This window comes from Solenopsis invicta, chromosome 12 (assembly GCF_016802725.1).
Source record: "Solenopsis invicta isolate M01_SB chromosome 12, UNIL_Sinv_3.0, whole genome shotgun sequence".
Lineage (NCBI taxonomy): Eukaryota > Metazoa > Arthropoda > Insecta > Hymenoptera > Formicidae > Solenopsis > Solenopsis invicta.
In genome coordinates, this window is record NC_052675.1 from 2,938,400 (window position 1) to 3,010,488 (window position 72,089).

Genomic DNA, 72,089 nt, shown 5'->3' on the forward strand with positions numbered 1-72,089 from the left:
ATATAAGCAGGATGAAGGGAAAACACGTATGTGTATAGACTTCAGAGACTTAAACAAAAACATTGTCCCTCAAGCACAACCATTCCCTTTAATAAACGATATAACAATAAGAGCCAGGAACTGCAAATACTTTACAAAACTAGACATAAACTCGGCTTTTTGGTCAATACCACTAAGAATTGAGGATAGAAGAAAAACGGGATTTGTGACGCAAGACGGCCACTTTCAGTGGACATGTCTACCCTTTGGCTTAAAAACGGCTCCAGCTATATTTCAACGAATTCTGAGTAACATATTGAGAAAACATAAACTAATGGAATTTTCAGTAAACTATATAGACGATATCCTAATACACTCATCGACGTTTGAGGAACATCTAGACCACATTGAAAGAGTATTAGAAGCAATAAAGACAGAAGGATTCAGGTTGAAATTTAAGAAATGCACGTTCGCAGTTGGCTCGGTCAGATATTTAGGACATGTAATAGGAGAAAATACAGTCACACCAGTGAAAGATAACATAACATCAATAAAGAACTTCCCGACTCCTACCACACAAAAGCAGATTAGACAATTTTTGGGGAAAATAAACTTTTACCACGAATACATAGAGAAAAGCTCAATATTACTAAACCCCTTACATCGACTGCTAAAGAAGAATGAAAAATTCATATGGACAGAGGACTGCGAAAAAGCCTTCAGAAACATAAAAAGAATGCTATGTTCTAAACCGGTGCTGGCGATATTTAACAAGGACCTCCCAATCAAAATATATACAGACGCATCCCTCGAAGGCATAGGTGCAATATTAAAACAAACGCAAGAAGACGGGAAAGAAAAACCGGTGGCCTACTTCTCAAAAAAACTTAATGAAACACAAAAGAGGAAGAAAGCAATATATCTTGAATGTATAGCTATAAAGGAAGCCATAAAGTACTGGCAACACTGGTTGATGGGAAAATACTTCGAAGTACACTCGGACCACAAACCACTAGAGAATATGAATGTGAGGGCACGAACAGACGAAGAATTAGGCGACCTAACCCACTATTTATCTCAATACGACTTCAAGATTATATACATCCCAGGGAAAGATAACGCAGAAGCGGACTGTTTAAGCAGAAACCCCGTACTTGGCGCTAATATAGAAGAAGAAGAGGACTTATTGAAAACTGTAAATTTCATTGAAATAGATGAAATAAAATTAGACCAGAAGAACAATATATTATTACAAAACAAGAAAGAAAAATTGATAAAGAAAAACAACATATATTATAAAAAGATTAAAAAGAGAGAAAAAATAATATTATCTGAAAAATTCAGCATTGAGTTAATTAAGAGAACACACAAAGAGTGGTGCCACACAGGAATAACACAAACAAGAATGAAAATAAGCCCATATTACACCGCTAAAAATTTGCAGGAGAACATAAAAAGAATATGTAAAGAATGTGATATATGCATTAAGAATAAATCAAGGGGACAACATAAATTCGGATCTATGTCACAATTAGGACCAGCAACTAAGGCCTTTGAAATCGTGTCCATAGATACAATCGGAGGATTCGGAGGCACTAGATCGACAAAAAAATACATACATTTACTAGTCGACCATTTCACGAGATACGCGTTTATTTCAACGTCAAAAAGCCAAAATGCCAACGATTTCATAAAATTAGTTCAAACTGTGCTGGAGATAGAAAAGATCGGAACAATCTTGACAGATCAATACCCCGGTCTAAATTCAAGAGAGTTTAAAGACTATGTAAAAAAGAAAGAAATACAACTAATTTTCACTGCAATAAATGCACCATTCTCTAATGGTCTAAACGAAAGGCTGAACCAGACACTAACAAACAAAATAAGATGCAGAATCAACGAAGAAGAAAATAGAAGAGCATGGACAACGATAGCACGGGAATGTGTGAATAGGTACAACAAACTAGAACATACAATCACAGGATTTACACCGGAGTACCTATTACACGGAACAGACACCAGCAACATACCAGAAGAATTAAGAAGAAAGAAAAACGGAGAAGACTGGATAAGGGACAAAAAGCTAGCATCAGAGAGAACACAAAAATCACATAAGTATAACAAAAATATATTCGACAAGAATAGAAAACACCATGAATTCAACGTGGGAGATAAAGTATTCATAGAAAACGGGAACAAACTCAACAGGAAAAAGCTAGAAGAACTAAGAATCGGACCATTCACAATAGAGGAAAAAGTTTCAAACTCAATTTATAAAATAAAAACTGGTAGAAGAAATCAAGATACAAGTCTATTCCATGCGACAAAGCTAATTCCACTATTAGAAGCCGAAGAGGATTGAGAAACAGTGGAAAATTTTCCCGAAGAGGGGAGATGTAAAGAGAATATACTCTCTTCAAAATTAGCGCGCTCAGTATACTCTGCACGCGCTGCGATGACAACCTGCTAGATGTCTCGCCGAGTAACAAATTAATCATCAAGCATGTAAAGAAGGATAAGAGAGGAATAGATAGATAGATAGAAGAAACATAGAAGTAACCTAACAGAATAAGTGATAAAAGCAAAGTTGTAAGAAGAGTCAGATAATTGACCTAAATTGTCGTTTCTCTTATTTACAGGTGATTTGTAAATTTTGTACATACTATAGTTATAGCAATATATGCTTAATATAAAACTCTTATTTACAGAGAAACAAATTTGGTTAATTCATTTCGATCGCCCTAACTCCAGGGAAAGAACGTCACATTATATATATATATATATATATATATATATATATATATATATATATATATATACACACATACATACATATACATATATACATATATAAATATATATACACACATATGTATAAATGAATAAAATAATGAGAAAGTATATATGCACACATCACATATTTATACAACACTGACTTTTCATTACTGACTTTTTAACCAGTTTGCACTCAATAATAATCTATAAAAGTTCAAGTTATCATATCAAAAATAGTTTTAAAACAAATGTTTATGATCGTATTCATCGTGAATATATACTAATAAACATGTACATATATAGAATAGCTAATAATAAACATTATAAATAGATAATTTAGGTTTTCTATTATTTTAATCACTTCACTGATTTTAAAAATTAATACACTAAATTAAATCAATTGCAATTCTAATTAGAAAATAAGTCTAAAATAGCAGAAAAATGCAACGTTTAATTGTTTCCACTTCGTACTTTGAATATATAATATGTATAGTTGCTCATTATTCTAATCACTTATACATTTGTATATATATTTATATACTGAATTAAAACTGTCGAATACTTCACAGATATTATAAGAATGGAAAAAAATTGTTTGAAATCGGATTTTAATGTTATGTCATTGTACATATTAATACATATATCAAAAATTATGAAAAAATACAGTTTTTTAATACTTTGTAAAATCAATTGTAAAAATTTAAATAATTCAGAGAATGGTAGTAGCAAATAACAATATTATATGGAAACATTTTTAGGACCACAGCAGCAGTTCCATGAATTTTACCCATAAATACCGAAAGTATGACAAAAATACAGTATTTATTTTTTTTAACCACTTTGCACCAATGCTAAAAATCTAAAAAAGTTCAGGGCACAACAAAAGTAAAACGGCATTGTAAAAATATTTTCAAGAGTGTATCCCCAAAGCCTGATTTTTTGAAGCAATTTAAAAATTTTGGTAACTTTTTAAATATGAAGACGAGCTTTTAGAGGAAATAAAATATTCGTTAAAATTTTTGAATGATATTTATATTGTACATTTTTTTCATACAAACTGCAACTAGAAAAGCAAAAAAAAATTAATAACTGAAAAGCACGTAAAACGCTTCAGAGAAATAAATAGTAGGGATAGAGAGCAGAAACTCGGTGAAAAATTTTTTTTCTTCCTATCTCAAATTTGGATTTTAGTCCCGATGTGATTATCTCAAGTGCAATTTTCACATACTTATCCGGTTAGACCCTTTGTAAGAAAGATGACTATGTTATACGAGAGAAATCATGCTTCATATAATATTCATTTCTATAAGAAAATCTTGTTCAATTTGAAAAACTTTGTATATCGATATGCATTTTCGATCGACTTTTATCCCCTATCAACGGAGTGCAATCTTACTGCTTCGCTCTTCCCCTGTTATTCCTCTTTACACATGGGCCAGTGCACGGCGGTGAGGTACGGGAGAATGTTCGGAAGCCGCGTCGGACGATCCGGCTACGGGAGATGGAGCAGACGGAGGAGGCTCTCTCAAGCGGTCTCTTTTCCTCTCGAGCTTTTTTCCTCACAAAATTAACAAATTCGAAAATGCTGTATAGTACCCTATTGTACGCAAATCTCAATTATTGAATTCCAACGAATGTAAAGCATTATTTACATGGAAGGGCGAAAGTAAACCTTACTCAACAATCAGGAAATACTTTCGTGTCGTCCGCATCAGGATGTTCGTACTCCCGTACCAAAGTATGCACTTGCAAAAACACTCGGGGGGACGTTATGGTGATGCTTTCATTTTCATTATAAAAATATTAATAAATTTTATCTTCGTATTTAATTTATGACATAAAATAGTAAGTTTTTGTACCATATACTTTATAATTTCGGGTATTCATTTTTATGTTCTTTTGTAATATTCTTACGCAATAAAAAATTTTATGCAAGCAATGTTTTTTGATACTCTGATCTTACTTGGAATTACTAAACTAAAACTATTTTCTTTTGCTAATCTTGTTGGTGTGATCATGAGCTTTAGAATAGGCTTTCATCTACGAGAACGCTTCAAAGCTACAGTAATATGAAGCAATACTTATAGAGTTTTACATGAAAAATCAGAAATATTTAATTTTACATACTTCTACTTTAATGTATGGAAAGAAAAAAATATTAAAAAAATGTACAATTACTATTCTAATATCATAAATTGAATTAAAAAAGAATGCAACAGGGGGATTTTTATTAATGCAAAAGGGGGATCGCAGTTACGACACTGCGATACCCCCGGGGACCCAATCCCGGGGGCGGAGGATGTAACAACATCTGAGTAGCCGGCAGCGGATTGTACACCTGAGGTAGCCGGGCACGGTGGAGCAGGAATTATATCCTGGAGAAAAGGCCTATCATCTATGGTGACCTATGCGGAAGACGACAGTAAAGCGGCGGCGGTGGATGGGATCGAACCCTGGCCCGCGGCGTGACAGTCCGACGGGCTAACCGTTACACCACTGCGTCTTGCCGCTGGTCTTTTCTTCGATTCGGCTATTTCTGTTACACACGCGACTTTATACGAAATTTTATTTTGAAGTTTTCCATTCTTACACAAGTTTATGCTTTTGTATGTAAATAACGCTTTGTAATGATAATATTTGACATATTGATTGTAACATTCTTTAATTTCTTTCTTTCATATAAAAATACATAGACAACTTTACGTGTCTTCGGCAACGTTTCGGAAAAAATAAAAATTATTCCCCAAAATAATTTTTCGCGCATGGCATATGCGAAATTTAATAGCCACATTTGTTCAATGTACATATATAAATATACAAATTTTTATATATATACAAACATATATGTATATATATATATATATATATATATATATATATATATTGGCGGTAAATAATACGACTCAGAAATAAATGTTATTAATTTTCATGCACGCTTCTATTATACGTACGAGTATTCTACAAATATTAATAATTACTTACACACATACACACACACACACACACACACACACACACACATACATATATATAAAAATATATATAGTAAACAACTTTTTCTATAATTCTTTATAACATGTATAAATTTGTAAGACAGGTGACTACGTTATGCGAGAGAAATCATGGTTTTATTATGTTTATTTTCATAAAAAACCATCTTGTGTGTGTGTGTGTGTGTGTATTCAATTTGCAAAATTTGGTATATCGATATGCATTTTTCACCGATTTTTATTTGCAGTTTCAACGGAGCGCAATCTAATTGTTCCGCTCTTCCTCCGCTTTACACGTGGGCCCGTGTGCGGTGGTGGGGTAAGGGGGAATGCTCGGAAGCGGTCTCTTTTCGTTCCGAGCTTTCCTCTTTCTGACTCGTCGAACCGTGTTGCCACGTTACCTCTTCCGTCTCGACTCGCCAAACGGTGTTGCCGATACCACGAAAGCATGATACGATGTGATCTAACGTACAAGTGCGGCGTTCTCGCCATTTCGCATGTCGATCGAGTACACGTGTACCGCTCGACGATAGTTCGCGTGCACGGTTCATCGTTCTGAGCAATTTGTTACATCGTATTAGGGTTTTCCTACTAACTTTTATGTATGAATAATTTTATATCATTATACGTACATATGTATCAAATACTTTTCTTTTTGCATTTACTTATATATATGTATAAACGTGAAGGACATGTGTGATGTTTTATTATTTTCTACGATCGAGGTCGACATACATTTTTGATCGATTTTTATCTACAGTCAATGTTGCAAAAGCAAGGGGAATACCTGCAAATCGCTGGACCGCCAGCGTCTCCTCACGAGTCGGAGAAGACTTCTATTTCCTTCTCTCTCAACCGTTCTCTTTCTCTCTCCAACTCTTCTTTACGCTGTATGCTTTTCTCTCCATACATCTTTAGATACATGATTTCCAATCTCGATTTGCCGATCATGCGACGAAAATTTTGTAGTATTGCGTCAACGAGTGGAACTCGGTTGGTAGTCATCGATTTGATAAATTTGATAGGATTGTAATACTCATTTATAAATTCACTGCGATAGAACCCGCTATTCTTCAGAAAATGATAAAATACTTTCAGCACCTATAGTATAGTTACGGAAGAAGAATTATCAATTGATCTCTTTGTCAGGATGGTCGTGATTCTAGGCTATCATGCTGAAGGTTCCAGGTTCGATTCCTCGGAACAAGAAATTTTTTTTGTAAAATGTAGTATTTAAGAAAAAACCAAGAAATTTACAAATGCTTTTGTATAATTGAATTAAATTTATATTGGACGCAAAACATATGTAAAAATTAAAACATTTATTATAAATTTTTATGGCAAATATATCTTTCGTGTTCTTGAAAAAATGTAATTCAATTGATAACAGAAAAGCATTTTTAAATTTCCTAATATTTTTTTAATTCTTAAATATAATTGGTACATCATGTTTAATTATTTATACTAACAAGGGGAGGATCAGGTGAGTCACCCTGGGATTTCGATCCCAATTTTTTTAGTTATTCTGGAGATGAAAAAAAATTTACGTCTCCCGGCGTTTGATCGAATAGGCCTTAGTTTCGAAATAATAAATTTGTGAAAATTGGCCATACCGCGGCGCTCCATATGAGCTTTCCCGGTAACTGTTCTCCCAACCAGTGTAGTCGGCACCGTGCGTTAGGTGCTTGCTTCACAATCGTAAGATCCGGGTCCGCTGCCGGCTATGTGCAATATTTCTTTTTTTTAAGTGTATTTATTTATCTTGATGATATTGATATAGTATGCAAATTTCTAAAATAGAACATTTAATTTAATATCACTTTCTAAACATTAATTTAAATTTAATTTGAAGGGAATTTGAATTTAAGTTATAATATTTGAAATAATAAATAGGTAATAATAATAATAATAAATCTGCACTATATCAATATCATCAAGATAAATAAATACACTTAAAAAAAAGAAATATTGCACATAGCCGGCAGCGGACCCGGATCTTACGATTGTGAAGCAAGCACCTAACGCACGGTGCCGACTACACTGGTTGGGAGAACAGTTACCGGGAAAGCTCATATGGAGCGCCGCGGTATGGCCAATTTTCACAAATTTATTATTTCGAAACTAAGGCCTATTCGATCAAACGCCGGGAGACGTAAATTTTTTTTCATCTCCAGAATAACTAAAAAAATTGGGATCGAAATCCCAGGGTGACTCACCTGATCCTCCCCTTGTTAGTATAAATAATTAAACATGATGTACCAATTATATTTAAGAATTAAAAAAATATTAGGAAATTTAAAAATGCTTTTCTGTTATCAATTGAATTACATTTTTTCAAGAACACGAAAGATATATTTGCCATAAAAATTTATAATAAATGTTTTAATTTTTACATATGTTTTACGTCCAATATAAATTTAATTCAATTATACAAAAGCATTTGTGAATTTCGTGGTTTTTTTTTAAATACTACATTTTACAAAAAAAAATTTCTTGTTCCGAGGAATCGAACCTGGAACCTTCAACATGATAGCCTAGAATCACGACCATCCTGACAAAGAGATCAATTGATAATTCTTCTTCCGTAACTATACTATAGGTGCTGAAAGTATTTTATCATTTTCTGAAGAATGCTTGAATAGCGAGTTCTACCGCAGTGAATTTATAAATGAGTATTACAATCCTATCAAATTTATCAAATCGATGACTACCAACCGAGTTCCACTCGTTGACGCAATACTACAAAATTTTCGTCGCATGATCGGCAAATCGAGATTGGAAATCATGTATCTAAAGATGTATGGAGAGAAAAGCATACAGCGTAAAGAAGAGTTGGAGAGAGAAAGAGAACGGTTGAGAGAGAAGGAAATAGAAGTCTTCTCCGACTCGTGAGGAGACGCTGGCGGTCCAGCGATTTGCAGGTATTCCCCTTGCTTTTGCAACATTGACTGTAGATAAAAATCGATCAAAAATGTATGTCGACCTCGATCGTAGAAAATAATAAAACATCACACATGTCCTTCACGTTTATACATATATATAAGTAAATGCAAAAAGAAAAGTATTTGATACATATGTACGTATAATGATATAAAATTATTCATACATAAAAGTTAGTAGGAAAACCCTAATACGATGTAACAAATTGCTCAGAACGATGAGCCGTGCACGCGAACTATCGTCGAGCGGTACACGTGTACTCGATCGACATGCGAAATGGCGAGAACGCCGCACTTGTACGTTAGATCACATCGTATCATGCTTTCGTGGTATCGGCAACACCGTTTGGCGAGTCGAGACGGAAGAGGTAACGTGGCAACACGGTTCGACGAGTCAGAAAGAGGAAAGCTCGGAACGAAAAGAGACCGCTTCCGAGCATTCCCCCTTACCCCACCACCGCACACGGGCCCACGTGTAAAGCGGAGGAAGAGCGGAACAATTAGATTGCGCTCCGTTGAAACTGCAAATAAAAATCGATGAAAAATGCATATCGATATACCAAATTTTGCAAATTGAATACACACACACACACACACACACAAGATGGTTTTTTATGAAAATAAACATAATAAAACCATGATTTCTCTCGCATAACGTAGTCACCTGTCTTACAAATTTATACATGTTATAAAGAATTATAGAAAAAGTTGTTTACTATATATATTTTTATATATATTGTTGTAGCCTCATTAGCTGCCTTAATTGTCTTGCATATCCGCTTAGCAACAATCACGCCACGAGCGCCCGTTGCAGCGGAAATGCAAGATTGCAGAATTGATCAATCGCGCGAGCAGCGTAAGCATCGACGATTGACGCGAGCATGACCATATATGGTCACCGCGAGGGCCTAATGCCCCACCATATCAATAATGCAGAAACTATAAGTTAGGCTGCCTAATTATGGGCAGCGGGAGATTCTTACGAAAAGCACGAACGGCACGCGCGCGCTCCGCGATAAGTCGGACACCCGACACCCCGCAAACCATCCAGCGGCCGAGTGCGCGACAAAGCGTGATCCGTGCACCGCGATTTGATTGTATTAAGAGGAAAAACGTTTATAATAAAGTTTGGGGAATAAAAGTGTCAGTAAAAAAGGTGAAAAGTGTTATTTGCCACCCCGCGCGTCTTCCTCCAAGTATCCTCCTCGTGGGTCCCAACCCTTCAGACGGACCGAATCCCGAAAATTTTATCTTGTTGCACCCGCCGGTACAACAAAAATTGGTGTCAGAAGTGGGATGAAGCAAAGCTAATACTGCCGACATACCCTGAGTAGAGTCCGAAGACAACCAAGCTTCACCGTCAGAGGAGATACCATAAAATTGAGAGACGCAGCGGTAAAGGTGCCGACAAGCAGAGAATCACGCATGAGGTCACCAACGCAGAGGAGCTGCAGGGACCAGAGCCTACGAGCCAACGAGCCTACGAGCCAACGAGCCAGCGAGCCGACGAGCCGACGAGCCGACGAGCCGACGAGCCGACGAGCCAACAAACCCACAGGGAAACAGCACAACGACAGCAGTTGCCGCCAGCAGGAACGAGTCCCCAAGGGATCTTCGAGCGAGGCAAGCGAGAGCAACATGCGAGTCGTAGCGATACTGTAAGTCGAGATCACACTGTACTAATTCATAAAGCGAATGTCCGATCAATCGGATATACACTCCCCGAATCAATCGTGGTTATTAAGTGAAACGGCGCGACGCACGCTTAACCAAAGCCCGCGAACTCCCGTGCGAATCGCGACCGACGCGTTAGAGGAAATAATAGCGCAGGTAGATAGAGTATTGACTTTACATGAGTTAAGCCGTAGTGGAGATACTTCCCCGGTAAACATAGTGACAGAACGCGAATTTTCATTCGACGAGTTAGACCCGAGCTTACTGGAGACCGACGCAAACGACGCTCAACCGACTAATAGACGAGTTATACCATACGTCAGCAGGACGCCAAGTAGCCTAAGCCTTAGACGCGAATTTTCACTAACCTCTTACGAGAGCGATATTTTCGACCCTGAAGAAATTTATCGGGAACAAGCCAACAGAATGGCAACCGGTGGAAATAGAACGCAAGAGGAAAATCAGGAAAATGAAGTAAACCTAAATTACGAGCATGAAGCGTTCACCGAACGACCTGGACCATCGGAGGTCCGATCGCGCGGAAATTCCAGGGATATTTTACCGGACTTAGGGGAATCCTCCGCATTGTCAGAACTCCTACGCGACTTAACGTATTATCGAAATCGGCAGGACCGAATAGTAGAGCGCATTCAGGCGCAACTTGCGTACCCGACGGAACGGCGAACAAGCCGCGCGCGCGTGAGTCACGGCGCTGATATTTCGTACGGCCGTACGCAAGGAGATGTCCGCGCGCGATTTGATATGCCACAAAATTACCTTCGATTAAAGGAAGCGCGCGACATGATACCAGAATTCGACGGTACTTCACGAAACCGAGTCCGAGAATTCTTAAACGCGAGCAGTTATGCGATGAAAAATATTGATCCCCTCAACGAATACACTTTATTAGAAGCGATACTATGTACAAAGCTCAAAGGCAGAGCGATGCTTGATTTTCAAACTCGCGATATCCAAGACTTCGAGCAACTAAAAGAAGCCCTCGAGAAGGAATACCTGAGTAAGCGAAGCACAAGTCACTTGCAAATCGAATTCAATTCATTGAAACAAAAACATGGAGAGAGTGCACAAGATTTCGGCCGAAGAGTCGACACGTTAGCCATGGAACTTTACGAAGCCATGATAGAAGAAGGGACACGCGAGCCCGAGCACCAAAAAGCTATCTTAAAAATGATCAAATTACAAGCGCTGCATAATTATCAACACGGGCTAAATGAAGAAATAAGATTAATAGTACGCTCACAAAAATACAATACACTGCAAGAAGCGATGGCCGGAGCCAGCGCAGAAGAAAAAGTAAAGGGATCAAATTATCGAAATAATTATCAAAATAAGTCGAGAGCAACTGACGGCCGACAAACAAAAAACTCGAGTCCCCAATGCCAAAGATGCGGGAAGATGGGGCACTATGCACGAGAATGTCGAAGTAAATTTGTATTACCGAGAGCGGAAGGAACCTCTCGAATAAATGTTGTGAATAAATTCTGTCAACACTGCAAAAAGTCTGGACATGTGCGCGACGAATGCTGGTCGCTGCACGGTCGACCCAGCGGAGAGAATGCGAGACAAAGAGAAGCGAGTGTCAATCAAGCGGCACGACGCAAATACTATGATAAAAACTCAGCCGTAGAAAGGTACAAACGAAAAGATAATTCGGAAAAACACGAGAGCAATGACGAAAAGGAAGAAGATAAACGACGAGTACGTCCCATATCGGAATATAAAATTTCTCACATGAAACGAGAGAAACCAGTCGACACTGCATTGGACTTAGTTACACTACCGATTCGCGAGGTAAAGCGAAATAAAGTTGATTTACTTTATGATACAGGAGCGGCTATCTCAATGATAAAAATGAAGAATTTTAAGGAAACCGCCCTAGTACACGAGGAAAAAATAAAATTGACCGGAATTACAGGACACGCCATGTCAACAATAGGAAAAGTCTACGCTACTATTATATTAAAAGATCGCGAACTAACGCACCCATTCTATGTAACGCGAGACGACTCATCGCTCGAATATGACGGAATTCTAGGAGCAGATTTTATTCAGAAGTACGTAGGCACGTGCGATTACCGTTATAAACTGATTAAAATCGAGGATAATTATTTTAAATTGCATCCACATAGAAAAATCACATTAAAGCCGAGAAGTGAAACGATTGTGCAGGTCACGGTCGATCGAAACGTGATAGGTGTGACGCAACCAGAAGAGCCGTCACCCGGTGTCTTTATCGGGAGCTGCTTAGTAGAGCCCCGCGAATTTGAATGCCCCGTAAGCATACTAAACACGACTGAGAACGAAATAAAAATGGAAGTTCCGCACATTAAAATTGAAGAACTAATAACGCCTATTGAGAAGCCTATAAATATAGTAGCAAAACAAGAAGAGACAAAAATCTGTCGTCAGGAAAAAATCCGCAGCCTCCTAAAGGTCTCTCATCTCAATGATGAAGAGAAGAGAACATTGATTTCGTTATGCGAAGGATATAGCGACGTATTTCATCTCGACGGAGAGCCACTGTCATGCACGAGCGGAGTATCGCACGAGATAACGACACAAGCCGATACCGCAAGCATAAACGTACGCCCGTACCGACTCCCCGAGAAGCATAAACAAGAAGTAAACAAACAAATCAGTGAAATGCTAGAACAAAAAATTATACGACCTAGCAGCAGTCAATGGAACGCGCCTTTATTAGTAGTGCCTAAAAAAGCAGACGCTTCAGGCAAATCGAAACTTCGCATTGTTGTAGATTTTAGAAAATTAAATGACCGTACAATAGGAGACTCATTCCCTATACCAAATATAACGGATATACTAGATCAATTAGGAAGCGCGAAATATTTTACTACGCTGGACCTTGCATCGGGTTACCATCAGATAGCAATGGCCGAGAAAGATAAGCATAAAACTGCATTCTCTACACCCTATGGACACTACGAGTTTAACCGTATGCCATTTGGACTTAAAAATGCACCAGCAACATTCCAGCGATTAATGAATACAATACTAGCAGGCCTGCAAGGACTGCAATGCCTAGTATATTTGGACGACATTGTAATTTACGCATCCAGCCTGGAAGAGCACAATAAAAGATTAAAGGAAATATTCGATAGATTACGAAAAAATAAATTAAAGCTACAGCCAGAAAAATGCGAATTTTTACGCAAAGAAGTAATTTATTTAGGGCATATTATAACAGAGAACGGAATTTTGCCCGAACCAACGAAATTAGACGCAGTAAATAAATTCCCAGTACCAAAAAGCGTCAAGGATGTACAATCATTTATAGGACTAGCCGGATATTACCGCAAATTTATTGATAACTTCTCAAAAATTGCACGACCTTTAACAAACTTAACAAAAAAGGAAGAAAAATTTGCATGGACAACAGAACAACAAAACGCGTTTGATACACTAAAAGTTAAATTAACTACCGCACCCGTCTTGAAATATCCCGACTTCGAGCAGGAATTCATAGTAACAACGGACGCATCAGATTACGCCGTCGGAGCAGTGTTATCACAAGGCGAGGTAGGCCAAGACCGCCCGATCGCGTATGCGAGCCGTGTATTATCACGCGCCGAGAAGAATTACAGTACAACAGAAAAGGAACTACTAGCAATCGTATGGGCCGTAAAACATTTTAGACCATACCTTTACGGAACAAAATTTAAAATAATTACAGATCATAAACCATTAACATGGTTATTTAGTGTAAACGACCCGGGATCGCGATTAATCCGATGGAGATTAAAATTAGAAGAATACGATTACGTCATACTGCATAAGTCAGGTAGAGCCAACGCAAACGCAGACGCGTTGAGCCGAAATGTGATCGCCACGGTCAACGTCATAAACGAAGAGGAAGAAGAAGAAGGAGAAGAGAATACGATAGCTCCAATAAGAATTGATAATGAAGAAGAAAGAAAGGAAATCCTTTACGAGTATCACGATGCACCAATAGGAGGGCATCAAGGAATAGATCGCACCTTAAAGAGAATTCGAATGCGATATACGTGGCCAGGAATAACCGCGGATGTCGAGAAATATATCTCGAAATGTGAACTTTGCCAAAAAAATAAATTAAAAAATAGAAAAAAGGCACCTCTAATAATAACGGATACACCAGAGGGCCCATTCGAAAAATGCGCTCTTGACATAGTTGGACCACTAACTGTGACGGACAACAACAATAAATATTTACTAACGTTTCAGGATTGCCTAACGAAATTTAGTAAAGCAATACCCATACCAAATCAAGAAGCTAACACAGTCGCAAAAGAATTCACACTAAAAATAGTACTTGAACACGGAATACCTAAGAAAATATTAACAGATCAGGGAACTAACTTTGTCAGCGAAATATTTAAAAATGTGTGTCGATTATTAAAAATCGAAAAGATTCAAACGACAGCCTACCATCCAGAGAGCAACGGAGCATTAGAACGCACTCACCGAACTCTTACGGAATATTTACGTCATTATATTAACGAAGACCAGACGGACTGGGACGAGTGGATACCTTACGCAATTTTTGCATTCAATACGACTCCTCATACAGCGACAGGATATACACCATTTGAACTAATCTATGGACGTCAAGCCACCCTACCGTCAACACTAACTATCCCCCCAAAATTCACGTACTCCTACGAAGATTACGCCAAGGAATTAAGAGAACGAATACGTGCAACGAACCAGATCGCAAAGGAAAACTTGAAGGAAGAGAAGCAAAAGGCAAAAGAATATCAAGATAAAAAATCAAAGGAAATAAATTTTAAAATAGGCGATAAAGTATTATTATACGACGAGACGCTACGACGCGGACGATCGAAAAAACTCGACGCGTTATGGACAGGACCGTATATAATTTTAGAGAAAAATTCCGATGTTAATTATACAATAAAAAAGGGGCGGAGAAAGATTCTAACACACGTCAATAGACTTAAAGCCTATATAGACTATTAAAATTAAAAATAAAAGGGAGGAACTCACCAGCAAGGAGGAATCCATACAACAAAAATCCCCTCACATCGAAAAGTTTGCCAGACAGTCACTTATTAAAACGATATCACTATAGTCCATGACACAATACAATAATAAAAATACACAAAAAAAAAAAAAAAAAAAAAAAAAAAAAACTACAGTACGCCATGGATAAAATAATTAAAGGCGACCCTCAGCGCGGGCACGACATGCGGCCGCAAACCAAGCCGCACGACCTCGACCACGACCAAGTCCAGCGCCGGGGGCCACATCGGCGTCACGATCAGGAAGACCTCGACCACGACCAAGTCCAGCGCCGGGGGCCACATCGGCGTCACGATCAGGAAGACGGCCATGACCTCGACCTCGCTCCTGAACGAAACCCAACCGTTCCGGGGCACGGTCTAATACAGGGAAAAAACGAAGCCCACGACGAGCGTATAGTTCCATAAGGAACCGCATCCTCGCATGCGGCTCGAGAGGAGCAAGTTCCGGAGCCACTAAGCCCAGTTCGATTTCCGGAAACGAGTCCAGAATGGGCAAATCGGAACCGTAACCCATGATAAGGCCAATTGCACCGCACGACAGCAAGAGCAAAACTAAAAAGCAAAGCAGCAACGAGTCGCTGAGAACTTTGAAGGAGATGCTGACAAGACACTCCATACGAAATAAAAGACGATAAGAACCTAAAAGTAAAACTACCCGACAGACGAGCACACGTACAGACAAATACTACCGTACACTAACATCATTATCATATGTGGTTATATTACAGAGCAACGCTAGGGATAGCGCTAACAATAAGCCAAACAGAAGATCTGCGAACCAACGGACAATACGAAATCGAAAGTTTTAACCATCACCCAGGAGTATACTACGAAAAAATCGGAAATCTTTATCCATCGCAATCATCATGGAAATTAGTAATCCAGATAAACGTTACATCATTAACAAGAAGGGCAAAACAAATAAAAACTTACATACAGGAAACAGAAAACATGTGCCAGACCATTCCACTTATACACGAAGGTATGTGTCAAAGCCTTGACCAAGCAATACAGGGAAGTTACGAAAAAACAAATAAAGAAATAATAAAAATTAATTCGCTATACCAAACGTCAAAGATTCAGAAAAGAGGACTAATAGACGGATTAGGCACCGTCGCGAAAACATTATTCGGGACAATGGACGCTAACGACGAAAAATTAATTATAGAACAGTTAACACAAATACATAACGAACAACAGACGACACAACACGCCTTTAAAAACCAAATTAAAATATTAGAGGAAACGATAGGACATATCGACAATACCGAAAAAACAATAGAGAAAAACGAATACCTTCTCGCAAACATCACGAAAAAGTTAAATGAACAATTATCAGCCAACGAGCGCCAAAATAGCTTACATGAACGTTTTATTATAATAAATACAATATTAGCAGACTTAACACGCGATACAAAAGATATATTAGATTACCTAGTTCTAGTAAAGCAGGGAATAATACTTCCAAGACTAGTACCAATTGCGAATATAATACAAAATCTAAGAGATGCGAGCACTCAATTACCAGAAGGATTATATTTCCCATTTAGAATCAGAGAAAATAAATGGTCCGAAATTGAAAAGATCACGACAGTCAATGCGTATTGTAACGACGAGAATATATTTACAGTATTAAAATTCCCTCTAATATCGCACACGCAATACGAAATACTAAATGTAACCCCGTTACCTGTGCCAACCCATGGAAACTTGTTTGCTATAATTGAAATAAAAAATCCCCTAATCGCCATAAATACAGAAGTGCGTTCGTATATAATATTATCAAAAGACAGCTGGCGATCATGTAAAGAAACCAACAGAAAATATATATGCGAGCAAAATTTTTTAATACGTCACGCAAACACTAACCCGATTTGCGAAACAGATATCTATGTAGAAAGTAAGCCGCAATATAAAAACTGTAATATTAAATATGTCGAATCTAATAATACCTTTTGGATACCGTTACATGATACACACTCGTGGTTGTATTCATCACCGATAAAACAATCGATAATTATTAAATGTAAAGACCACGGGCAAGTAAAGAATACGATTGAAAATACAGGAAAAATTTTATTACAAAATAATTGTGAATTAATAACTCACGAAATAACGTTAAAAACGCAAAGTATGGTAAACGAGACAAAATTAGAAACATTTTTACCTGAATATAATATCTCAGTACTAGAAGAAAAGATAAAAACAAACATGCCTCAACAAACGGAAATAGAAAAGATTATCCAAGACCCTTCAAAATTAAGGAACTTAAAAACGAAATTGAAAAAAATAAACAGTGAGTTAGACAATAGCTCGTATTTTCAATCAGAAACCTTTATTTACCCTATGGCAACTAGCGGATCAGCTATACTGTTAACCGTAATAATCGCCATAGGAATAATAATATATATTATGCAGAAAAAAAAGCGGAGTCAACCCAAAAAACGTGTAACAGTAGAAGACGCCGACGATGAATTCCGGCTACCAAGACCAATTCGTAGAAAACATAGACATAGTACACGTTTCTAAGTCAAATTTTTCTTCTCACTACAGAAAAACTCCGTTCCTCCGTTTTTCTTTCACAACGGGGGAGGGGTGTTGTAGCCTCATTAGCTGCCTTAATTGTCTTGCATATCCGCTTAGCAACAATCACGCCACGAGCGCCCGTTGCAGCGGAAATGCAAGATTGCAGAATTGATCAATCGCGCGAGCAGCGTAAGCATCGACGATTGACGCGAGCATGACCATATATGGTCACCGCGAGGGCCTAATGCCCCACCATATCAATAATGCAGAAACTATAAGTTAGGCTGCCTAATTATGGGCAGCGGGAGATTCTTACGAAAAGCACGAACGGCACGCGCGCGCTCCGCGATAAGTCGGACACCCGACACCCCGCAAACCATCCAGCGGCCGAGTGCGCGACAAAGCGTGATCCGTGCACCGCGATTTGATTGTATTAAGTGGAAAAACGTTTATAATAAAGTTTGGGGAATAAAAGTGTCAGTAAAAAGGTGAAAAGTGTTATTTGCCACCCCGCGCGTCTTCCTCCAAGTATCCTCCTCGTGGGTCCTAACCCTTCAGACGGACCGAATCCCGAAAATTTTATCTTGTTGCACCCGCCGGTACAACAATATGTTATGTGTGTGTGTGTGTGTGTGTGTGTGTGTGTGTGTGTGTGTGTGTGTGTATGTGTGTAAGTAATTATTAATATTTGTAGAATACTCGTACGTATAATAGAAGCGTGCATGAAAATTAATAACATTTATTTCTGAGTCGTATTATTTACCGCCAATATATATATATATATATATATATATATATATATATATATATATATATATATACATATATGTTTGTATATATATAAAAATTTGTATATTTATATATGTACATTGAACAAATGTGGCTATTAAATTTCGCATATGCCATGCGCGAAAAATTATTTTGGGGAATAATTTTTATTTTTTCCGAAACGTTGCCGAAGACACGTAAAGTTGTCTATGTATTTTTATATGAAAGAAAGAAATTAAAGAATGTTACAATCAATATGTCAAATATTATCATTACAAAGCGTTATTTACATACAAAAGCATAAACTTGTGTAAGAATGGAAAACTTCAAAATAAAATTTCGTATAAAGTCGCGTGTGTAACAGAAATAGCCGAATCGAAGAAAAGACCAGCGGCAAGACGCAGTGGTGTAACGGTTAGCCCGTCGGACTGTCACGCCGCGGGCCAGGGTTCGATCCCATCCACCGCCGCCGCTTTACTGTCGTCTTCCGCATAGGTCACCATAGATGATAGGCCTTTTCTCCAGGATATAATTCCTGCTCCACCGTGCCCGGCTACCTCAGGTGTACAATCCGCTGCCGGCTACTCAGATGTTGTTACATCCTCCGCCCCCGGGATTGGGTCCCCGGGGGTATCGCAGTGTCGTAACTGCGATCCCCCTTTTGCATTAATAAAAATCCCCCTGTTGCATTCTTTTTTAATTCAATTTATGATATTAGAATAGTAATTGTACATTTTTTTAATATTTTTTTCTTTCCATACATTAAAGTAGAAGTATGTAAAATTAAATATTTCTGATTTTTCATGTAAAACTCTATAAGTATTGCTTCATATTACTGTAGCTTTGAAGCGTTCTCGTAGATGAAAGCCTATTCTAAAGCTCATGATCACACCAACAAGATTAGCAAAAGAAAATAGTTTTAGTTTAGTAATTCCAAGTAAGATCAGAGTATCAAAAAACATTGCTTGCATAAAATTTTTTATTGCGTAAGAATATTACAAAAGAACATAAAAATGAATACCCGAAATTATAAAGTATATGGTACAAAAACTTACTATTTTATGTCATAAATTAAATACGAAGATAAAATTTATTAATATTTTTATAATGAAAATGAAAGCATCACCATAACGTCCCCCCGAGTGTTTTTGCAAGTGCATACTTTGGTACGGGAGTACGAACATCCTGATGCGGACGACACGAAAGTATTTCCTGATTGTTGAGTAAGGTTTACTTTCGCCCTTCCATGTAAATAATGCTTTACATTCGTTGGAATTCAATAATTGAGATTTGTGTAGAAAAATTGTAAATAATGCTTGTAAATTACATAGAAATAATTACAAGTATGACATAGAAGACTTGACAGCAAGTTTTCGAAGTAGGGCGCCAACGTGAGCGTGAATCTCGCCGGGCACGGGAGATTCCATGCTCAATGGTGGGGGTAACATCGTAGAGAGTGGTGGGAGTAGACATGGTGTGCTCAAAACTTGAGCGTCTCTGTCTAATTCTTGACCCTCTCGCTTATTTTCGGTCGCGAAAACCTCGTCGTACCAACCTTAACTCTACACAGTTGTTACAACTGAATATGATTTTCTTCGTTGCACGCACGTCATTTTGTATTCTATCGGTCTCTTTTTATCGTATACGTGAATGTTCGTACGGTTGTGCTCATCGTATAATTATAAAAAAATGTATATTAGGCTTGACATGAAAAACGTCGGGAAGATATCGATAATTTTGAAATGAAAATGTTAAGATCTATGTCCACGGTGCTATAACTCGGTCCGACTTCTCGGATTGAGAACTGTGTAATCAATCAGCTCGCCACTTTTCCGTAAAAGCTTAACGTTGATTGGCTACATACTTTTAGATCTTAGACTCGGACCGATTTCTATCATCGCGGACATAGGTTTTTAAATAATCTTTTTAATTGTAATCAAAAGTATTGTAATGTTATTATGATTTATAAGAGCAATCTTTTCTTTGTGACCGATTCAATATCAACAGTGATTGATAATTTCTGGTCAATTTTACTCAACTGCGATAAGTAAATAAAAATAAACGACTTTTATTTATATGAAAGAAACTCTAATATATTTCTTCATGCAACAGTCAAAATAAATTATAAATATCTTACATAAATCAATGCGTGCCATAACGTAATATAAAACGTGATTACACCTTTAAAGATACAGAATATAATTTATTTACAATTTATGTTACTTCTTTTTGCAAAGCTGGAAATAACGTTTTTTTCTTTTTTCTTTCTTTTATCATTTTGAACATATTGTTTTTTATTTATTTCTCTAACTCGTATGTAGTACGAGAGTTCATACCAAACATTGTTATACTTCATCGGGAATCCATTGATATTATTCGGTATTTTCTTTGACAAGTGTAATCACTTTTTGTATTACATAATTCTGTTAAGAAAAGTAGTCATCATGAAACTTTGTAAAGCGTTTTTCAAGAATTTTATTAATATGAATTTATTCATCACAGGGATACATTAGGCACCCGTTGACATATTGATATGTATCAGAGAAAAGGACACAACGCACATTATAGTAAGGTGTGACAAAGATGCAATCAAAACAGTTGTAGCAACCTGAAAATATCAAACATTTAGTTTTTCGCAGTTGGCAGGACAAGGTTTTCGCGATACTCGACGCGAGAAAGGGGCGTGGTTTCTGAGTTTCGCGCACACCATTTCTACTTCCACCGTAGAGGCAGCCGCGTAGTTCGGTGGTTCAGGATTCGCGTGCCGTGTGGTGCCGCGTTTTATGGCCGTAGTGAATTGAGTGAAAATAAATGAGAAAGAAAGAAGTGAAAAAAAAAGAAAGTAAAAGGGGGAAGTGTACAGTGATAAGAAGAGAGAGAGACAGAGCGAGCGGAAGAAAAATGCAAAAAGAAAAACTGAAAGAGGGAGAAGGGGCAAACGTGCCCATAAATCGGACGACGAGGAAATGTAAGTAGACCTTACCCTACATATATATAGTAGTGAACATAAGAAAAACACTTTTGCATAGCTGCATAACCATATGCATAAACAAGTTGATTAGTCCATTTCTTTATGCATGCACTAATAGACCAATCAATTTCCTTATGCATACGGTTCTGCCTTGACGCTCACTGTTGCTACGTGCGCGGCTTTTGCTAGATGCTCATGAATTTCTCGTTCGCGCGTAAATTCATCACCGGTCGAATCTATTTAGCGACGCGCTTACATTGACCGGTAAAGTAAAGAATCGACAATTTTCGATGTAAAAAATAATTTTCACAAGGCTGAAGCCAGCAGCCGGACTTTGCAGCCAAACGCTGAAATCCAGCGACATAGTTTTTGGGGGGTACCAAAATGACGACGACGACGACGACGACGACGAGGACGGGGAACGACGCGCGGTGACGACGGACGGGGAACGACGCGGTGACGCGACGACGGGGACGACGCGCGGTGATGGCGACGATGACAACGACGACGACGGGGAACGACGCGCGGTGACGACGACGACGACGACGACGACGTGGAACGACGCGCGGTGACGACGACGGGGAACGACGCGCGGTGACGACGACGACGGGGAACGACGCGCGGTGACGACGACGACGGGGAACGACGCGCGGTGACGACGACGACGCGGGACGACGCGCGGTGACGACGAGGACGGGGAACGACGCGCGGTGACGACGACGACGGGGAACGACGCGCGGTGACGATGAGGACGGGGAACGACCGCGGTGACGACGACGACGGGGAACGATGCGCGGTGATGGCGACGACGGGGGACGACGCGCGGTGATGGCGACGATGACAACGACGACGACGGGGAACGACGCGCGGTGACGACGACGACGGGGGACGACGACGGGGACGACGACGGGGAACGACGCGCGGTGACGACGGGACGGGGAACAACGCGCGGTGACGACGACGACGGGGGACGACGCGCGGTGATGGCGACGATGACAACGACGACGACGGGGAACGACGCGCGGTGAGCGACGACGACGGGGACGACGACGGGGAACGACGCGCGGTGACGACGAAGACGGGGAACGACGCGCGGTGACGACGACGACGGGGACGACGGCGACGCGCGGTGACGACGAGGACGGGGAACGACGCGCGGTGACGACGAAGACGGGGAACGACGCGCGGTGACGATGAGGACGGGGAACGACCGCGGTGACGACGACGACGGGGAACGATGCGCGGTGATGGCGACGACGGGGGACGACGCGCGGTGATGGCGACGATGACAACGACGACGACGGGGAACGACGCGCGGTGACGACGACGACGACGGGAACGACGCGCGGTGACGACGAGGACGGGGAACGACGCGCGGTGACGACGACGACGGGGGACGACGCGCGGTGATGGCGACGATGACAACGACGACGACGGGGAACGACGCGCGGTGACGACGACGACGGGGAACGACGCGCGGTGACGACGACGACGGGGGACGACGCGCGGTGATGGCGACGAGCGGTGACGACGACGACGACGGGGAACGACGCGCGGTGACGACTGAGGACGGGGAACGACACGCTGTGACGACGACGACGGGGGACGACGCGCGGTGATGGCGACGATGACAACGACGACGACGGGGAACGACGCGCGGTGACGACGACGACGACGGGACGACGACGGGGAACGACGCGCGGTGACGACGACGGGGAACGACGCGCGGTGACGACGAAGACGGGGAACGACGCGCGATGACTACGACGACGGGGACGACGCGCGGTGACGACGAGGACGGGGAACGACGCGCGGTGACGACGACGACGGGGAACGACGCGCGGTGACGATGAGGACGGGGAACGACGCGCGGTGACGACGACGACGGGGAACGATGCGCGGTGATGGCGACGACGGGGGACGACGCGCGGTGATGGCGACGATGACAACGACGACGACGGGGAACGACGCGCGGTGACGACGACGACGACGACGACGACGGGGAACGACGCGCGGTGACGACGAGGACGGGGAACGACGCGCGGTGACGACGACGACGGGGGACGACGCGCGGTGATGGCGACGATGACAACGACGACGACGGGGAACGACGCGCGGTGACGACGACACGGGGACGACGACGGGGAACGACGCGCGGTGACGACGAAGACGGGGAACGACGCGCGGTGACGACGACGACGGGGGACGACGCGCGGTGACGACGAGGACGGGGAACGACGCGCGGTGACGACGACGACGGGGAACGACGCGCGGTGACGATGAGGACGGGGAACGACACGCGGTGACGACGACGACGGGGAACGATGCGCGGTGATGGCGACGACGGGGGACGACGCGCGGTGATGGCGACGATGACAACGACGACGACGGGGAACGACGCGCGGTGACGACGACGACGGGGAACGACGCGCGGTGACGACGAGGACGGGGAACGACGCGCGGTGACGACGACGACGGGGGACGACGCGCGGTGATGGCGACGATGACAACGACGACGACGGGGAACGACGCGCGGTGACGACGACGACGGGGAACGACGCGCGGTGACGACGACGACGGGGGACGACGCGCGGTGATGGCGACGCGCGGTGACGACGACGACGACGGGGAACGACGCGCGGTGACGATGAGGACGGGGAACGACACGCTGTGACGACGACGACGGGGACGATGCGCGGTGATGGCGACGACGATAACGATGAGGACGGGGAACGACGCGCGGTGACGACGACGACGGGGAACGACGCGCGGTGACGACGACGACGGGGGACGACGCGCGGTGATGGCGACGATGACGACGACGACGACGGGGAACGACGCGCGGTGACGACTGAGGACGGGGAACGACACGCTGTGACGACGACGACGGGGAACGATGCGCGGTGATGGCGACGACGATAGACGACGAGGACGGGGAACGACGCGCGGTGACGACGACGACGGGGAACGATGCGCGGTGATGGCGACGACGGGGGACGACGCGCGGTGATGGCGACGATGACAACGACGACGACGGGGAACGACGCGCGGTGACGACGACGACGACGGGAACGACGCGCGGTGACGACGAGGACGGGGAACGACGCGCGGTGACGACGACGACGGGGACGACGCGCGGTGATGGCGACGACGGGGGACGACGCGCGGTGATGGCGACGACGGGGACGACGCGCGGTGACGACGACGGGGAACGACGCGCGGTGACGACGACGACGACGACGACGACGGGGAACGACGCGCGGTGACGACGACGACGGGGAACGACGCGCGGTGACGACGACGACGACGGGGAACGACGCGCGGTGACGATGAGGACGGGGAATGACGCGCGGTGACGACGACGACGGGGAACGACGCGCGGTGACGACGACGACGGGGAACGATGCGCGGTGATGGCGACGACGGGGGACGACGCGCGGTGATGGCGACGATGACAACGACGACGACGGGGAACGACGCGCGGTGACGACGACGACGACGACGACGACGGGGAACGACGCGCGGTGACGACGAGGACGGGGAACGACGCGCGGTGACGACGACGACGGGGGACGACGCGCGGTGATGGCGACGCGCGACGACGACGACGGGGAACGACGCGCGGTGACGACGAGGACGACGGGGAACGACGCGCGGTGACGACGACGACGGGGAACGATGCGCGGTGACGACGACGACGGGGAACGACGCGCGGTGACGACGACGACGGGGAACGACGCGCGGTGATGGCGACGACGGGGGACGACGCGCGGTGATGGCGACGATGACAACGACGACGACGGGGAACGACGCGCGGTGACGACGACGACGACGGGAACGACGCGCGGTGACGACGACGACGGGGGACGACGCGCGGTGATGGCGACGACGGGGGACGACGCGCGGTGATGGCGACGCGCGATGACGACGACGACGGGGAACGACGCGCGGTGACGATGAGGACGGGGAACAACGCGCGGTGACGACGACGACGGGGAACGATGCGCGGTGATGGCGACGACGGGGGACGACGCGCGGTGATGGCGACGACGACGGGGAACGACGCGCGGTGACGACGACGACGACGACGACGACGTGGAACGACGCGCGGTGACGGCGAGGACGGGGAACGACGCGCGGTGACGACGACGATGACGACACATAATTTGGCACCTTTTTTTACCTTTTTTCGAATAGGTAATTTTATACTGATATTATAGACCTGTGTTATTAGTCAGCAATTGTAAGTATTTTATTAGAAAATTATTAATTTTATTTTGCCCCCCCCCCCTCCATATTCTATGTCGCTGGATTCCATCGTTCGGCTGCAAAGTACGGCTGTTGGCTTCAACCTCGGAAAAAAGTGAAAATTATTATACTACGTAGTTTAAATATTATGAATAAAATGTAATATAATTAATTACTGAAAATTTTTATGTTTGTATTGCAGCAAAGGGTGTCGGCGATCAAGCATGTACAACTAAACAGTGTTTTGGTTGTAAATCAACCACTGTCCAAACTAAAAATGTGTCTCCACCGCCACCACCACCGCCACCACCACCTCCACCACCACCGCCTGCGCCATCATCGCCGCCGCCGCCACCACTGCCGCCGCCATTATCGCCACCATTGGCGGAAATGTATAGCCCCGTGGTATTTCCGCGAAATGCAACATGGGAGTTTACCAGCGCCCAGCGTATGCCAGCGCCGTGTTTTGAATACTTGCCAAAGTATCGCGCGCCGCGACCACGACCATCGCCACCGCCAGTAACGCATAAGGTAACACAATATAAATATTATGAAAAATTATACACACGCACACAGAACGACAAAGAGAGAGAGAGAGAGAGAGAGAGAGAGAGAGAAATAAAGAGAGACTGTTTCGTTACAATTGTACACACGCGCTTGTGCGCACGATAGTGACGATGCAATGTGTATGTGTGTATATGTGTGCGTGTATGTGCTTGTATACACATACTAATGTTTCTTTTTGCAGCAAATCAAGAACATGTTGCGGCGCGCGATGCAGAAGGCAAAGAAGAATGGTAAGTATATCCAATCTAATAAAAAAAGAAAACGGAAACTTTAAAATGTTTTAAATGTTTTTTTCTTAATTTTGCAGGATATATTGGCGCGCCACTTCACAATCCTTCGCCGACTACTGAGGCGTACAATTCACCGGCAACTCAGACGCATTATCCGCCACCGGCTACTCAGGCGTACAATCCGCCACCTGCTACTCAGACGTACTACCCACCGCCCGGTCTTCAGGCATACAATCCGCTATCGGCTACTCAGACATACTACCCGTCTCCCGCTCTTCAGGCATACAATCCGCCACCGGCTACTCAGACGTACTATCAGCCGCCTGCTTCTCAAGCGTACTATCCGCCGCCTGCTCCTCAAGCGTACTGTCCGCCGCCTGCTCCTCAAGCGTACTGTCCGCCGCCTGCTCCTCAAGCGTACAATCCGCCGCCTGCTCCTCAAGCATACAATACACCGCCTGTTCCTCAAGCGTACAATCCGCCGCCTGCTCCTCAAGCGCACAATCCGCCGCTCGCTCCACAGGCGTACAATCCACCATCGGCTACTCAAACGTACAATTCGCCACCCGCTCCTCAAGCGTACAATCCGCCATCGGCTACTCAAACGTACAATCCGCCACCCGCTCCTCAAGCGTACAATCCGCCACCGGCTACTCAAACGTACAATCCACCACCCACTCCTCAGGCGTACAATCCGTTACCGGCTACTCAGACGTACAATCCACCACCCGCTCCTCAGGCGTACAATCCGCCACCGGCTACTCAAACGTACAATCCACCACCCGCTCCTCAGGCGTACAATCCACCACCCGCTCCTCAGGCGTACAATCCGTCACCGGCTACTCAGACGTACAATCCACCACCCGCTCCTCAGGCGTACAATCCGCCACCGGCTACTCAAACGTACAATCCACCACCCGCTCCTCAGGCGTACAATCCGTCACCGGCTACTCAAACATACAATCCACCACCCGCTCCTCAGGCGTATAATCCGCAACCGGTTCAAGCTGACGAACGGTTTTAAATAAAATATATTTCCTTCATTTATAAACTTTAATGTATTAGTATGTACTCCCAAAACATCATAAAAAGTATAGCATATAGTTTTTGTCAACTGTGTTTTGTAAAAAAAAAGAAAAGAAATTTTAATCCTTGCATTACATGTAGTAAAGAGTGTATCATAATCCATAATAAAAAAGTTACTTCTATATCTTCTGTATGAAAATCCATTGTTTCTGTGATATTTAATTCAAAAAAATCAAAAATCATTTCCCGCAATGCATCATTACTTTCCTTTTCTATGTAAGCATCCATCAACATTCTGGACGAACTAAATACAACGAGCTTGCCATTACTGTTTTTTACACAATGATAAACACAGATTGGCCTATTCATTGGAATAGCGATTGAACCACTGGATAAAGCAACAACAGATGGTTGCACTACATTTTACGTTGCACCATAAGCATATAAAAATTTTATACCACTAAAATAATCATTTAGTAATAATTGCAATTATCGCAAGTTGAATAAGATTTTTTTGTTTTCTTAAAAGCAGAGATGAGAGATAAAAGATGTCATTTCTCGTAACAATCTGACTCTCGAGATAAATTTGCAGTGCTATCAAATTTATAGACATAAGGAAAGATAAAGAAATATAGGAATATAGAATTTTTACACATTGACATTTTTTACACACTGACATTTCTTTCGAACATACTGACAAGCGAGCAGGAGAGCGCTACATTACCGAGCACACTCATAAATATATCATACGATTTTGCCCTTCGACTTCTGCGCCATCTGCGAAGAGATCTATCAACTGCTGTTGGGTGCCATTTTGCTCTGTTTATGACAGTTCAGCTTCGCTGAGCGAAATATGCATGTGGTAAAAGCACATTAGCGTATCTTTTTTGTTAGGTGTTTAGTCGTAATTTCACACAGTCAGTGTTATTCGTGCATGTTTTCTGAAGTGCGCTCTACTATCATTTTGTACGTACGAGCTACACAACTTCTGTATTAAGGTAAAGTTAACCTCAGGTGACGGCTATACGAGTAAATTTTTAATGATTTATTAATTTTTGTTCGATTTTCTTGCAAAATTGACCAGAGCGCACCTGCTTTTTACGCGTATTTCAATTCTAAAAAAAGTTTTTGTGATTCTGTAAAGCCAATTCAAAGATATGTAATGCACTGTAAATGTCGGTAATTCGCGGTACTTTAGCATCCTCTTAAACCATAATCTATTTCATTCTGAGAAGTACAGAATTCGTTTAAATCTTTTGCTCTGGCTATATTAGTTGGCAAATCAAACGTGGTAACAATTTCATCAGGTATAGTGATTGTTTCATTTTTTAAGAAACCTTGATTTATATTTTTCAAGGCGTGAGCACAATCATGAAAGAAAAAGAGTTTACGACTTTTGTCATTAGGATGTTGACAGGAATTGATTATTGTACTGTGCCTTGATACATTAATTCCAAATGATTTCCACATTGTCATATTTGCTGATTCCATATCAGACGTGACACTTTGAACCTGTAATCCTATATTTTCAGCTTTTTTAATAATATCACAAATAATTGAGTTAAAATTATTACCGTCAACACTATTATCTGTGAAATAATAAGCTACGACTTGCTTCCATCTACTGGCAATACCGGCTAGCATAAATACTAGTGCTTTAGAAGCAAATTTTTTTGTATCGCTATTCTTACATAATTCTACAGAACCAACATATGAATTTGTTGAAATATCAAATGATCTGCTAGAGGTTATAGACATTTCATCTAGAACTAACATACAGTGCTTATCAAGATTATTTTGAAAAGCAGACACTTTAATATAGAGAAAATCGAAAATTTCTTCTAATATCCCATTTGTAAATTTGACATTTTCCAATCGTCGGCGTAGCGTTCTTAACGAAGGTAATGGCAAATCGCGACTTATTTCTTCATATCCCGAACGACCACACATAAATTTATATCTTAATGCCTTTTTTATGGTTTCATTATCCCAATTTGGAACTTTCTTGAATTCGCCAGTTAATAATTTAATTTGATTCTTTGTTAAAACTTTAGAAATAGCATTCTCCATTAAAGTTCTATTACTTTTATTTATTTCTTCTTGCAGTCTTTTAATTTTGTAATTAGCATTTTTTAATTTTATTTGAGTTCTTTTTTGTATATTGAATAATTTAGTATAATGTTTTTGTACTTCTGTTACTTTCATTTTATGTCTAAAACAATTATCACAGGAATTTAAATTATGACATAAATTTGAAGTTACTTCTGATATGTCACTGTTTTTTAATTCAATATCTTCGTGGCTTGAATCCATATAATTTGTAGAGTTATCAATTATATCCATATTGCTTATAAATTTGTCGTTTCTATCCATTGTTACGTCCTGCGGAGTAACGATTCTTCTCCTTCGCAACCAGCGGATATTCCAATTAACGGGGGCCGAGCGACGGTGATCTCACCCTGATTCCAAGAATATGGTGACTCTCACGGCAATAATTAGATGTCGTGAATTAAGTAGAGATAAATTCACCAATCATGGAGATTTGAGATGACACTGTCGCTTGACGCCCAAAACATCAAAGGTAATGAAATCAAGGAGCTGGAAGACGCACGTGTGCACCCCTTTGAACTCTGAACGTCCGGCACCCACATAGCAATAAATCGAAAATTTTTGACATTTAATGCCTTCAGGAGTTCAATTGTCAAACCTGCCGCTTTCTCGGATAACAATTACCGAGAAATATAAAAAAGTCATAAAAACAAATATTGTACGTGGGCGCATTAATGAATAAAGTGGTGCACACGGCCCTCGATGGGACAAAGGGAATCATAGACGAAAATTTGTATAAATAGGCGCGTTTTCCAGCGGAGCGAGCAGTCTAGTCTTGATCATTCCGAGTCGCAGTTCCGTGGCATCTTGTATGCTCGAGCTCTCTGACTCTCGGATCGCGGCCTTTAAACTCGTGCGGAGCGTACGTCTCGGTCGAAAGAAAAAGTGCCATTCGAAACGTGCCTGGTTGGGGTCTGCAGACCATTGCCCATCGCACGCGGAATCCCTCCGACCGGACCATCTCCCGCTGAGTTCGGCCCAGTTTGGAGGCCTGCGACTCCGAGAGTATTCCATTCACTATTATCAACACTCACACATTCAGCAAGTAGTAAGTCCAGAATTAATCACCTAGTTTACTTCCGCTCTTGTTCTTTTTTTCGAACACCTTTTCTCTCTTTGCGAAGGATTTTTTTGTATAAACATAATATATTCACTAAATTTATTACTCTCCCCTCCCATACTCTCTCTCTCTCCCTCTCTCTCTAATTTTCCTCTTTCTTAGGATTTACTCACAAGAGTCAATCCGGAGGAATCTTTTTATTATTAATTTTCCTCTTTCTTAGGATTTACTCACAAGAGTCAATCCGGAAGAATCTCTTTATTATTAATTTTTCTCTTTCTTAGGATTTACTCACAAGAGTCAATCCGGAGGAATCTTTTTATTATTAATTTTCCTCTTTCTTAGGATTTACTCACAAGAGTCAATCCGGAGGAATCTCTTTATTATTAATTTTCCTCTTTCTTAGGATTTACTCACAAGAGTCAATCCGGAGGAATCTTTTTATTACTAATTTTCCATTCTTCTTGGGATTTACTCACAAGAGTCAATCCGGAAGAATCTCTTTATTATTAATTTTCCTCTTTCTTAGGATTTACTCACAAGAGTCAATCCGGAGGAATCTTTTTATTATTAATTTTCCTCTTTCTTAGGATTTACTCACAAGAGTCAATCCGGAGGAATCCTTTTATTATTAATTTTCCTCTTTCTTAGGATTTACTCACAAGAGTCAATCCGGAGGAATCTTTTTATTACTAATTTTCCATTCTTCGTGGGATTTACTCACAAGACTCAATCCGGAAGAATCTTTTTATTATTAATTTTCCTCTTTCTTAGGATTTACTCACAAGAGTCAATCCGGAGGAATCTCTTTATTATTAATTTTCCTCTTTCTTAGGATTTACTCACAAGAGTCAATCCGGAGGAATCTTTTATTTACTAATTCTCCATTCTTCTTGGGATTTACTCACAAGAGCCAATCCGGAAGAATCTCTTTATTTCTTCTCTTCAATCGTAAAAATTTCTTTCCTCCTCTTCCTCTCTTTAGATTTAGCCGAACCCTTTTTACCTTCAATCTCCTCTGGTTTCACTCGAACCCTGTTCGGGTTAACCCGAAGGAGTGTTTAAATTTCAACCTTTCGATAAACATAGAAAGAAACGGAGTTTCGTTCTTTTTTAGTGAATAATGATAATATTCCCCGAATCCACGAATATAAGTCCCGAGCAGCCGTGAAGCGGCACCGGAATCGCCACAATCGCCGAATCCGCCGCCTGAAAGCCATTGAGGAGGAAATCCACCAGATCGCCGCCCAAGTCAATCGACTTTGCCCCCCTGTCTCGTACTCGCCGGTCGCACCGGAAGAAGAGCGACTTCCCCCATTCGCATTTTTCCCCCACTCCCCCGTAGATAATTTTCCCCACGCCTACTCCCCAGTAGATAGTTTTTATCGCACCGACTCCCCCTTAGATAATTCTCCGCGCCCCGACTCCCCCGTAGAAAATCTTCGCGCTGACTCCCCCGTAGAAAATCTTCGCGCTGACTCCCCCGTAGAATATCTTCGCGCTGACTCCCCCATAGATAATTTTCTTCGCGCCGACTCCCCCGATTCTCAATTAACTTATAGAATCTTCCCGGATTCTCCTGTTTCACTCTCTCATCCTGGAACTCCGATCCCTGTTGTCTACGATCCGGTGGAAGACCAATTTCCTGCGGATTCTCCTAGTGTAGGGGCCCGCGATCTCGAAGAGGAGGAGGAAACTTTCTCAACTCCTTCGATCCTCGGATCTCACGATCTCGAGGATGAGAATCGTTCTCCTAGCCCCGCGCTAGTGTGGAATTCGTAGAGGAGCTGCCACCCCTCCTCCCACGTTGCTATTTTGCCCCTGGTCCCCTTCAGTCATTGGAATCTGTTTTGTCGGTACTTCCAATGTCCTCTGCCCCACTCCCTCCTGGGGCGTTCTCGCTCGGGCCCAAAGAATTTGATCTCGAAGCGGTCCGTGCCTTCCTTTCCCGTTCTCCCCCCGATGCGCTCGTTCCTGTGTGTCTTCCCCATACATACCCAAGGTATTATTTAGTCCCCAAGCTAATATTCTTAAATCATTTCCGCCCCAACACCGCTGTGTTAAAAGAACTTCCAATGTAAATCGCACACCTACATCCACACATACATACACGTATATATATATATATATATATATATATATATATATATATGTATTTATATAGTTAAGAAAATTATAAGTAGTAATTATCCGATATAAGAATAAGTCAGTTGTATAGTATACTCTACATTGTAATTGTTTACTTTAAATTTATAGAACCTACAGTTTAAATCGTTCCTATAGGGATATAATATTTGATTTTAGCCTTCTCTTAGTTTAACATTATAATTATATCACAAGTCCAGTTGTATTCGACATTGTAATTGTTAACTTAAAAATTATATAGAGCCTTTAGTTTAAACCGTTGTTTTTTATGAATATAAATCATTTTTTAAAATAAACAAATTTGTATTCTCATTTACTACTGATTAAAATAAACCAGGTACAATAATTAATTGGTGCTAATTTCATAACCACTACCACCATCCCTCGCTCTTACAAGATAAGCACTAGGTCCAATCCCGAGGTAAAGCAATTAAGTTTGTTGCCTCAAAATAGGACCAAGGGACGCAGAGCATCCCGGATATTTTGCCATTGGGGCCTCCCGCTGCGGGCCCTACTGACCTATATCCCGGGTTGTCGACGCGGTCTCCCGTGCCGCACGTGCACACTCTCGAATTGTTACGTCCCTCCCTTCTCCCTCTATATCTTGTCTACCCTTCTTTAACCCTGGACGTAACACCATATTACTTACAGATTTGTTATTTGTTTGCATATCATCTTCAATATTTATTTCTATATTATTTGTTGCTTTATTAATATTAACCAATTTATCTGAAATAGATTCATTTTCAATGCATTGAGTATCACTTTCTTGAATATCACTTTCTTTATCATGTATAAATGTAACTGTATCCTTATTATAAAAATTACTAAAAGATGCTTTGCCTTGATCATTCAAATTCATATTTGATCCTGTTGTAAAAATAGAAAATAATATATTGGCAAAACTTCTTTTATTTAAAAATAAATTGTAAAAGTTTAATATCATTTTTCATTTAAATAAAAATAAAATAAATAAAATTTGTACAAATAAAAAAATTACCCGCATCTCCAAATATAGTAGGTATGGCATTTCCTTTTAGTTTTAAAAAACCATCACGTTGATTTTCCCACATTTTAAGAGCAAAGTGTTCCTATGTATTATAAATGTAATGCCATTATTATTAAAAAATTTTATATTTATAAAAAATTAAATAACCTCAAAGTCAAGTTCAATGTTATTAAAGCTGTCAATGTTAAATATATTACTTGACACAATGCAAAATGTTTACTAGGTATCCAATTTTCTCGATTAACATTTTTAATCCAAATTCCACATCTTTCAGGTTCTTTCAAAGGAAAATAGCACATTTTTTTTTTTTTTTTTTTTCATTGAAGAATTTGAACAACCTTTGGCTGCGCAACGAGGCATTTTAAATCCAAGTCACCGTACATTAAGACATATTTTAAAATTAAACATAAACAATACATTATTAGTATTTCTACTGATACATGCACTATAAGTTGGAAATTAGCAATGTTAGCAATTACAAATGTATCATTATTTATTGTTATTATTATTATTGTTATAATTATTATTTATTATTTTATATAAATAAAATAATTTGCATAAAGACTAAATAAGCATACTCATATTAAATCAAACTTTTTTTTTATTTTAGGTATTTATTTATTTATTTTAGGTATTTTCTTTATTTTCTTTAAACAACCAATATAAACATACATGAATTCTTAGTTAAATTTATTTTTGTATGTTAATAATCTACATATATACTAAATTGATTTAAATATTTTTTGAAAGCGCGCCGAAAGTGTCCTGAACAATATGGCGAATCAAAGCACTAATCAAAAGTTGTCTAAGCGATGTCCAATCTCTTACTTGAGGATCTCTACGTGTGGTCGCATGGCAAAGTTTGGCTATGCGCGCACGTGGCCTTTCGTTACGCTCGGTGTTCGTTGTAGACTTGTCGATATCGATTAAAAATATCGATTATAAATATATTCATTACTTAAAAAAACTATTTATATTGACCCTGAATGAATAAGCATTATATCGATTATATATCGAATAAATATTAATAATTATAATTATATAAAATTATAATAAAATTGTAACGACCTAATTTTTCCGCGCACGGGGCAGCGGGAGTTTGGTGGACGAGGATGCGGAGGAGGTCGCCAAGAGAACTAGACGTCGTGAATGGTGGATAAAACACTCTTTATTCTGTGTAGATAGTGCGGTATAAGATAGCGGCGTTCTGAACGCGGCGCGCGGACGGACGAATGACGATGACGCTCGGATGGACGTAACAAAAGCTTATATTTACTCCTGGACGGACAACGGAAAATCAGAACGCGCGGACAAATAACGGCGGACAGTCGAACGCGGTGATCGGAACGGTCGAATTTAAACGCGATATTTGCAGGCGGTGTTTATTTACAAGCGAGGGACTCCGAACCGAGCTTCTCGGAATTCGGAATCCCTGTTGACGCGCTGGTGCCGTGGCCTTGCCGAAGGCTGCGGCCACGGCCGAAGTCGTCATGCACGCGGTACGGCCGTACTTTCCCTCGAATCCGATCGCAACGCGCTGCGGTTAGTGCCGCGATGTTATACGGCGGTGGCAATCGACTCACGCCAAGATCACTTGGTGGAGGCGCGGAGCTCCACACCCCGAGTCGTGAGTCGATGCCGTGGCAGGACAGCGGATCGGGGAAGTGCCGGCTATCAGGATATCCTGGTGGAGCCCAAGGTGGACTTGAGCCCGTGAACCGGCGGTCTGGGAAGCGGATGGCTAGTTGTCAAGATCACTTGACGGAAGCTAAGTTCTCTTAACTCCGACTAGCGCTCAGGATGTACTTCTTTCTCGGACGGAAGGCGGACGGGAAAAGAAGCCTCGGCCATGATACAAGTACAAGGGTATGCTTATGCGCACCTCAAAATCACGTGACAGTAGAGCGGCCAATCAAATTTTGTATCCAGTATACGTCATCGTTACGCGGTAAAATCGAACTTTATTTTGTGGTAACGATTAAACTATAACGCCTAAAGTAATATATTCTCACTATATATGTTAATATGGCGAAGTTGTTATAATACATTTCTTGTAATACACATTATAGAAAACATTACTATTTTGCCATTATTATAAATGTTATTGCATAAAAGTTATACATTTTATTGTGAATTTTCTATAATACATTAAATATGAAGCAAATAACTGGGATATGTGTATAAAGTATATGTTTAAGATGAAAAATAACGTAAAAATTGTATAAAAATAATATTTATTAATATAAAATAAAATATACATAAAATTAATGTTATTAGTAAATTTTAATTATTATAAGCGTTTGTATATGCATATATTTATTACATTAAAAGTTATAAGTAAAATTAATAAAACTTTGAATTAAATAACTTAATTAGATTAAATAAATTTTAGAAGAATAATGAAAGGAAATGTAATTCAGGGAAAGAAAACAAAGATTTGTATTAAAGTATTATTAAACTTTATTATTTGTAAATTTTCTCAATTTTTTTTTCTTATTTCTTTTTCTATTATTTTCAGATATTTGCCGATTGATTTCACGAACTCGAATATACGTTCGTGTTCGAATAAAGCATAAAATGACTTCACGTGGAATTGATTGTATCTTATAACTTACAATATCGGCCAATTCGTTAAATATAAACAGATTTTTTCGTAGATTTGACTCATGATATTTCTCGAATTCGATATTTATCGTTCGCGCAGCTGTCTTCCGACGGATATGTACATTTACCGCGAGAAATAAATTGAATCCAATCTACATTACTTATAGTAGGCATTTCACATGTTTCAACTCCTAAATAAGGATATTTTGATTTATATCTGTAAGCTACATATCCGGCCACGTATTTTAATCCTTCGTCTTCGATAACGTCTACAATATTAATATCATCCAAAGACGCAAGAAGTTGTTCTTCTTCGACAGTTGCGCAATACGTAGATAAATCACATATGGTTACATTATTATTATCATTGTAAGATTCGTCAAACAGTTCTTCTTCCTCGTTGCGTGGTTCATCCGGCAAAACATAGGGTGTCAGCATTTCGCTCAATACTTGACATGATTCGCTGCTTACAAGCGGAGAAACAGATTCTGATGTTACATTACAAGAACCTATGTTACAAAATAAATTTACTGACTGCTTTCCTAGTATGTATCTTCTTAAACGATATTTAAAATCTAACGCAGTTGGCTGGTCATAAGCGCAACCAGTGGCCCTTATAAATGAAAAAAAGTTCTCTAATACGTCTTGGTTTAAGCGCCTGGTTAATATGTATTCTACATTGAACTTAAAATTGGAGCACATTTCGGTGATTTGAGATAACAATTTCTGCAAAGAATTATTACTAACTATGATTCCTTTCTGGAAGGAAATCAAGGTTTTATGTTTACCTATTTTAATTTCATGCATAAGTTTATCCATTTCGCATAAAATATCATTTTGCTTCTGGAGATTTACACCGTATGCGTTTTTGCCCTCGTGTTTTCCTAATTTTGAACTCGCGTTAAAAATGTCAAACCAGTTGTTGAATATACGAATTACTTGTGCTGTTTCCGCCCAGTGGAAATTGTCTAAATATCCTTTTTGCCCGTACCATTCGATAGCGGAAGCAGTCCTTTCGGACAATAACTGTGCAGCAGGAAGCACTTTTTGCCGTTCGGACCCTTGAACGTCGAGATGATACTGGCTGATGTTGTGAGATATCTTCATATCTTTCGCATTAATGGATAGGATTCGTTCGATGCATTTTTTGTCTACAAGATGTTCCCCGATACTGAACCCGTTGTCAAGAAAATGATTTCTTGCCAATTTCAGAAGATGTGGCATATCTGCAAATACAAAAATATTAATATTATTGTTTATAGGATGCTGAAAATAAGACTTCTTTGGTGTTATTCCTATTTCAAGTTCCGACCACAATGCCATGTTTGTCGGACTCATGTCGCAAGTCATAGAGACAACCGTATAACCTGCATCGTATAATCGCGAAATAATGCACAGAATGTTGTCTTTAGTCATAGGTGTGTCATAATTATAGTATATAGGTTGTTTCCAATTTATAAATAAACTTCGGACCATGACGCACTGACACGTTTTGTGTGGACCTACAACTTGCTGTTTCTTTCGATCTACAGCTACTTTATTTGACAAGTACATTTCATCAAATGTCAGTGTAACCAATTTTCCAAAATCTGGCATGCTTTTACCCTTAAACCTCATACAGTCGAGTATAGCATTCAAAACACCCGGCTCTACATTAATGTTCGTCGCCCACCTCCGAAGCGTTTGTAGTGAGGGTAGTGGTATTTTCATAATATCTTTGAGGTATCGGTATGCCTTCGGACTGACGCATCTCAATGACATAGCATTGGCTATGTCTTCCGAAGACCAAGTTATGCGTTTCCGAGAAGGATTCAAGAGCATCCGTATTTGTCCTGGCGCGAATATCTTTTCTAAAATGCGGTGCGTCTTTGCCTCGTACTTTTTATTGTCTTCAGACCGATTTTGCTCGGACTGCCGAATCTTATTTTTCATTGCAGCGAGTTGAATTTTCAGATTGTCGCTAAAAAATAATTTTTATATTTACGTTAGACGTCAATTAAAAATTACATCTGTAAATTGCATTTGAAATTGCATTGCTTCAATGACAAAAATACCCATGTTTTCATTCTGAAAATTTAAAAAAATATCACTGACCTATTCAATTTTTCTTTATTAAACTTATTTTTCAAGGCTGCCAATTCCCGTTGCAGTTCCTCTCTGAAAGCATGAAATTAAATATTAACAATTTGTTATTGTATACACAATGTGTACGTATATAAAAATAACACTACGTTGAAAAAATAGATATATTTTGTTAAACACTTCAAAAGATATAAACTTAACATTTTCTTTTTTTAAAAACAAAGTACATTCTATTCTTAATTACTTACATGGAGTTTTTATTGGGGCTACAATGATCCGTTGCAGCAGGCGAACTGATAGTAACTGAAACGTTTTTGGACATATCTTCAATATTTGTCAATGATGCATCCATCACAGGCACAATAGCATCAATGACATTGATGGAATCATTGATGTGTGTCGATGTATTTATCAATTCTTTAGGCGTATTGACGGTGGACGTTGACACATTCGTCACTGCATCAGGGGCATCATCGACATGTAATGATACATCCATTATTTCCTCAGGATGGTCAGACAATGGTGTATTTTCCACTTGCAACTTGTGAAACAAATGCAGTGTAGGTATTGCATCGTTTCGTAATTTGCGAACTCTTTTTGGGGAGTACTGCAGTAGTAGCTGCTGCATTGACTTTGTAAAGCACCAAGGTTCGAAATGTATCGAACATATTCTCCCTAAACAACACAAAATGTATATTAGGTTCTTGCCCATCAATTCGATTAAATATTTGAAAATATCTTTCTCTTAATAAAAATTGAATTATTAATTATAATACTATTGTTTACATATTCGTTTCAGTAATGCCATAAATTATTTTTACAATACTTTACCTCTGGTAACGGAGATATCTTGTTTTTCACAAACTTCGAGCCATTTAATAGCTACTGCTTGGTCTTTTGGAAAACGAAAATACCGCACTTTTTCCCCCGACATATATGTCGTTTCCCGGTGTTTATTCTTGCACCCTTTTGCAGCACAGTACATTTTAAATATGATGAAATTCTTCTTCTTTTAACACAGCACTACTGGTTCGATGAATTTAAAGATTCGGAGTAACCTAACCTGCTAGCACTGCTGCCAAGTATCATGGCGCCGAGTATGACGTTTTGATCACCATGTTGATGACGTACGCTGGATACCCCCCACTCTTTCAAAACCTGCGCAGTGGTCTACCACCGGATGAGCATACCCTTGTACTTGTATCATGGCCTCGGCTATCGGAGCGGCGGCGCTTATATAGCCGAATCTCGAGGGTTTGGGCAGGGACGGTGCGGGGGGTACGGAACGGTGCGGTTACGGAAGGGGAATCACCGCCGCTCGAGATCGGCAGCGACCGCCACTTTGGTCGCTTTACGGAGCGCGCGCGGGCGCGGCGATCTCTCGGCGCGCGGATGCGTATACGCGCGCTATGCCGGTTTTGATGTTTTTGTTGGCGCTGTGCGCCGATCTTTCGCTGTCCGGCGGTTGCTCGGCCGGACAGCCTGGAACGGTGGGCGGTCCGAGGGGAGTGCATAAAGGCGGTTCGTTACAAAATTCCAAATTTTTAATAATAAAAGAAAGATGAAGAAAGACAATTTATAATACTAAATGCAGGAAAAATTCCGTTTATTGTCTACATTGTTATTATACATGTATACAATTGCTTGCAAAAAAATTGCAATTTTTTTCAACAGTTTTTGGAACGCAGCACTATACTTGCGAAGCGATTGAACATAATTAGATCTTAGATGGATTTACAAAAAAGAACTATTCGGTCGCTGAACATAATTTATCTCTAATTAATAATTGGCAAATCCTAGTTTAAAAATTTATTTAAAATTCTAAAATAAAAGTACAAATTAAAAGATGTAATTAATTTATTGCTCAAAATAAACTAAAGTTTTATACAAACCGCAAAGAATATATAATAAATGTAATACGTATAAAATTTGAAAAACAAAAATAGAATCATAATTAATGTTAATTAAAAATATATCTTTATGTATATATACAGGGTGATTCAGAATAACCCCTTGTCTTTCAAGGGACGTATTCTTGGTCGAATTCTAAGACGATTTTTCTTTTACCAAAAATTTGTCAGACGCTTAGATTTTGAAATATCAACCGATTAAGTTAGCGTATCACGGGTTGAATACAAATGGTATACTAATACGCAGGGGCGGCGCACTCACCATTAAGCGCGGGTGTGTCGTGAGGTGCCTGCTGCGCTCAACTGATACAACACACAAGTTTTTCTCTTCTCTCACTCTCTTTCTCTCTTTTGTAGATTTCGTGCAATTCTTTGTTCGATTCTTCGACTGTACAAAAAATTTCCTAGCACTTCTCTTATTAAAATCATTAAAATTAAGAAGAAAATTAATTACATTTTTAAGTTAAAGCTAGCATTGTGATGTGACAGAGAGAGAAAGAGAGAGAGAGAGAGAGAGAGAGAGAGAGAGAAGGAAGAAAGACTTGTGTGTTGTATCAGCTGAGCGCAGCAGGCACCTCACGACACACCCGCGCATAACGGTGAGTGCGCCGCCCCTGCGTACCATCTGTATTCGACCCGTGATACGCTAACTTAATCGGCTGATATTTCAAAATCTAAGCGTCTGACAATTTTTGGCAAAGGAAAAATCGTCTTAGAATTCGACCAGGAATACGTTCCTTGAAAGACAACGGGTTATTCTGAATCACCCTGTATAGTTAAAGTAAATGTGTATGTGTTTTGTTAGTTTATAAAATATACGTTAAACGAAATAATTTTTTAATAATATAAATTGAAAACTTTGAATATTGTTACGTCCAGAATTCTCGAAATAAGTCTCTCGGGTCGGTTGGCAGGTAGAGACTTAGAGAAATAATTCGAGCGACGTAGGAAGGACGGAACAGGCCTAATCTCTCGCACACATGTCTCCGGGCGAGTGCGACGAGTCGAATGCGTCAGGTGAGTCAGAATGTAGGTCAGGTGTCGAGAATGACGACCTATGATTCTCATTCAGACTCTTGCATTCGTGTAGTCCTTATTTTGCGTAAACGAATCGAATCGCTTTTACGCGGGATCAGACTAAGTGCAATTTTATCGGAGCGGGAATTAGAGGTGATTGAAGTAAAGAAAAATGATTGAAACTAAGAATTACAATTTATTTTAACATAATAAAAGAAATAACCAATTACAATGATAGGTGATGACTAAAATAATAATTATTAATTTACAAATAATATTTTTGTTAGTAGAAAACATGTATAATAAAAAGAAGAAAAATATCTTATGTTCTTAATAACAAAAATTGTAATTATAACTTAAAGTCTAGTTGGTTATAAGTGTGCATGTGTAGGTGTATTTTATGATCAAGGGATTTTTAGTTATCCAGGTAGGCTTTGGAGCGAGTCGAAGATTTCTTCAAATTCATTGAGTACTCTTCGATTCGCTTCGATATTTTCATTTACTATATTCTCTACCTGTTCGGGAGTAAATAATGAATCGGAATGCGGGTTTTCTTGGGGAAACTCTAGCGCGGGGGAATATGGATCTTCCGGAGGTCTTCGAACAGGTGAATCGGAATTACGATAAAAAAAATCGGGGGAAGGTGTAGGAGGAAAATCTGTAGGAGAAAAGGTTGAATCCCGAGGAGAGGCTAAGGGTTCTGCAAAAGGATCGAAGGTAGAAGACGGTGACCCTGGTGGTTGTTTAAAATCTGGTTCTACATGAGATCCAGGAGAGTAAGAGGGGGAAGGATAACGACAGGGGGAAAAAGAGTGTGATTCGGGGGACGGATTTGAGACTGGCGGAGATGAGTCGGTCGGTTCGTCGGAAGTACTCAAATTAATTAGAGCGTTAGGCAAAACAGAAATTTTTGCTCGCTGTTTGCGTAATTTACCGCAGAGCGATAACGATGCGCCAAGCCTCCGGAGCTTCTTATTTCGGCGATTCCGACAGTTCTTAATGGCTCTTCGAGTTTTATGGTCAGGGACTCGCTTACGCACTAAAATGAATTTGAGAATTGAGGCTACGTTCTCTCTTTCTTATAAAGGGAAATAAAATTTATATTATAACTTCTTGAAAGAAGAAAAAAGAAAAGCAAAAGGAAAAAGTTTGAATTAATAAGAGAAACGGAATTCTTCGTTTCCGCTGGAAGCAAAGAAAACTGCGAATTCAATCGAACGAGAGTTCGATTGTATCCAGCAGGGAATAAGGAGAGTCGCGGACCCAATCGCGAGAGCTCGATTGTATCCTGCGGGAAATAAAGAGAGTCGTGGACCCAATCGAAAGAGCTCGATTGTATCCTACGGGAAATAAAAGAGTCGCGGACCCAATCGAAAGAGCTCGACTGTATCCTGCGGGAAATAAAGAGAGTCGTGGACCCAATCGAAAGAGCTCGATTGTATCCTACGGGAAATAAAAAGAGTCGCGGACCCAATCGAAAGAGCTCGACTGTATCCTGCGGGAAATAAAGAGAGTCGTGGACCCAATCGAAAGAGCTCGATTGTATCCTACGGGAAATAAAAGAGTCGCGGACCCAATCGAAAGAGCTCGACTGTATCCTGCGGGAAGTAAAGAGAGTCGTGGACCCAATCGAAAGAGCTCGATTGTATCCTACGGGAAATAAAAAGAGTCGCGGACCCAATCGAAAGAGCTCGACTGTATCCTGCGGGAAGTAAAGAGAGTCGTGGACCCAACCGAAAGAGCTCGATTGTATCCTACGGGAAATAAAAGAGTCGCGGACCCAATCGAAAGAGCTCGACTGTATCCTGCGGGAAATAAAGAGAGTCGTGGACCCAATCGAAAGAGCTCGATTGTATCCTACGGGAAATAAAAAGAGTCGCGGACCCAATCGAAAGAGCTCGACTGTATCCTGCGGGAAGTAAAGAGAGTCGTGGACCCAATCGAAAGAGCTCGATTGTATCCTACGGGAAATAAAAAGAGTCGCGGACCCAATCGAAAGAGCTCGACTGTATCCTGCGGGAAGTAAAGAGAGTCGTGGACCCAATCGAAAGAGCTCGATTGTATCCTACGGGAAATAAAAGAGTCGCGGACCCAATCGAAAGAGCTCGACTGTATCCTGCGGGAAGTAAAGAGAGTCGTGGACCCAATCGAAAGAGCTCGATTGTATCCTACGGGAAATAAAGAAAGTCGTGGACCCAATCGAAAGAGCTCGATTGTATCCTACGGGAAATAAAGAGAGTCGCGGACCCAATCGAAAGAGCTCGACTGTATCCTGCGGGAAATAAAGAGAGTCGTGGACCCAATCGAAAGAGCTCGATTGTATCCTACGGGAAATAAAAGAGTCGCGGACCCAATCGAAAGAGCTCGACTGTATCCTGCGGGAAATAAAGAGAGTCGTGGACCCAATCGAAAGAGCTCGATTGTATCCTACGGGAAATAAAGAGAGTCGTGGACCCAATCGAAAGAGCTCGATTGTATCCTACGGGAAATAAAAAGAGTCGCGGACCGAATCGAAAGAGCTCGACTGTATCCTGCGGGAAGTAAAGAGAGTCGTGGACCCAATCGAAAGAGCTCGATTGTATCCTACGGGAAATAAAAAGAGTCGCGGACCCAATCGAAAGAGCTCGACTGTATCCTGCGGGAAGTAAAGAGAGTCGTGGACCCAATCGAAAGAGCTCGATTGTATCCTACGGGAAATAAAAAGAGTCGCGGACCCAATCGAAAGAGCTCGACTGTATCCTGCGGGAAATAAAGAGACTGAGAGTAATAGAGGGAGAAAAGGAAGGGTAGTGCGATAATACTGAATATATGAGTGTTTTAAAAAATATAACAAATATCTTATGAGAGAGAGAAGGTAGTCTTATGAAGAGTAAAAATAAAAAATAAAAATAATGGACGGCTGAGACTTACTGTTGGGTGAAGTTTTGAAGGTGCGAATTAGTGGTTGGCAGAGCGGATTTAGTGGTTGGCAGAGCGGATTCAGCTTACAACGGCGGACGGTTGGTCGACGGTTGGCACTCAGAGTGTTCGGATCTCACAATGCCGCGTCGAATTTAAGTACGATGAATACGAATCCGAACGTCACAAACTCGGACATATAATGTCACGGAATGTGCGCCGGATCGAACTAGAGTGAATCGCGAAGCGAAAAATGAGCGATTGATCAGAATGAAAAAAGGTGCGGTATGTGCCCGTAAGTGACTGTAAATGATTGTAAGAAAGTAAGTAAGTGCTCGCGAGCTCCGAAGCTCCTTCCTTTTATACCTGATTCTGCCTATGGTTCCTATGGGATTTTAATCCGCAGGTGTACCGTCTCTTATTATTGCCCACGCCCTACCTATTAATTGCGCGACAAGTGTTTCGAGTCGGTGAGGTCAATCATCCGCGTTTCAACGCTTGCTTCCGCCCAAAATCGGCACGTGTCAAGGGTAGACCAACCGTATTGACTCGACCGGACAATTTTAGCGTATCCGCGCGATTAAGATAGGCCATCTTTTCGCAATTTTTCGGTTGCTTGGCTGCATCGACTTCGAAAGAAAAGAATTGTTACTCCGCAGGACGTAACAATATATAAACAATATTATTCTTTAAATATATTTTTTGTAAAATAAGAGAGAAAAACAGCTTTTTCGATATGACGACCAGTTAAGCGACTTCTTTTGTCTGTAACTATATTTTTAAGGGCCGAAACAACCCTCTCTGAAGACACTGAAGAACCCTGATTATGCAATATTTTAAAGCGACTTCCATCAGTGCAGGTGAAAATGTCTTACAACTTTGCCAATACTTAATAGAGTTTTCTGATAATGGAATCACTGTAGAATTAAAATATAATTTAATTCTGGCGGCATTTGCCCACTAGATAATTCACCTCCATCAGAACTTTTTCTTAATTTTTGTGTATGCTTCGTCCAAATTGAATTTGAATTGATATCTTGATCTGATTATGGTGGACTTTGTTCCAGTAATGGAATAATATTTTGTTGTCTTGCTACATCCTTAATTTTTTTGTACTTGTAGTATAGCTTCTGCTTGTGGAAGAATAGAGAAACTATATAATTTCTTGAATCTAGGATCAAGTAATGTTGATATTGTGAGAAGCTTATTTTTTTCTAGAGGTACATATTTTGCCTCAATCTCCTTCAATAAATTTTGCTTCAATTCGATTGCAGGATAAGTGACAGGTTTGTTTTCAATCAATGTATCATGTACATTATGACGTATGGGTAAAACAATACTGAATGTAATGTTACTGTCGATAGATATTTGAAGAGTAGCTTCTTTGAAAGGCTCCAGAATACGAATAATCTCCGATACTATTTCTAAGTATGAACCTGCCAGCATCTGCGGGTCATCTTTATGATCCTTACTTGCCAAAATCGTTGCTATTATAGGTGCTAGTTTTTCAAACTTTGTAACATGTCAAGTGTAAAATTCCCTCAGGGAGAAATATCTTGTGTAAGATATAATACAGTGCCTTCGGTTTTTCCAAGATTTAATTGTTCTGCTCTGAGAGCCTTTGACGCAATTGTACTGTGCTTGAAATACATTACAATACGTTTAATTTGCAAAACTATCTTCTCAAGTTCAGTCGTAGTTTTTAAAGAATTTTGTACGATTAAATTTGTCACGTGTGCAAAACATCTAATCCATTTTGATGAATTTGAAAACAATTCTACTGCTTTCTGCATATTTGATGCACCATCTGTTGTAATAGACGCAATTTTAGATGGACTAATAGAAAATTCTTCACAAACTTTATGAAACTCTTTAACTATATTCTCCGCTGTGTGTCTTTTTGATAATTGTAATGCCTTTAAATAAACTGATTCGAGAACAGAAGTTTCTGGATGAATAAAATGACCAGTTACAACCAAAAAGCTTCTAGTTGAATTCGTAATTGTGCAAATATCCGATATCAAGGATACATAATGCACTTTATCTAATAATCTTTTAAGCTATAATTTGCATTTATCATATTTTTGTTCAATGAGAACTCTTACAGTAGACCTAGAAGGTATTTTATACATTGGACAAAGTGTTTTAACAAAATGACAGAAGCCTCCTTTTTCTACAATCCTGCTAGACATATTATCTCTGCAGAGCATATAAATTAGTGCTTCTGTTATCGCTGTATTCTTAGATCCACCATTTTCAAAACTTGTTCTTTTGTTAAAAATTTCGAATAATGTAGACTGTTAAGAAGGTGGAGTATCTACTAAAGTTCCTGTAGTACAAGGGCTTTGTGATCTGTAAAACAATAAAATTCACTTATATAACATACATAACTCAGTATACTATATTAACGGTCATAAATTTTTCTACTTCTGCTTTGAATTTTCTATAGCACATAATGTATCCTATATGACGCATGCGCATATTTGAACGAAAGGGAAGGCATTAATGACCACTAGTGTACTTATACTATTGGCTATGTACAGCAGACTCAGCAGATGAGTGAGCGCTCAGTGATTCTTCTATAATGTTTAATATGATTTGCTGGATCTGAAGGCAAAACCCAATCATATTGAAGAATCATGTATAAGCGCTCAATGATCTCTCAGTCTGCTGAACGCGGTCAATGATAATTTAAATGTATAAAAAATATATAAATGTTATTAATTTTTAATAGCTTATATGAAAATATGAAATAATAAAATCAAAATATTAAAAAATAATACAATAACATTTCATATGTAATAAAGTAATTTATATACAAGTGTGTGTGTGTGTGTGTGTGTGCGTGTGCGTGTGCGTGTGCGTGTGCGTGTGCGTGTGCGTGTGCGTGTGCGTGTGCGTGTGCGTGTGCGTGTGCGTGTGCGTGTGCGTGTGCGTGTGTGTGTGTGTGTGTGTGTGTAAAATACTCTAATATTATACTAGATTCTAATACTAAACCTAATATTTTGTTAGTCTAATAATTCATTTTTATTGAATTTTAAGGAAAGAGATTTATAAAAATCAAAAATAATCCTGATCACAATCCAAGTATTAGAGTAAATATTAAATTATGCAAAGATAAAAGTACTTACCTAAGTTGTTCTTCATCATTTGGATTATCTAAATCTTCCTCTAAAGTGAATGAATTACATGTACTACGATCTTTTTATTTCTGTAAAATAGTTTTTAAAATTTCTTAGTACATAGAATTTGAGCGTCCAGTATTAAAAATCCAGTACTAAAACTCCATAATTTATATTATAGATTTGTATACATATGTATTAAATATTATAGATTTTTAATACAATAGATAATTTCAGAATGTAGCTAATGCGTATCATATATTAAATTAGATACTAAAATAAATACTAAAAATATCAAAACAATTAATTTACTTCAATTTTAAAAGAGATATAACTTACTCTTAAGTTTTTCTTTTCTAAGCAATCCTTATATGCAAATAAATGTTTTGTTTTTAGATGTGCTATTAAGTTAGACGTTGTCCCAGATGTTTTAATTTCTTTTGAACATAACTTACAGGTAGCAATATTTCTTTTGGCTTTTTTAAAATAATTCCACACAAGACTTATTATGAAAATAATAAAAAAATTTTGTGTATTATATTACGGCCAAGCAGTATAAACAGTACTAGTATAAATAGTACTAGCGATAATAAATAAAAGAAAGTAAACGCATTGTTCTCTTGTCTAAAGTGTAGAAATATATAGAAAGGATACGCACTACAATATTGGACAAATTTAAAGCCTTGTGTTCACGATGCTAAAAATCGATGGACGGATTGGAGCAATCATGTTCAATTGCTCGATAACCACACGATTCTAGTTATCACTATTACCAACTGAACTGAATTTCACCAAATAAGTTAATAACACAATAATTTATTTACAGATTTTAGGAATAAGCCTTTAAAATTAAAAATATTCATCAAAATTGAAAATGAATATGAATAGTTAAAAAATATTTATTCGATATTTCTATTTATAATTATTTATTTGATATTTTTATATCGAGCTTGAAAAAAATTTGATATTATCGAATATTCGAATGACGATAAACATGTCTAGTTCGTTGTTTGTGGACGGAACGGAGGCGCGCGGACGGTGGAGGGGCGTATCGTTACAATGCCAATAAAATAATTACAACATTAAGAGCGTTTATTAATTCAATAATATTATAATTAAATCAAAAATTCTGTTTTAATTTTCCGTAATGTTCAATAAAAATCTGTTTATTATATATACATATATATATATATATATATGTATGTATGTGTGTATGTATGTATGTATGTATAGATGTTAGCACGCATGCACGCACGCACGCACGCACAAACACACACATGCATACACAGACGCACACTGATAATTTCGTGCAGTTGGACATCGTTGACACGCGTAAAAAAACGCGGTCCGCCTAACGCGTTGTCCTGGCGCCGAGTCGCAAGCGGGCCTCTTGATATTGCCGACTAAAGTAACTTTTTGGCTTTTCTTACATCTGATAACAAAAGAAGAAAGACACAGCTATAAACTATAAGATCTATTAGACCGCATATGCGAGTATTATTTTTGATCGCGAGTGTGTTTACCATCGCGCAATTTTTTGGTTAATTGTAATGTGTCGGCGATTTTTTGGCTTTCTTTAAAATTGTATAAAAGGTGTAACGGTACAGGTTTTCCGGTCGGTTCGGTGCGGTGCGGGAACTTCGGGATCGGATCGGATAAGGCTCGTCGGTTGGTCAGGTGTTCGAATCGACTATACCCAGTGTTTCAAGTAAACAAAAGAAAAGGTTTTATTTAAACATTGTAATCGTAGTTGTTGATACAGTGGTGTTTGAAAGAACAGAAATGTAGTGTCAATACCATGTGGACTAGACTGGTAGTTCGCGTTCGTGAATGCCACAATATGCATGAAAATAACAGAAGGAGAGAGAGTAGCAGCTCGTAGATACGGCGGCGGATACGCGAGAACAACTTAAAGCTACGCGGACAATACCAACATTTAATCAAAATACTAGCTTAAAGCCAATTCATAATAATTCGTAACATTGATCAACATAACGGCTTAAGGCTAATTCATAATAATTCGCGGTTAAATGAACGTAACATTAATTGGCGGTGTGCTATACGGACGATCAATCCGATTGGTCGGGGGAATCGCGGAACGCGTGATTGGTTGTCGGAATCGCGTGAACGCGGTCCGTTGCCGGTGCGGTCGTGTCCGCGGTAGAGTCCCTAGAAGTACAGAGTCTGGACATCTGCCCCTAAAATGTCGGTAATGAATATGTCAGTGTATGTACACCCAAGGACTTTGATTCTGTCCATGGGGAAATTTTTTAAACTGAGAAGTCACCACTTTCTACATACTCGCAGTTCATGATTAATGAAACGACTAGAGCTTATTGGTCATTACGTTAATCATGAACTGTAAGTATGTAGAAAGATAGTGACTTCTCAGTTTGGAAAATTTCCCCTAAAATGTCGGTAATGAATATGTCGAGTGTATGTACGTGAGCTTTATGTGTGTGTATGTTTATCATTGTGTGCACTTGAACGTGTGTATGCTGTTATCGCATTGGTTAAAGAGGATTAAACAGAGATCCGTATTGGTGCTGCCATTTTAGGTACAGTCCAATCACGGGGAACACCGAGATGTACAGACTCTCTACTTCTAGGGACTCTAGTCTGCGGTTCGCCCGAGCGCGCCCCAGGCAAAAGAGCGCTTGGTCGACAGGGCGCGGATGCCTTGCCGATTTCTAGGTTGCGAAGTTTGACTCAGTGTCTATGTGGAGATCCAGGTACTCGAGGGTGGCGGTGATTGGTCGAGAATGCTCGGCCGGTGATAGTGACAAAAATGCTCGTCGGTGATCTCGGAAGTGATTGGTCGAGAATACTCGGACGAGGATAGCGACGGGAATGTCCGTCCAGGTGCTGGAGAGCGACGAGTATGCTCGTCTTCGCGAGCGATCGAGAATGCTCGGTCGTCTGGACAGGTCGGAGAGTCGGACGGATCTGTCTTCTGCGTTCCCACTGCCGGCTTATAGTATATCCGAACGTGCGGTTGGACGAGCCAATCCGCGCGCTCGGCCGGCCCAGCCGGAGTGGGAGTGTTGTGGAACGCCACGATCGGCGCGCGTGTCGCCGCGTGGTCGCGTTGCGACATTCAGTTGCTCGCGCACGTGGTCTCTTGCCGCGTTCGATGTACGTTGTTTGGTGGACGGAACGGTGGCGCGTGGACGATGGAGGGGTGTATCGTTACAAAGAAAGCCGAAAAGTATATAAGACTTTGATTCAGGATTTTTCGAGTTAGTCTCTAACAGTTTGTCAGAGGAAACAGTACTTTTCATTTTACATCATGTATCCAGTGGTAGACCAGGAAAAGTTAATGTCGAAACAATAAAAGAGGCGATATTAAAATACAAAGACATTATAAAAAATAAAACTAAAATTATTTCAAAAACGCACTATATTTGGAACATTATAACTTAAAATTTAAATAATAAAATGACAGCCAACAGTTTATACGTATTTACAATGTGCAATAGGCATAATATAAAAGATTTGATTTTTAATGAAGTTCCACGTCCTGACACATCTGTTTCCGCGAGTGAGAGTGTATTATCAGATGGTTCAAACTGAAATGAAATATCTGCAAACATTTCATTGGATTGTAGTAACTTGGAAAATTTTCTTGTTATTTCCTTGCTTAGAGAAGATTTTACAAATCTTCTGCAAGACAAAATATACAAACGTCGAATGAAAGGAAAAATGTACTATCGCTTGCGTAAAGTTTTAGAACCAGGTAAATGGCAAGAACTTATTACAGACAAATTTTGGCAAGCGACGCAAATGAAATGTGCATTTCAATTTAAAAATCACTACGTTTCTGCAGATGGTAAATCTGGTGTTATCAATGGTAAGATATTCTAATTAAATTTATATACTATTTAATTGTTAAGAATTATATTTAATAATTTGTTTATTGTTATATTAATGTCAAGATAGCACTAACGTTTCTTCTTTGTGAGAAATCTTTGGCAGTAAATTAAAATTTTTGAAACCGATTGTCACGAGTGGCGAAAGCCACCGCTGACAAAACAATTAATTACAAAATACAATTTGTTTATATTACGCCACCGGTATCGGTAATGCCGATATCATGACACAGTAACCGATACCGGGAACGCTGAACAGGCGACCTTCTCGAGTGAACAACAGATCTGCTGAGTCGGCAAGGCCAGATCGACCGGCTCTCCAATAAGTAGAGAGCCAACGACAGATGCGGTGGACTCAGGTGAAGGGGATGCTGGAGATACCGACTGAACACGATTATTTTTATTTTCACTAAACTTTTTATGGAATTCATAGAATTATAAATCCTTCTCCAGGATTAAAGTATTGGCAAAAACACAATACGCTGGCACCAATTTGACACGAAAAACAGAAAAAAGTTACAAAACTATGTGCTTCTGTAGTAGTCTCGTGACAATATGTGCTGCGTATAAAAATTTTAGACGTTGTACGTACATAATAACCATCCAGCGTATTGTGAATTACACGTAAGATTGTTAGTGTGCTTTCAAAACGATCCTAGAAGCTTTAGAATAAAAGATACTTTCAATTAAAAATGTCGTGTTTATGTGTGCGTGCAGAATCGGTGTGAGAATCGGTGAAGAGTGAGACAGAGCACTAGTTTAGTTCCTCGATGTTGCGATAGCGGCGCTGTGCAGTGAAAGGCACCGCTGAATCATAGTAACGATCTCATTTATCGACTGACTCAGACCCGTCAAGGTCCGTGGATTGGCGTTGGAGGGGAAGGAAGGTCGTTGCATCCACTTCAACGATGTGGAACGAAAATGGCGGCGGCCACAGAACAGCTGATTAATATGTAATGTCAACTCAATAGTAGGTTATTCTCGTTTTAGACCATAGGTTAGATTTGTAGGGAAGAATGCTAGGAATTGTTTTATAAATAAATGTAATAAACAAAAATGTTTAACAGTTTTTTAATAATATAAAGAACCAATGTTAATAAGTATAATAAAACGAAATAAAGTTATATTATATATTTGTTTTATAAATAAAAACATAAATATATACTTTTTAAAAAATATTAATATATATTATTATTTAAATAATCGATTGCCTATGGGCACTTTTTGATCCAAAAGACTTATTTTCTGATAACCGTATTTCCGTTTTTTTATTATTTACATAAATAATTTGGCGAATTCGAATATATCGACATAAAATGTAATAAAAGAAATTGCACGGTTTCGTACGTTCTGCACATATTTTTGAAATTTCTAAGTTTTTATAAGGCGCCCATATTTCTATCATTTCTAATAAGTGCTCAAATAATTGAGGATGCAAAGCACATCTATGAAAATGTGCTTGCAAATGGGCTTCAACCAAAGTAATATACGTAAAAATATTGTTAGAAGGATTCTCCAAAAATCCAAACGAAAGTGCTTTAGTATAAAATGAGTTAGAACCATTGTCGTCAACAGTAAAGGCCTTCAAACAGTTATTGCAAACGAATTTTTTTCTTAATACATAAGATATTGCACTTCCTAAGACATTATTAATTACATTACATTCCAATCCATTTGTTATTGGCAAAATATCCGAATAATCTTGATTATTTTCGTATATGTGTGAATACATGCAATCTTTGGCTGAAATAGATGTATTATTTACATTCTCCTTATTCCTTATTTGTTAATGAACTGAAGAAATCAATATAATACTCGTTGTCATCATCTGCATAATTTTTTTTCTCTTTCTGGGTATCTATAAATTGGCACAATGTAACGAGGCGGAGACAACGTTTAGCTTGTAAAGCTGTTGGATTTATATTTCCTTTTCGACGCAACGTGGAAAATAAATTTTCAATGGCATCTTGATTTAGACGAGAAGTTAGAAAGAAAAGATATCCATTTTTAAATAAATATTCAGTCAATGTAATAGTGTTTAAAGCTGACATTTTTATTCCAGTTTGAACTGGTTTCCACGAGTTACCAATAATTATATTTTCGATTAAATGTAAAAAATCGTCAATAATACCAATTTTTAAGTTTCTATTACTTGGAGTAATTGCTTCATTTTGCTTTCTGCTGTTCATCGCATCAAACCAAGCCCGTACTTTTCTAAGAAACCAAGCTGTAGTTTTAGCTTCATTATCTATTAATTTCAATTCTATCAATGTCTCCAGAGCAGCAGCTGTTTTTACGTTGAATATATGTGCTGCAGCTGCTACATTCATTTTGTTAAATCCTGTTGGGTTCACAATGTCGGTAGTTATTTTTGGAGCTAATTTTAAATTTTTACGTTGCTGAATTACATTTAATTCTTCGAGATATTTAAATCTAACTTCATTGCATGGTAAATTTTCTGATTCTACAATTGACAGTGCTATTGTAATAATAGAATTGTTAGTTAAAGCCATCCGTAGGTTTTTCAATAAATGTGGTATATCCGGAAATATATAAAAATTATCATTAGGCCGTATCGGATGCATTACAAACGGAGTGTTGTTATTTCTCGAAACTTTAATTCCTAAATTGCGCCATATCGCTTGATTTTTTGGACCCATATCACAAACTAATCCGTGGACCTTGTAACCTATTTTCTCTGCTTCTTCGACAATTTCAAACAGTAATTGAGTCATGATATCATCATTTGAAGACTTAGATGTAAGATGCCATGAAACAATTTGTTTCCAATTTTCGTTTAAACCTCTGAGCATAAAAACAACAATAGAAGTGCATAACTTTTCTATCTCATCACACGTCGTTTGTCCAACAAATGATCCTATGGCCAAAAATGAAAAATATTAAAATGTTTATTGATATGTGCAACGTTAATTGATAAAAAATAATCATTTAATAAAGAAATTATTAGGAAATTACAAAGACGGAAATTTGGTAAATCAGGAAGGTAATTTATGTAAATATATTAATATGTATTCATATGTAACAATGGTAATCTTTTTATAATTATATATAAACAATTTGTACATATTTAATATATATAAACCATTTTTCCATACACTTAAATTATAATTAAAAACGATTATTAAGATATATGTACTTAATCATTTTTTTACTTTAATATTTTTTAAAAGCTTATGGAGAAATATTTTTTAATTGATATTTATATATATATATATATATATATATATATATATTGTGTAAACGTGTTGTTTGATAAGTAGACAACTTCCATGAATCCTTTGTTATTTATAAGTAAGGGCACTCGTATTTACAACATAATTTATATGTACAATTAAACGGTAGCAGATCATTGTTGTCCAGTTTACAGTTGTCATTGCATACTTTCTACAGAAGTTATGCTAAGACAATGAATTTTAATTAATTTTGTTGTGTGTAATATATATACATATATACATATAACTGAACCTCACTTGTGCTAACATCATATTCTAATGCTGGTTGAATATCCATCTCATCCATTAAAATAACACAGTCGTCTTGATTCGAAGATTTATGACTTTCTCTTTTCTTTGCCATTAATGAAAAAACATTTCTTAACAAACCAGGTTGAAAATCAATCTTTCTTGTATATCTGCATATTGTAGAATAAGATGGCAATGGTAAACCCAGATCTTTCTTTAGATATAGATAAGCCTTCGATCCAACTGTAAAGAGTAAGTATTGAGATTAGTATATTAATTTTTATATAAAAATGAACAATAGTTTAAAAATTATGGAACTTACCAGCATATCTTATCTGTGTGGCCAATCTTAAACATTACGGAGTCCAGTTAGTCTTTTGCTTGGAAAATCCTGATATAAATTTTTTGAAAATTGGTGATTTTTCTACTTTTTCAGACAATATTGTGTATCTTTTCTTATACTTTTTCATAATTTTTGTTGTCTTAAATCGCAATACTTTTTCATTTTCATATTTGGATTTGAAAGTATTAGCTTTTACTCGTTCTTCCTTTAATTGTTTGAGCAAATACTTGATTTGATTGGTTTGTCGAATCGTTCCTTCTTCATTTGTCATGAACATTGTTTGTAAATTCTGTCCACTTATCTCATTATCCGTTTGAACACTTGCATGTACGGCAATTGGGACTGATAGAGTCTGTTGTTCACTTGGTAAATTCTCAGTAGCAACATTTTCATTATATCCAAAATTGTCATTACATGATAAATCACAATTAAATAAATTAGCACAATTTTCTGGTTGAATATTATGCCCTACAAACAGTAAGAATTGTGTAAAATTATATATATATATATATATATATATATATATATATATATATACATATCTGTTTATAAATTATATTTATGATAATACAAGGAAATAATTGAATTATTTTGGAATTATTACCAATTAAAGATTGATCATTTAATACATCAGAATTAATTTCGTTGCTTTCGAAAATAGTTGGAATTGCATTAGGTTTCAATTTCCGCCATCCATCCTCTCGTCGATTTTCGAATTGCAAATCATCAAAATGATACTATAGAAGAGAAAGCATTTTTTAAATGTTTAAATATATTCTACTTAATATATTCTAATAATAATAAAAAAACCGATAACATATTTACATACCTCACATAACCTAGAATTCTGTGTTGGATTTTTACCACATTTCTCAGCCCACAAATGTCTTCGTTTCTCATCCCGAGGAAACAAAAACATTCGAAAACCATGTTCGCTTCTATTTTTGCAATTTATTGCACAACAACCTGGCATTGTATATACTTTTATTGCACACTCGCTCACTCACACAACTAATAGTTGTAGCACCTATGTACACTAACACTGACTCGCTGTCTCGAAAATGGCGGCCATGCAACGACCTTCCTTCCCCTCCAACGCCAATCCACGGACCTTGAGACCCGTAACTAGCTTTTTATGTGCACTGGGCAGTTTTATTTTCAATTCCTTATTTTTTTTAGAGGGGATATAATAAAATATTATTTTAAATGAATAATTAATATAAATTAAACATAAAATAAACAATGCATATATTTCTAAATGTATAACTGTTGAAAAATTAACTTAAAAAACATTTTAAAAATATTATCTGGTTATTGAATAGAAACGTCCATTGCATGTTCAAACAATGTCCTAATCTTTGGACAAAGTGCTGTAAACAACTTCAAATTACATCCAATGGATATATATAAAAGTGCTTGAAAGAAAACGAAATAATTATAAAACTGTATGTATGAGTGTATTTAATCAAATAAAATATATTACTAAATAATACTAATGTTTATTTGCATTATTTGTAAAAAAGTTTTGCATAAGCGTAACAATGCAAAATCTTTATAAAAATACATAACGGCTGTAAAGTCTGTATCAGATTATGCATTACAGATAGAGAATAGCGAGTTGAAGATTAGAATACAACCAGTCAAAACCAAACGCAAAATTTAAATCATCTAACTGGTCGAATTCTAATTATTAATTTGCAATTTTCAATAATTTGATACAAACTTCAAATACCATAACAGAAATATTCAAGATGATATTTACTTAGATTATAAAACGTATCATAATGATAGTTTATAATCTAACAAGAAGAGGATCAGGTGATTCACCCTGGGATTTCGTTCCTAATTTTTTTAGTTATTTTGGAGACAAAAAAGTTTACGTCTCCCGGCGTTTCATTGAATAGGCCTTAGTTTCGAAATAATAAATTTGTGAAAATTGACCATACCGCAGCGCGCCATATGAGTCTTCCCGGTAAGTGTTCTCCCCACCAGTGCAATTGGCTCCGTGCGTTAGGTGCTTGCTTCACAATCGTAAGATCCGGGTTCGCTCCCGTATATTTGCAATATTTTTTTTTTTTAATAAGTGTATTTATTTATCTTGATGATATTGATATAGTATGCAAATTTCTAAAATAGAAAATTCAATTTAATATCACTTTCTAAACATTAATTTAAATTTAATTTGAAGGGAATTTGAATTCAAGTAATAATATTTGAAATAATAAATAGGTTATAATAATAATAATATATAAGTTATTTGAAATGGATAACATATAAAAGCAACGTATCTAAATTTTCAAATTGTTTAATTTAAAATTTAATTGGAAATAATATTAATAGTATTTTAAAATTATAGTTTTTAAAATAATTAATCGTAGAAAAATGTGAATAACCAGTGTTAAATTTAAACAATTTGAAAATTTAGATACGTTGCTTTTATATGTTATCCATTTTAAATAACTTATATATTATTGTTATTATTACCTATTTATTATTTCAAATATCATTACTTGTATTCAAATTCCCTTCAAATTAAATTTAAATTAACATTTAGAAAGTAATATTACATTAAATTTTCTATTTTAGAAATTTGTATACTATTTCAATATTATCAAGATAAATAACTACACTTATTTAAAAAAAAAAATTAAAAAATAAAAAAAATTACACCCATCCGGGAGCGAACCCGGATCTTACGATTGTGAAGCAAGCACCTAACGCATGTAGCTGACTGCACTGATTGAGAGGACACTTACCGGGAAGGCTCATACGGCGCGCCGCGGTATGACCAATTTTCACAAATTTCTTATTTTAAAACTAAGGCCTATTTGATCAAACGCCGAGAAACATAAACTTTTTTTCGTTTCCAGAATAACTACAAAAATTGGAATCGAAATCCCAGGGTGACTCACCTGATCCTCCCCTTGTAAGTGAATGCTTTAAAATTTGTTTATGTATATACATACATACGAGGTGTGTTCAAAAAGTATCGCGAATTTTGTGTTTTTTCAAAAATTATTTATTTATTCATGAATATCTATTTTGTCCCCTTCAAAGTAATCCCCATGAGATATTATACACTTGTGCCAACGGTTTTTCCAATCTTCGAAGCACTTCAAAAAATCATTTTTTTTTATCTTGTTCAGCTCCTCCTTCGATGCCGTCTTTATCTCGTCAAGCGTAGCGTAACGTCGTCCTTTCATGAGCCTCTTCAGTTTAGGGAACAAGAAAAAGTCACAGGGGGCCAGATCTGGGGAATACGGTGGCTGCGGCATCATTAGTGTGTTGTTTTTGGCCAAAAAGTCGCGCACAAGCAACGATGTGTGAGCAGGGGCGTTATCGTGGTGCAAAAGCCAATTTTTGTTCTTCCACAAATCCGGGCGTTTCTGGCGGATTGCTTCGCGCAAATTGCGCATAACTTGCAGGTAATATTCCTTATTGACCGTTCTACCCTGTGGCAAGAACTCATGATGCACCACGCCCCTGCAATCGAAGAAAACTGTCAGCAAAACTTTCACATTCGACCGAACTTGGCGCGCTTTTTTCGGTCTTGGTTCGTGCGGCAGCTTCCATTGAGATGATTGAGCTTTGGTTTCCACGTCATAACCATAAACCCACGATTCGTCACCAGTTATGACCCTCTGGAGCAAATTTGGGTCGTCGCGGACAGAGTCCAACATCTCATTAGCAATGTTCATGCGATGCTGTTTTTGGTCGCAATTGAGCAATTTTGGTACGAATTTCGCGGCGACCCGTCTCATGCCCAAATCATTGATAAAAATCGAATGGCACGAGCCAATCGATATGTTTAGGTCCTCAGCAACTTCTCTAACGGTGATTCGACGATTGGCCAATACCATTTTCTCCACTTCATTAATTTTTTCGTCTGTTGTTGAAGTGCTCGGGCGTCCGGCACGCTCTTCGTCGTTCACATCTTCTCGGCCTTCTGAGAACATTTTGTACCACCGATAAACGTTGCTTCGGTCCAAGGTAGCTTCTCCGTATGCCACAGTCAACATTCGGAATGCATCCGCGCACTTAATTTCGTTTTTCACACAAAATTTGATACAGGTTCTTTGATCCATTTTTTTGAATAGGTAAAAATCGAAGACGATCCAAAACACGTGCAAGCAAAGCAGCTGTCAACAATTAAGTGAACATTCAAAATGGCCGAGCTTGTCGGCATAAGTGAGAGACATGAGTACCAACATAACGCCACAAAAAGATCGAAATTCGAATATACGTAACCCGCGAAAATTCAAAATTCGCGATACTTTTTGAACACACCTCGTATATACTCGTTTATATATATATATATACATATATATATATATATATATATATATATATATATATATATATATATATGTAGGGGTGGGTGAGGGAAAACACAGTGCGCGCGAGTTAGTACAATATATTAACAGAAAATGACATTAGTGGTTCGCTCGCTGTTTTACACACGTGCTCACTCACTGCCCGCTACCGCGGTTATCTCGACTACTTCTACACACGCGACTCGCACGCCACCGCTCGGCGCTCGCTCTCTCTTCTGCTAGTGTCGCCGCTGCGTAATCCCCAGGCGCGCGTACGTTAGGATCGCCATTCCCACATTCGGCCATCCCTGCTTTTCCTTCGGCCCCTGAAGGAAACTTATAAATTTTCATGTAATCGGCTGCGGAAGTAGTAATCATGGGCCCTTCTCCGGTACCGATTTTTACAACTTCGTATCTATCATTTCCCTTGACTTGAGAAATCTTATATGGACCTAAGTACGGTGTCCTAATTTTGAGACCTGGCGCAAACTGAGTTCTGCGGATGGCAACTAAGTCACCTTCTTTATAGATAGATGCTTTCTTGCGATGTTTATTATACGAACGCTGATTTTCTTTCTGAATTTTTAAAATATTTTGCTTAGCTATATTTCTTAAATAATCACGCTCTTGATTAAATAATTGCGCATATTCTTGTTCTAGCATATCTAATAAACGAATATCTTCCTGTTGTTTCATTTTGATTCCAAATAAAACTTCAAAAGGACTCATTCCTACGCTTCTTTGATAAGAACTATTAATACACATTTGCAATTTCGGTACTTGACGATACCAACGATCAGGATGGTCTAATGCTAATTTGGTAAGAACTGGAATAATAATTCTGTTTATGCGTTCTACCTGTCCATTACCGCGAGGTACTCCGGTAGTTATCGTTACATGCTCTATATTCTCTGTAGAACAATAATCGCGGAATTGAGACGACGTAAACGCAGTGCCTCTATCGGTAACAATACGTTGAGGATTGCCAAAAATTTGCTGCATTGTTGTCAACTTATCTAGGACTTCTTTAGTATTAGTAGTCTTAGTCGGATAAATCCACACGAATTTTGAAAAGCCATCGATTATTACAAGCAAATGTTTGTATAATTTAGCCGTACTTGTCATGGGTCCTAAATGGTCCATATGATAAGTGCTAAAAGGTGCGTCACCTTTTGGAATTGGCTTTAACATGCCTTCTTTTTTTCCTCTCTTTTTTTCTGCTAAAATGCAAGGCACACAACATTCTACGTATTGTTCTAATTTTTCTTTTAATTTTGGAATGTAGTACTCTTCGCGTATCGACTCTATCATTTTCTTTACACCAAAATGTCCATTCTCGTGCGTTCTTCGTATAACATCGTGATGCATGCTCGACGGCAATACTACAATATTTTTGGCATCCATCTTTTTCATAAGCAATCCATTTTCTAGAATGTAATCCTCATACGGTTCTTTAGTTAACAATTGCTTGATTACGCGTAAACGTTCTTCTTTGTCTTGTTCGCCTTTGATTAGTAGTAGAACTGTATCCTCTAGCAACATTACCGGAAATCTGCTTAACGCGTCTACATGCTTCATTCGCTCGCTTGCACGATGTTCGATTTTATATTCGAATTCCTCTAACATTAATGCCCAACGGGCAACTTTGGGAGGTAAGTTCTCTTTAGTTAAAGTACGCTGAAAAGCTTGACAATCGGTTACAATGATAAATTGAATGCCTAGCAGGTATACTCTCAGTTTTTTAACAGCTTTAATTATAGCTAGTATTTCTAATTCATAAGAACACCATTTCTTTTCGGCTTCAGTCGTTTTATAACTTAGGTAATAAACGGGATGGAAATGCTTCTCGTCGGGCTTTCTCTGAAGGAGCGTTGCCCCGTATCCCTGTTTGCTGGCATCTGTATGTAATTCTGTAATAGCTTTCGGATTGTAAATTCGAAGTACCGGATCTCTTGATAAAGCATCTTTTAACCGCGAAAAGGCTAACTGTTGCGACTGTCCGAAATGGAAATGTTGTCCTTCTTTTAATTCATATAAAGGATGGGCTAGTTTTGCATAATCTTTAATAAATTTTCTAAAATACCCTGTGAGTCCTAAGAAACTCTGTAACTGCTTGAACGTTGTAGGCCGTAGGAAACCTTGAACTGCTTTAATTTTTGCTGGGGATGGTTTCACGCATCCATTCTCGATTATATGGCCTAAGAACTCAACTTGCCGTTGCAAAAATTTGCATTTCCGCCAATTAATATTAAGATCATTATTAGCTGCTACTGTTAAAGTCTCTGTTAGTTTGGAAAGAGCTTCTGTTTCATCGACACCTGGTATGATCAAGTCATCCATATACGTAAATACAATCGATCTTTGAATTAAATCTCGGAATATTTCGTTTACAAATCTTAAGAAATTGGTAGGGCTATTACAAAGTCCAAATGGTGTTCTAGTGAACTCATACTGGCCAATTGGTGTCACAAAAGCCGTATATTTCTGACTATTTTTATTAACTGGTACGTGAAGAAATCCGTTCTGTAAGTCTATTATTGAAAAGACTCGAAAAGGTGCAAGTGCATCTATTTTATCGTCAATTAAAGGCATAGGATATCTATCGCGAATTATTTTTTTATTAAGAGAACGGTAATCTACGCATATTCGACTTGAGCCATCTTTTTTACTAACGATAACAACTGGACTGGCATATTCGCTTTGACTAGGTTTAATAATACCTGACTGTAGCCATTCGCTTATTTGCTTATCTAGTACCTTTTTCTCTTTTGGCGCAAGCCTACGAGGCTGATGGTTGACGGGTATCTCGTCTTTTAATACAATCTTGGTTTCGATTGATGTTTCGACGTCCTTCCTCGGTCGGTACTCTGCTATCATTGTCTCAATTCGGCTTCGATACGGTTCAGGCACTTCAATTTCATCGGCAACTGTGCAGGGTAACACGGTCAATTCCTTGAATCCTTTCTCCTCAGCATCTTCTTTCTCGTGATGTACCGATTCTCTCATCTCCTCGGCAAAAAGTTCTCCAGCTGTTGGACGTTTAACTCCGATGTGACCTCTCTTTATTACCACCTCAACATCTTGCAGAAAGTTACGTCCTAATATTATTTCGGACGTCATAGAACTCGTGGGAACTACAAATATCTCGATTTCGTAGTCTTCCCCTTCTACAGAGAATTTCAAGTTAAAGGCGCCACTTGGTTTAGTAGTTGTGTTTCCCAGTCCAGTAAACACTCGCATTGTTTTCTTCAGCTTAGGTTTGCCAATGCGTTGATAAAGGTCGTCTCGTATTAAGCTGACATCGCTCCCTGTATCTAGCAATGCCTGATATTTTGCACCTGCAATGTCAACTAGAATAAATTTACTGTCTATGCTATTTACACAACTTACGGTAGCTGGTGTTGTTTCGGATGGTGGAATCTGCTTGACGTCACACTTTGAAGCTATGTGTCCGAAGCAATTGCATTTAAAGCATTTCGGTCCCTTGTCTGCATTCGTACAGCTCTTGACATCATGTTCGGCCGATCCACAATTAAAGCAATGCTTCTTATCTGTTTGTCTGCTGCCTGATTTAGATAGTTCTTTTTTAGTTTCCTTCACGCTGCTCTTGAGATTGTCCTTGTCCTTTTTCAAGGGCGTCTTCTTCCGCTGAGTTTTTTCTTTAAGACGATCATAAACTTCTAGCTTCTTTTTCAACTCTCGTATAGTACATGCTTCGTATAGGAACGTCTTACTGTTGTCTTCGTCGGGTAGTCCATCAACTATATACTGTATTAATGCCTCTTCTTCAACGTATCCCTGATCAGCTATTTCCTGCATGGCGTAGATGTATTGTCGACTACTCTCACCGGGCTGGCGTCGACGCTTGAATAATTGGCTGTGTATCAATGCGCTATTTAGTTCGGTTTTAAATTCCCTTTTTAATTTTTGTTTAAGAATTTTCCATGACGTGATGCCTTTTTCAAATGATATAAAACGTTTCGCTGATCCTTTCAACATACGTTTGCCGTATATTAATTGTTGCAACTCATCCCATTGAAGCAAATCGCTTGTGTCTTCAAATTCTGTAATCCATTTTTCAATAGGTAATTTATCGTCGCCCGTGAAATAGGTTAGGCTGCCTTCCACATCTTTAATAGTAAATGCGTTACGTCTGTACCTTCTTCTATCATTAAGCGATCTACGCTGATTTCGTCCATTACTCGTTCGTTCGACTGAAGTGTCTGTGTCGGAAGCATCCGTGTCAGAAATATCTGTATCGGAAGTGTCGGTGTCGGACGTTTCGCCCCTCCTGCAATGCTCTCTCTTTACTTGTCGATTCTTTGATGCGCTTCTTCTTCTCTTTTCTTTACCCGCTACCTTTTTCTCACTCTCGCTCATCGTCTCTTCATTGTCCGATATCTCATCGTCGTCTGTCATGGCGTCCTTGTCAGACGTTCCCGCCTTTTCCTTACGGCGTTCCCGCGCTGATTCTTGCCGCAATCTCATCTGTAACTCAGACTTATTACCTGTGGTAGAAACGTTTAACCGCCTTAAAGCATCCTTGAGCTCGACTATTCTCATTTCGTCGATGTCCTGGTCGTTGTACTTCCTAACCTTTTGCCTATCATCTGTCAACTTTCGTCCGCCTTTTTTCGTCGACTTCATATGCTTGTCGGCGCTCCCCGCCGCCCGCTTATCTTGACTACTGACTGGTGGCTCGAGTTCAGCCATTGCGACTGTTTCTTAGTCTCTCAACTTTACAACTTTACAACTGAGGTTAGGTTCGGTAGCGCGCGCCGTATCGCCGGCTTACTTACCAGCTCGGCTTACTAAACCGAAGCTTACAACTGATTCAACTTAGCGACTGACTTACGGTTCAAAGCTGATCTCTTTCTGTACGACGATTCTCTTATGCACACTGCCGATCGTCTTTCGCATAGACGTCGTTCTGGCTCTTGATGTAAAACCGTCTGATTCTCGTCCTTGTCGTGAATCCCGGACGAGCCCCCAAATTTGTAGGGGTGGGTGAGGGAAAACACAGTGCGCGCGAGTTAGTACAATATATTAACAGAAAATGACATTAGTGGTTCGCTCGCTGTTTTACACACGTGCTCACTCACTGCCCGCTACCGCGGTTATCTCGACTACTTCTACACACGCGACTCGCACGCCACCGCTCGGCGCTCGCTCTTTCTTCTGCTAGTGTCGCCGCTGGGTAATCCCCAGGCGCGCGTACGTTAGGATCGCCATTCCCACATATATATATCATATACATATATATATATATATATATATATATATATATATATATATATTGTTACGTCCTGCGGAGTAACAATTCTTTTCTTTCGAAATCGATGCAGCCAAGCATCCGAAAAATTGCGAAAAGATGGCCTATCTTAACCGCGCGGACACGCTAAAATTGTCCGGTCGAGTCAATACGGTTGGTCTATCCTTGACACGTGCCGATTTTGGGCGGAAGCAAGCGTTGAAACGCGGATGATTGACCCCACCGACTCGAAACACTTGTCGCGCAATTAATAGGTAGGGCGTGGGCAATAATAAGAGACGGTACACCTGCGGATTAAAATCCCATAGGAACCATAGGCAGATTCAGGTATAAAAGGAAGGAGCTTCGGAGCTCGCCAGCACTTACCCAGCACTTACTCAGCACTTACTTTCTTACAATCATTTACAGTCACATACCGCACCTTTTTTCATTCTGATCAATCGCTCATTTTTCGTTCGCGATTCACTCTAGTTCGATCCGGCGCACATTCCGTGACATTATATGTCCGAGTTTGTGACGTTCGGATTCGTATTTATCGTACTTAAATTTGACGCGGCATTGTGAGATCCGAACACTCTGAGTGCCAACCGTCGACCAACCGTCCGCCGTTGTAAGCTGAATCCGCTCCGCCAACCACTAAATCGTTCGCACCTTCAAAACTTCACCCAACAGTAAGTCTCAGCCGTCCATTATTATTATTTTTTTTATTTTTACTCTTCATAAGACTACCTTCTCTCTCTAATAAGATATTTATTATATTTCTCAAAACACTCATATATTCAGTATTATTGCGCTACCCTTCCTTTTCTCCCTCTATTACTCTCACTTTCTTTATTTCCCGCAGGATACAGTCGAGCTCTTTCGATTGGGTCCGCGACTCTTTTTATTTCCCGTAGGATACAATCGAGCTCTTTCGATTGGGTCCACGACTCTCTTTATTTCCCGCAGGATACAGTCGAGCTCTTTCGATTGGGTCCGCGACACTTTTTATTTCACGCAGGATACAGTCGAGCTCTTTCGATTGGGTCCGCGACTCTTTTTATTTCCCGTAGGATACAATCGAGCTCTTTCGATTGGGTCCACGACTCTCTTTATTTCCCGCAGGATACAGTCGAGCTCTTTCGATTGGGTCCGCGACTCTTTATTTCCCGTAGGATACAATCGAGCTCTTTCGATTGAGTCCACGACTCTCTTTATTTCCCGCAGGATACAGTCGAGCTCTTTCGATTGGGTCCGCGACTCTTTATTTCCCGTAGGATACAATCGAGCTCTTTCGATTGGGTCCACGACTCTCTTTATTTCCCGCAGGATACAGTCGAGCTCTCGCGATTGGGTCCGCGACTCTCCTTATTCCCTGCTGGATACAATCGAACTTTCGTTCGATTGAATTCGCAGTTTTCTTTGCTTCCAGCGGAAACGAAGAATTCCGTTTCTCTTATTAATTCAAACTTTTTCCTTTTGCTTTTCTTTTTTCTTCTTTCAAGAAGTTATAATATAAATTTTATTTCCCTTTATAAGAAAGAGAGAACGTAGCCTCAATTCTCAAATTCATTTTAGTGCGTAAGCGAGTCCCTGACCATAAAACTCGAAGAGCCATTAAGAACTGTCGGAATCGCCGAAATAAGAAGCTCCGGAGGCTTGGCGCATCGTTATCGCTCTGCGGTAAATTACGCAAACAGCGAGCAAAAATTTCTGTTTTGCCTAACGCTCTAATTAATTTGAGTACTTCCGACGAACCGACCGACTCATCTCCGCCAGTCTCAAATCCGTCCCCCGAATCACACTCTTTTTCCCCCTGTCGTTATCCTTCCCCCTCTTACTCTCCTGGATCTCATGTAGAACCAGATTTTAAACAACCACCAGGGTCACCGTCTTCTACCTTCGATCCTTTTGCAGAGCCCTTAGCCTCTCCTCGGGATTCAACCTTTTCTCCTACAAATTTTCCTCCTACACCTTCCCCCGATTTTTTTTATCGTAATTCCGATTCACCTGTTCGAATACCTCCGGAAGATCCATATTCCCCCGCGCTAGAGTTTCCCCAAGAAAACCCGCATTCCGATTCATTATTTACTCCCGAACAGGTAGAGAATATAGTAAATGAAAATATCGAAGCGAATCGAAGAGTACTCAATGAATTTGAAGAAATCTTCGACTCGCTCCAAACCCTACCTGGATAACTAAAAATCCCTTGATCATAAAATACACCTACACATGCACACTTATATCCCGTTAAGCACAAATGTAACCAATTAAAATTTAAGTTTTTTTTTTATTAAGAACATAAGATTTTTCTTCTTTTTATTATACATGTTCTCTATTAACAAAAAATGTTATTTGCAAATTAATAATTATTATTTTAGTCATCACCTATCATTGTAATTGGTTATTTCTTTTATTATGTTAAAATAAAATTGTAATTCTTAATTTCAATCATTTTTCTTTACATCAATCACCTCTAATTCCCGCTCCGATAAAATTGCACTTAGTCCGATCCCGCGTAAAAGCGATTCAATTCGTTTACGCAAAATAAGGACTACACGAATGCAAGAGTCTGAATGAGAGTCATAGGTCGTCATTCTCGACACCTGACCTACATTCTGACTCACCTGACGCATTCGACTCGTCGCACTCGCCCGGAGACATGTGTGCGAGAGATTAGGCCTGTTCCGTCCTTCCTACCTCGCTCGAATTATTTCTCTAAGTCTCTACCTGCCAACCGACCCGAGAGACTTATTTCGAGAATTCTGGACGTAACAATATATATATATATATATATATAAATATATATATATACACATATATATATATCAAATTTGTATAAATATACATGGATGTATATGTATACTCAAAACCATGTTTAATTGCCAGGAAGAAACATTGAAAATATAATACTAACTAAAAAAATAAATTGTTCCTTTTTAGATACAAATTTTTTGAAACATTTTATTTTCATACATTTTTGCAATAGTTGTTAATAAAGTTATACAAGTATATATCTTGCAAATTATTATCACGGATATGTTATGTATCCCGGTGGTGCTGACGACGGCAATGCCGGAACGTACCCCGGCACCACGGACGAAGCCGGAACGTACCCTGGAGGGACGGACGATGTCGCAACGTACCCCGCTGGCACGGACGACGACGGAACATATCCCGGCGGCACGGATGAAGCCGGGACGTACCCTGGGGTGACGGTCGACGGTGCAACGTACCCCAATGGCACGGACGACGCCGGATTATATAATGCGGGGACATATCCCGGTGGCACAGTTGATACTGGCGGAGCGGGTGTAGCAGGTGGAGCGGGCGGAACGGGCGGAACGGGTGGAGCGGGAGGAGCGGGCGGAGTGGCCTCTGCGGATAGAGTGGCCACCGCGGGTGGAGCGGCCACCGCATCCCGATCATGATAATTATAAGGCCGCTGCCTAGCCCACTTATTCCGCTGCCGCCTCTGCTTCTGCCAGAGAAGACGTTCTACCTCCTCTTGTACTTGTATCTGTAAAGGAAAAAGCTTTATTATATACGTGTATGTATATGTATATGCATATACATATATATCATACACATAATTGAAACATGGTGTTCATATTTATTGCCGTTCTTATCCTTACTTCATTGCTGTTTTGAAAAAAACAATGAAGTAAGGAATAGGAACGGCAAGGTATAAATACCGACACATTTCAATAAAAGGTTACTGTGTACTTACTCGATTTATGAAGATCTCCGGCGTCTGAGACCGTTTTCGGTCTCGCGGACACGTTTTCTGCTGCTGCCGACGTCGCCGTCGTCGCCGTCGCCGTCGCTGTTGACGTCGTCGCCGTCGCTGCCAACGTCATCGCGGTCGCAGTCGTCGCCGTCGCTGGTGACGTCGTCGCCGTCGCTTGCCGACGTCGTCGCGGTCGCAGTCGTCGCCGTCGCTGGTGACGTCGTCGCCGTCGCTGCCGACGTCGCACAGTGAATCGAAACGTTTGAATTAGTGGACATGACATTTTTCTCACGATTACAGCTCAAAATTTATATTTTTCATGCATTTTAAGACATAATTAAGTGTGAATAAATAATATTTTCTGAAAATTTGAATCTTTGAACTCTATTTTTCATAATAAAAAAATGAAAATAATTAATATCTGTTTCTTCGAAATTTTATTCCCTCTCAGTGATAACAGTTGGTACCGCGTGAAGGTGGGGAAATAACCAACCTTGGGCAAGTTTTTTTAAAGGGATGCCCTCGCCTACCCTTATAATAAAATTAAATTTTAGTAACAAATAATAATTCTCTGAAAACAAAGTAACTCAAAATAAATTAATCAAACATCTAAATTAAAATTCAAAGGAATTAGTTCTGGGCAAGTTTTTTTAAAGGGATCCCCTCGCCAACCCCTATGAATTGGAGTACAATATAAGAAATATCTGAAAATTTCAGATAGACTCATCTGATTGTTCACTATCCGTACTCATATTATATAAAGTTTCATTTTTCTCTTCATTTATTGTTTCTTTGAACAATTCAAAAGTTTCCGGAAACATTTTTTTCGGCTTACTTCGACTTGAATGTCTTAGACTCGTTATGTATGGATCAGATGAGATCAACAGGGAAAACATAATGTCTTCATTTGTACATTTTCTATTCTTTTTTCTTGTATTATTTAGTCGAAATCGTCGAAATTCCTTATGTCTTGCTTCTATAACTTCTTCAGATAATTGGCCTATAGGAAGAAGAGCATTCCTTATAATATTGGCACCATGACATAAAATTTTGTGCACACTTGCTGGCATATAATACCAGCCGTACTTTTTTATAACAAGTTTTGCTAAATCCTTCGCAAAAATATCAAATTTGTCAGGATCGATTTCTTCACCACACGCAATAGCCTGTAACAGAATTGAAATTTTTCTTATTATTATTTCGTCCAATCCAGTGATTTCTGCAGTTACTGAAGGATTTTCAAAAAATCTTCTAGCCGTATTTCCATCGTTACTTGTTCCAACACCCTGTTTCACTACATCTATCAATAATCCGAGTTTCTGTCTGAATTGTTGTATATTTTTTTTTCTTTCTAATTTTAATATTTTCTGCTGTGGATCTCTTACAGACCATTTCTGTATTTCAAGATTGTATGAAATGTGAAGCAAATATTCCATACATCTGATCCATGCATGAAGACTGGACATTCCAAATTTCAAATTATTTATGTTTATTGTTCGTTGTTGAACAATATCAAAAGAAATCATCTGCTTTGGAGTTGCCCCGCATATATAACAATTCATTGATGATGATTCTGCTATGGCTGAACAAGCTTTACCATCGATCATCGTCAATATCATTTCATGTTTTACGATAATATCGTTATTCAAATGTGTTACAGACAGATTATTTATTTTATTATCAATATTTTCTCTCTCGCGTCTAATAATTTCGTCACTTTCTTTTATAAATTCAAATTTTATTGGTCTACACCATTTTGTTGAAGATGGTTGTGGATTTTGCCATATAATTTTGTCACCACTAACCAATCTCAAGGGAACAAGACTAATTGCAAAAACTGATTCATCTCTTGGTTTATCTATATCAATGATATTATCCGTGAATACTTGTTTGTAAAACGATTGTCCACTAGCTCCATCAAAACCCCCATTTAGAAATCAATTTCAAATTTAATAATTTTTCATTAGTATCAATTTTCAGAATTTTCCATAATCTTTGAACAGTAAGATCCAATAATGCTTGTAATTCGATTTCTGCGTGTGTTTCTGTAAATATCATCATTTCCTTAAGTGGATAACAATCTCTTTTAGCTAACTGTATTTGATAGTAAGACGGATATAGATTTACACCGTGTTCTATTGATGTCATTCATAATTGTATGTATTTCGATTTTGATAAATTCAGCGATATCATTAATGCTAAAGCTTTTTCCCTAGAATATATTTTCTCTTTATATTGGCTTTTACCCTCGCAAAATGCCCATATCTTTGATGCTTCTTCAGGATTAGATATGATAATATCTTCGAAATATCTTTATTTCCTGATTGTTGCATTTTCATTTTTGTAGCAAAGGTCAATTCATCTCCATTATTATTCATCCTTAATATTTCGGTTCGTCTCTTCTTTTGTTTGTCAGATAATTCCGAAAATGATTTTCTCTTCACTGGCCTCGATGAACCGGATGAACCTGCTCGTATTAAATGTATTTCTAAACTCTCCTTTGGAATATTGAATTTTTTATCTAACCATGTTTGATGTTTTTTTATGAAATTTTCATAAGTCCGATTTGCATTACACCATTTTTTATATAAATTATTGCAAAATTTTCTTAGGGGATCATGTAAATAATTTCTAGCACATTTTGAGAAATTGAAAGAATTATTTGCTAAAACCATTTCTAGTAATGATTCATGATCTTTGAGATTTTTTCCTTGAGTTCTCAAAAGATTGAATAATTCGTAATAAGATATTGATTCCATTTTTCTAAAGCCGAATAAAAAACGATAACAAGTGTATCAATAGAAATGAATTTAAAGATTAAATGAAATAAATTGTCAAAGATACTTATAAATTCAAACTTGAATTAAAACTTGAAAATCCTTACTAAGCATCAATAATATCGCACAAAGAACAAAGATATACGCGTAAGAAGAAACCTTCCATATTTGTATCATATCTTACAACATATTTATACCGTTTGTCGTTTAATTTTAAATATGAGAAGAAGTCGACTGTGCGCCATCTGTTGATTGATGCCAGCGATAGATGTAGCGCTTCTTGTCACAAATGAATTCAATCCATTAAATACATTAAGTACCCAACAAAGAATCGTTATGATTTTAATAAATGATGCTTTAACCACAGAATAAGATATAAACATTTATTACAAAATAAATTATTGTCAAATAAATTATTACAAAATATTAATTGAGAATCATGGTTCTCAATTAATATTTTGTAATAATTTACATAAAACATTTATATATGCAAACCAAACTTAAAAAAATTTATTTATTGTTATTACAAGTATGTTTTTTATAATAATTAAAATAATTTTTAATTAGAAATAATAGAATTGACAATCCGCATAATTGACACTCCATGTAAATCGC

At 39.1% G+C, this 72,089-nt stretch overlaps 5 protein-coding genes across 5 annotated transcripts; 1 reads left to right on the forward strand and 4 right to left on the reverse strand.

The window, feature by feature from the left end:
* Positions 1–16,368: 16,368 nt before the first annotated feature.
* LOC105206647 (extensin-like) lies at positions 16,369–27,752 on the forward strand. Its single transcript, XM_039455351.1, has 3 exons — positions 16,369–16,399; positions 26,133–26,461; positions 26,756–27,752. The coding sequence occupies exons 1-3, from the start codon at positions 16,369–16,371 to the stop codon at positions 27,749–27,751; spliced, it is 1,356 nt and encodes a 451-aa protein (XP_039311285.1). The 3' UTR covers position 27,752.
* A 1,195-nt stretch (positions 27,753–28,947) lies between these two features.
* LOC120359058 lies at positions 28,948–29,823 on the reverse strand. The gene has a single exon (XM_039455353.1). The coding sequence runs from the start codon at positions 29,821–29,823 to the stop codon at positions 28,948–28,950; it is 876 nt and encodes a 291-aa protein (XP_039311287.1).
* Positions 29,824–45,688: 15,865 nt separating this feature from the next.
* LOC120359059 lies at positions 45,689–55,175 on the reverse strand. The gene is made up of 3 exons (XM_039455354.1): positions 55,070–55,175; positions 53,731–54,456; positions 45,689–46,086 (listed from the first exon to the last, which is right to left on the reverse strand). The coding sequence occupies exons 1-3, from the start codon at positions 55,173–55,175 to the stop codon at positions 45,689–45,691; spliced, it is 1,230 nt and encodes a 409-aa protein (XP_039311288.1).
* Positions 55,176–55,392: 217 nt separating this feature from the next.
* On the reverse strand, positions 55,393–56,471 carry LOC120359289. Its single transcript, XM_039456270.1, has 3 exons — positions 56,233–56,471; positions 56,008–56,140; positions 55,393–55,871 (listed from the first exon to the last, which is right to left on the reverse strand). Exons 1-3 carry the CDS (start codon positions 56,374–56,376, stop codon positions 55,417–55,419), a joined length of 732 nt encoding a protein of 243 aa, XP_039312204.1. The 5' UTR covers positions 56,377–56,471; the 3' UTR covers positions 55,393–55,416.
* An 11,487-nt stretch (positions 56,472–67,958) lies between these two features.
* Positions 67,959–69,001, reverse strand: LOC120359290. Its single transcript, XM_039456272.1, has 2 exons — positions 68,698–69,001; positions 67,959–68,487 (listed from the first exon to the last, which is right to left on the reverse strand). Exons 1-2 carry the CDS (start codon positions 68,978–68,980, stop codon positions 68,426–68,428), a joined length of 345 nt encoding a protein of 114 aa, XP_039312206.1. The 5' UTR covers positions 68,981–69,001; the 3' UTR covers positions 67,959–68,425.
* Between the last annotated feature and the right edge of the window lie 3,088 nt (positions 69,002–72,089).

Excerpts from the sequence above, each read along its gene's own strand:
- LOC105206647 (XM_039455351.1), top strand. The coding sequence starts at position 16,369 with ATGTGCCAGACCATTCCACTTATACACGAAG. Across the intron at positions 16,400-26,132 it reads CATTCCACTTATACACGAAG|CAAAGGGTGTCGGCGATCAA; the intron begins GTATGTGTCAAA and ends TTTGTATTGCAG. Across the intron at positions 26,462-26,755 it reads CACCGCCAGTAACGCATAAG|AAAACGGAAACTTTAAAATG; the intron begins GTAACACAATAT and ends TAATAAAAAAAG.
- LOC120359058 (XM_039455353.1), bottom strand. The coding sequence starts at position 29,823 with ATGGAGAATGCTATTTCTAAAGTTTTAACAAAGAATCAAATTAAATTA.
- LOC120359059 (XM_039455354.1), bottom strand. The coding sequence starts at position 55,175 with ATGGCAAAGAAAAGAGAAAGTCATAAATCTTCGAATCAAGACGACTGT. Across the intron at positions 54,457-55,069 it reads AGAATATGATGTTAGCACAA|GATCATTTGTTGGACAAACG; the intron begins GTGAGGTTCAGT and ends TTTTGGCCATAG. Across the intron at positions 46,087-53,730 it reads AAATGAAGCAATTACTCCAA|CACCTATAATAGCAACGATT; the intron begins GTAATAGAAACT and ends TTGAAAAACTAG.
- LOC120359289 (XM_039456270.1), bottom strand. The coding sequence starts at position 56,376 with ATGCCAGGTTGTTGTGCAATAAATTGCAAAAATAGAAGCGAACATGGT. Across the intron at positions 56,141-56,232 it reads AGAATTCTAGGTTATGTGAG|TATCATTTTGATGATTTGCA; the intron begins GTATGTAAATAT and ends TCTCTTCTATAG. Across the intron at positions 55,872-56,007 it reads AAATGATCAATCTTTAATTG|GGCATAATATTCAACCAGAA; the intron begins GTAATAATTCCA and ends TACTGTTTGTAG.
- LOC120359290 (XM_039456272.1), bottom strand. The coding sequence starts at position 68,980 with ATGTCATGTCCACTAATTCAAACGTTTCGATTCACTGTGCGACGTCGG. Across the intron at positions 68,488-68,697 it reads CGGAGATCTTCATAAATCGA|ATACAAGTACAAGAGGAGGT; the intron begins GTAAGTACACAG and ends TTTCCTTTACAG.